The following is a 72,089-nucleotide window of genomic DNA, read 5'->3' as shown; positions in this document are numbered from 1 at the left end:
CCTGCCTCAACCTTCTGAGTTGCTGGCCTAAATTGTTTTTTTTCACCAATAACATGAATGCAAACATAAAAAATCTAAAAAAAATGCAGATAAATTAATGGAGTAAATATGTGAATTTAGCCAGGTCACTATGTGAAAATCAATTATGTTTCTATATGGCAACAGTAAACAGGAAAAATATGTAAATATACACATTTACAATAGCATAAAAAATAAAATACTTAGAAATAAATCTAAGAGAATACGTGTGAGATCTCTATTTGGAAAACTCTAAAACACTACAGAGGTCAATTAAAGAAGACCTAAGTAAATGTGGGGGCATACTTATGGACTAAAAGATATAATATTATAAAGATGTTAATTCTCCCCCAAATGATCTATAAATTGAATGTAATACCAATAAAAAAATCCCTGAAGGTACTGTGAGTATATACAAGTTTATAACTCTAAAATTTATATAAAATCAAAATAACTGATTGCATCCAGGACAATCTTACTGGATGCCAAGATTATTCATATATAAACAATAATTAAGACAATATATATTGGTATGAGAATAAGAAAACAGAAAATCCATAAAATGATCCACATATACATGTGTGTGTCTATGTGTGTACATGTCCACAAACAAGTCATTTGTGACAAGGACAGCAATGCCCAGCAGTGGGGGAAGGAAAGTCTTCTTATTAATCAACAATAGGTCAATGATAGATATACATGTGGGGAAAATGAATGCTGATCTTTGCCTTATCCCACACCATACAAAATTAATTCTATCTGGGTTATATACTGAGATATGAAAGGTATAACAATAAAGCACTTGGGAAATAATAAAGGAAACTATTTTTATGACCTTGGGATATAAAACAGTCCATGAAAGCTGTAAACGTAGAAGAAAATGATCAATTGGACTATATTAAAGTTAATAAAATTAATAATAATGGTGTTTATCAACTGACACCATTAAGAGAGTAAAAGATAACGGTAAGACAATGTGGGAAAAGGTATTTTCAACACAGGTTAGTAACTAAAGACTAATAGAATCTACTTAGAACACCACCAAATTAATACCATCACAGAAAACTAGGCAAAATATTTGAATAGCACTTTACATAAAAGAATGTTTAAATGGTCAGTAAACTAAGATGACATGTTCAAAATCATAGGTAATCAGGGAAACACACATTAAAACCACAATGAGATCCTCCAGGCAGCCTAAAATACAGAACAGTTTCGGTGCTGACAAAGATGTGGAAAATGGCACTCTCTTACTCGGCTGTAGAAATGTAAGTTCATGCAACCACTTTGGAAAAGAGCTTCTTTATTTTTATTGTTTTAGTTTATTGGCTCTTTTTAGTTATACATGATAGCAGAATACATTTTGATATGATTATACAAGCATGGAATATATTTTATTTTAGGATCCCATTTTTATGGATGTACAATGTGGTGAAACATCGTGGTGGGATCCACATTCATATATATACATGGGAAAATTATTTCAAATTCATTTCACTGTCTTTCCTGGGAGAAGAGTTTCTGTCCAAAGTTGAATATCTTCCCACACTGCACCCAGCAATTCTAGTCCTGGACACCTCATAGACAGAAAAGCCCACCTATGTCTTTACCTACAAGAATGTCCTTAGCAATATCACTTGTGATAAGACAATCTTTAAAATAGGATGGATAAACAAATTGTGGCCTATTTATAGAATGAAATATTAAACAACCATGAAATAAACAAGCAACTAAAAATTCACAAATGACTCTCACCAACATCAAACAAAAAGCCAGATGCACAAAAGCACATATTCCAAGATCCAAGCTATATAAAAAACTGAAATTTAGACAAAACTGACCTCTGGTGTTGAGAGTCAGGGTAATGATTACCAGTGGAGAAGACTGACAGTGACAGGAGACAAGTGGGTGTCAGGGGACGGACAGTGTTCTATATCCTGATCCAGATAGAGCTTATAAGGATATAGTCATTGTGAAAAATTTTAGCAGACTATCAACCTGTAATTTGTGAAGTTTTCTGAACATATGTTCTATTTCAATAAAATAATTTTTAAAAACAGAGAATATAATTATTTTTTATCTAGAGGCAAGACCAATAAGAAAGTAGAAAAAGAAAGGTCTCCGTGTATTGTGAAGTTGGTACAAAACACCCATTTCATTCTATAAATAGGCCACAATTTGTTTATCCATCCTATTTTAAAGATTGTCTTATCACAAGTGATATTGCTAAGGACATTCTTGTAGGTTTAATTTTGTTGGTACAAAAAGTAAGAGAGGTTACTTATGGATGGACTGAAAAGGGAAAGATGGAGAAGAGGGTTTAGTTTTTCTGTCTTTTTCTCTAAGTTCTAGGAGAAGAAACTGCCAGCCAGACTACTAACTGGCTTATACCCACGGCAGATCCTTAAAAACTTGTTCTTTGGTGAGGAAAAAAAAAATATTCGTCTGGGTGAATTGATGATGCTTTGGGAGTTGACGGGGTTGTTTCTTGTTTTCTGCTTCCTTAGCTAAATGTTTCACCATACTGTAGTCAAAACACAGTGACTGCTGAAGAGGGGGAAAAATCAATAGAGGACTTGAGTTTATTGGGTCTGATCTTATGACTTTCTATCATGAAATAATTTCTAGAATTGGAATCCAGAAAGTGAAGCAAACTGGTAAGCACATACAGATTTTGTATTATCTCTGCTTCACCTTTGATCCCTCCTCCCTGTGATTTTAAATGCTGGATATTTCTCAGCACTGTGCCAAGACATGCCCACACATGTACACACACACACACACACACACACACACAACACTCACAGGCTTCCTGATTCAGTCCACAAGTTTCTCCATTATTTCCTACTCCCTCTTTGGGCATCACTGGAAGGAAAAATTCCTGCCATGTTCTCTACCTCAGTTTCCCCACCTGCACAAAGAAGGGGCTAGATAAAACTTATCTTCCTGACTCCATCTTTTTCAGACCCCAACCAACAGGGTCTGATTCTTCCTGTTTCTTTGGGAAGAAAAAACATAGACAAAGAACAAAGATAGGCAAAGCTGAAAGCCCTGGATCTAGAAGAACCAGTCTGGGCCCTGATGTGGCCACATGGCTTTAGCTTCTCCTGTGTGCAGTTGGGAGTTTCTCTTGTATATAGAAGGGGATGCTGGATGGACCGGAAACATCTGTTCCTTCTCATCTCCACCACCACTTCTTTGGCTGCCAAACAGTTCCCAGGGTAGTGATCCTCCTGCCTATAGAATACCGATTTCCTCATTCATTTATTATTATTATTCATAGATTCCACATTACACAGTCAAATCCTGGAGCTTAAAAAGCTCCCCCAACTTCATCAGATGTAAGTCCCCACCTTAGCACATAGATGTATAATTGTTGACTACTGGCATTTGTAACTTCTTTGTCAATATCACTGACCAGGGACCACATAGCATGCCTGAAGAGCAGCCCCAACTATGAGTGCCCTTTGGATTCATCAGAGGCTGCTCAACCCCTGAGGTCATTGAAGTGTCCAGCACTCATGGTCATTTACTCAAACAGACACCTTTGCTACTGTTGGTGGCTCCTTATAGCTTCCCCTTCCAGGAGCCAGAGAAGGCAGAGTGTGAAATGCACACATTTTGTGAGCCAATCCCTGGACTAATGTAGAACACCCTTTGCACAGCCTCAGGCATTGGTCTAGGTGACAGCTGGCAGTGTTCATATGACTTTCATGACCAGCTGCATTAATGCTGCTCTTGGCCTCAGTTCATCACATTACCTGGCTTCCTTTCAGCACAGAAGCTGCTCAGTGAAGGTTGTAATTTCCTGACTATAATGCATGACAAGGTTTCACTTAAAGGATAAAATAAAATTACCTTGGGAGGCAGACACTGGGAAGTCATAGATACAACTTGGTCCACAGGGATGCTCAGGGCCAGGCAGGTTGCAAAGAGCACATAAGAGTCCCCATTTGATATCAACTAGGTTCCATATGACTTTCATTCCTAGTTCTATTACCAGCATCAAGGTTCAGAAGGGCCTGAGTCAGGGCTCAGTCTTCCTGGAGTGAGGACTCTGTGGCTACAGAGTTGACTGTCCTAAACATAATTGGCTCTTTCCTGACTAAAATCCATAACCTTGAGTACATTCACCCTGTGCTCTAATAATTGACCCCTCAGGGCTCTTTTCCCTCCAACGATGATTGCTTATAAAGGTCAGAAGTTTCACCAGTCATGCATGTGGCCTAACTGAAGACTTGTCACAATCCACTGAGTTACACAGAACCGTATGGAGCTGGGGCAGTGAAGGGCTAGGGTCTTCCCAAGGTCATCAGGTCAATCCCTGACCTAGAACAGACTTCTTGAAGTAGGAGACAAGGCACAACACCAATAACAAAGAAAGGATCCCATCTTCCAGCCAAGCTGAAGTCTTCTGTGTGTAGAAGAAGAGAAAGGACAAGGATAAAAAGAGTGGGTGAGACCCTAAAGGGGTCTCCTGTGAGCAGGTGATCTCCTGTAGACACCAGCACTCCTGGGAGGCATAATCTCAGGGCAGAACATTCTCTGATTAGACCTGTAGAACTTTGATAGAACTTCCCTCAAGGAAGTCATAGGGGCATCCTGACCTTCCCTCTCCTGCCCTTCCTTGCCAAGGTGGCAGAAGCAAAGCCCATACATGGATATCTGAGAACATGCCAATAGTAGTTGGATATTCTCCAGTTCAAGACTTAGGAGACATTCTGCAGACCCAACCTCAGTCACCCTCGCACAGAACTATTTTATCAAGGGTGAATGAGCTCAGGTTCCTGCTCCCTCATTATGGACCAGGCTTAGGGCTGGCTCTCTGCTCTAGGTCATAGCCAAAAGGCTTGTTATTTCCAGAAAGACACACAGAGATTAGGTCCTAGGCGCCAGAACTTGCCTTCATTTCTGTCTGGGGCTTAGGGGAATCTAGAGTTCTAGAACCTCCTCCAGGCTGGGAGTAAGGGGATTCTAGGTGATACTGGAGTTGTTCCTCACTGAAGGACCACAGCCAAAGGAGCCATTGATCACCAGAGCTACATTCAGCACCCTGTCTCCCACCAGAATTTCCTGAAGGGACCTCTTACCAAGTTGCCATTGCAAAGAAACTCCCTCAACCACTTGATCTTGCTCTAAGGTAAAGACTGACATGCAAGGGATGAGCTTTGGTTAGGGGCAATATCTGGGCTTCTGTTCTATTAGTTACTAGACCCTGAGAAGTCGGGGTCTGTAACAACCTGAGAGAAATGGGTTGGAGTAGGGATGAAGGTCAGAACTCCCTGGGCAACCAGGAACAGAACCATTTCTCTCTCCAGACTTCCACTTGCAAACCTCAATTTATAAAATGGAGATGACTTCTAAGGAGACTCTGGATAAGAACTCAATTTTATATACATGATATATAAAAACAGGTGTGCAGAAAACTCAGACTATCAACAGAGGCCTTTTCTCTCTACTCACTGGTCCATTCACCAGAGCTTCAGAGTCCAGGCTTTAACAGAAAGGGTCTACTCAGAGCTAACTGACTGAACTTGAACTTGGATATGGCTCTGCATGACAGGTCTCTTTGGAGGGACTGGAGCTTGAGTGGAGGCAATCTTCAAGGGTGCAACACCAATTATTTTTCATATTCATGAAGTTAAGTTTCCTTGAGGAAGGGAGGTTTGGTGCTAAGCATAACAGCTGGATGTGCAGGTTGCAAAGAGACCTAATTTTAGATTTGTTTTGACATTTTCTAGGGTTTAGTCACTGGTGCCTGGGATAAAAGGAGCCCTTATGTAGAGAATGCTGCTTTCTACAATGTGTGTCTGTCCAGTTATTTCTGAAGCACCGAGAAAGTCCTAACTACAAAGGGGCAGGAGCTGCAGTGGAAAACTGACACTTTCTTTTAATAGTTAAATGAACATCTACCTGTCCCATGGAACTATGTCACTTGTAGGTATTTATATGAGAGAAATAAAAATGTAGGTCTCACAAAACCTCATACAAGATTATTTATAATTTGTTCAGAATAGTCAAAACTGTTTAATAAATTCCCTAAAGATAAAGGAGGAAATGGGGAAAAGTAGGTATCAGGAATGGTGCCCCAGATTCTTGTTTGGGTCACCATGTGGATGGAGAGGTTGCTTTTATTGAAAAAATAGTAGAGAGAAGAAGTAGGTTTAGAGGGAAGGCAGTGAGCTGAGCTTTGGCCATACAGTCTGAAGAGGCTGCAGAGCATCCAGAGTGAAGGTGTCCTGGGGGCTCAACATACATGTGAGGAATAAAGAAATGAGTGAAAAACAACTCCTTTGGGGTGTGTGTGTGTGTGAGTGCGCGCGCGCGCGCATGGTTCTGAGGAGCCCTTAGCATGCTAGGTGCTCTGCCACTGAGTTACATCCCCGCTCCCAAATCTTTTTGTGTCTGCTGTGTGCTGCATTGCATTGTACTCTGGCTCCTTTCATTTTTCTTCCATGTAGGATTCAAGCCACACTGATCTTTGCAGGAGCATCCTCTGGGCCCCCAGAGAGGGCTGGGCTGCCAACTTCTCATGGAGTAATTAAATGACAAATTACCTGCAGGCTCTCAGCTGGAAAACCTGTAGAAGCACAGCCTTTCCATATTCATGGGATTTAATCAAATCTGAAAGCTTGAAGGACCTTCACAGCCTTTGTTCTAAAGACCTTTACAGTTGGAGAAACTGAGGCTCAAAGCTTCATGATGGTGACTCATTCAAGAATACCCAGGGCTTTTGTAGGATGGTATGCTTATTGCTCTTTCCTCCTGTTTCCATGGAAAGAGGGAGCTTCAATTCAACTCCCAGGATGAGACAGAATCAGAGCATTTCCCATTCTTCTTTCCAACCCCTTCCCCTGAGAACAGGAAAACCTTATCTGTTTGGAGAGATCAGTGTACAGAAAACTAATACGCAAGCATTGTGCGGCTTTTCAGACCACAGCCTCCCATAAGTAGGTTCAGGGGCAGGATTTCTATACCCACCAACAGACACGTGCCTAGGAGGTCCAGATTATCCAGGCACTCCATCCCTCACTGCATGGACAAATACAATGCAGGAGAAAAGGAATCGAATGCCATATTTGGGGCTAATTTCAAGGTGAGTTAATCAATGTACCTGGGTTGGAGACAAAGTTGATATTGCATCTTGATTCTTTATAGGGTTTATTATATGTATTCTCAGAGTTGTGATTAATTATCATTCTCCCCTTCAACATGGGGAAAGGTGTCAGCGTAGTGGGTAAAGGGTAGCCAGACTCTCTGCAGTCTAGTCAAGCAAATCCCCTAAAAATGAATGAGGAAATGGGGGAAAGTAGGTATCAGAGATAGTGTCCCTGGTTTCTTATTTGGGTTGTCAGGTGGATGGGGAGGTTGCTCTTTTTGAAGTAGGGGAAGTAGGTTTAGAGAGAAGGCAGTGATTCAGCTTTGGCCATGCAGAGTATCCAGGGTGGAGGTGGAGATATGACTACCTGGAGCTCCTGGAAAAGAACTGGGCTAGAGATCTAGGAGCCATCAGGGCACAGGGGTATGGGTATAATCCTGTGGAGAATGTGCAAAGGGAGATGAGAACCAAGGATGGGGACCTCGGGGGCTCCAAATTTGAGTGATGAATGGAGAATGAGAAAACCAGCAAGATGAAGCAGGGGGAAGACTGAGAATGAGCCGAGCTGGATACAGGAGCATGTGGTATCTTAAGAACAAAGGGCAGAAAGACTTCCAAGGACTGAACACTTAGAAAGTGACAGGTGCATGTTTTGTAGTTTTCAGGGTTTTCAAAGTGTGGTCCATAAGCCAACTGCATCAGTATCACCTGACAACTTGTTAGATGTGTAATTTCTCTGGTCCCACACCAAACCCACTGAATCAGAAAGTCTGGGCTTGAGGCCTAGCAATCTGTGTTTTAATAAACTCTCCAGGTAATTCATGCACATTAAAGTTTAGAAATCTCTGATGGTAAGGGGTTAAATGTTGGAGAGTAATATTGGCCAAATTATATTGTTATACTGGGTGCATGTATAAATATGTAAAAACAAATCCCATCATGATGTACAACTATAATGCACCAATAAAAATGTAGAAAGAAGTAAAAAAAAGGATCTCTAACAAATTAAAAAAGAAAAAGAAAAGACTCTTTAAAGTTAAATTTCTGTCTCACACAACTTTTTTCTTTTGTTTATTTTGGAATTGAGCCCAGGATCACTCTACCACTGAGCTATACCCCAAACCCTTTTTATTTTTTATTTTAAAACAAAGATGACCTCAAAATCGTGATCCTCCTGACTCAGCCTCCTAGTAGCCACAATCACAGGCATGTGACACTGTACCCGCCCATCTTACACATCTTTAATTAGATTTATTTCTGGATATTTTTGAAACATTTGGTGAGTTATTAATTAATGTTATTTTAAAACTTATTTTTCTTGTTGTTTATTGCTCGCACATAGAAATACAGTTGAATTATATTGATTTTTAATACGCTGCCTTACAAAATTCCCTTATGAATTCTATTTGTTTGTTTTTATTTTCAATATCTCTAACTCTTTATTGAAATGATCTTTTGCTTCCTGTATTTGCTCTTTTAACTGTCGCTTGGTGCAATCATTCAATGCCTGCATTTGCTCTTTCATCTCATCATTCAGTGCCTGCATTTGCTCTTTCATCTCATCGTTTGCTTCCCTGATCATTTTAATTATGCACTTTCTGAACTCCTTTTCTGTCATTTCTTCTGCCATGCTGTCATTGGGTTTTATTGATGTAACATCTAGATTTGTTTGGGGCATTTTCTTCCCTTTTCTCATATTGTTCAGGTATCAGTGGACCGCTGAGATATTGCAGATTTCCTCTATTGACTTATAATGTCCCTGAAGATTTCTAGTATATCCCCTCTTAGCCTTCAGTAGGCTGAAGTCTTGGAGGAAGTTGATAGCACGATGCTCCGCAAGGAAGGTGCCTCTCTAGGGGTGGTGGCCTTCAGGTGGGGTATATTCCCTGCTAGTGGGCAGAGGTACCTCCACTTGTTGACCAATGGTCATCCAAAGGGGAACTAGGCTGCGGGCTGAGGCCAGGCCTGTTTGGGCCTGTGTCTCTGGTTTTACCATCCTTGTGGGAAAACCTCACCCGGCAGGGAAGACTCACCTGGTGGGGAGGTCTCGCTGGTCAGTTCCCCTCCTAGAGATTCCCCTCAATCTACAGCTACCACCTGTGCTGGGCTGCCTTCCTCTGCAACATTCCCAGGGGCCCGGCCCTACCTCCTGGGCCTGGGAGCCTCACCCTTCGCAGATGAGTCTCCTTAGGCTGCCTCTCCTCAGAGAATCTGCCCGCAGTCCTGAAACCTTTGCTCCACCCCTAAGCGTGTCTCTGTGTGTCTCTTCCACCAAGAAGCCTCCTAGGTCCTGGGACCCTGCTCTGCACCTAATTGCCTGGCTATGCGGTCCCTCCTCTGAGCAGCCACCTGGAGCCCCGTACAATCGCTCCGAGTCCCAGAGACCCGCCGCTCGCCTCCTCCTCCCGCCAACTGCCCATAGCCCTGGGCAGTCACTCCAAGTCCAAGTGACCCGCCCCGTTCCTCCTCCTCCTCCAGGTAGCCCCCCGGGTGTTCAGGAGCAGTCACTCTGAGTCGCTCTAAGTCGCTCTGAGTCCACGTGACCCACTGCTCGCCTCCTCCAGGCAGCCCCCCGGTGTTCAGGAGCAGTTGCTTTGAGTCCAAACAACTCACCACTTGCCTCCTCCTCTGAGCAGCCGCCTGGAGCTCCAACGCAGTCACTGCGAGTCATGTGACCCGCTGCACTCCTCCTCCTCCTCCTCCTCCAGGCAGCCCCCCGGTGTTCAGGAACGGTCGCTTTGAGTCCAAACAGCTTGCCACGCAGCTCCTCCTCCGGCAACTGCCCGTAGCTCTGGTGCAGCTGCTCCAAGTCCAAGTGCCTCGCCATGCTGCTCCTCCTCCTCCTCCTCTTCCTCCAGGCAGGTCCTGGCGTCAGGAGTGGTCGCTCTGAGTCTAAACAGCTCTCCTCGCAGCACCTCCTCTGGGCTGCGGCCCAGAGCCCCAGTGGTTGTTCCGAGTCCCAGTGCTGTGCTGAGCGGCCTCCTCTGCTCCCAGTTGTCTGAGTTCACTGCTCCAGCGGGGAGAGGGGTGTCTCACCGGCAGCTCTACTTCACAAAGTTCCCTGCATTCCGGGACTACCATCCCATCCGGGACGCCTCCCCAACGGGAGAGACTCACCCGGCTGCTTTGAGTTGGTCCCAAGTCTCTCAATATCTCCTCTTTTGAATCCTGAGTGCTGGAGCAACATGAAATGCAGCCACCCTCTAGTCCGCCATCTTGAAAACCCCCCTTATGAATTCTAATAACTGCATTATGGACTCATTCCTTTGGGTTTCCTATGTGATTACTGAATGACACAGGATGAAGACAGAGAAGAGCCACTAGTTTGGAAATCAATAGTTTATCTGTAAACTTAATGAGAGCTCTTTCACGGGAGAAAAGGGGCCCTAGGTTAGACTGTAAGGCATTTTGCTGAAGGTTCTGTGCTTTCTGAAAACCTTCCACATATCATTTATGTGAGTGTGGACTGGATTACTCTCAAGCAATCTTTTTTCCCACTGGGACATACTTCCCTAAGAGACTAACGTTGGAAGTTTGCCCTGGTTGACCAAATATAACATATTTCCTAGACAAGGGCAAGTGTTGTTCTAAGATCTGAACAGGATTCCATAGCAGCCCCAGTGACCAACCATCCTGGGTGGCTTGGGACTAAGGAATTTCCTGAGAGACAAGACTTTCAGTGCTTAGTCTCAGTCCAACCAGGATGACTGGTCACTCTAACCTCTAACTTGGCCTCATGAAGCTGAGCAGCCTGGTAATTCAAAAACTCCAGAGACCATCATGAGAGTAATGCCTGACCCCAGATGCTTGTGAAGATTGATTGTGAAGGCTGCAAACATTGCACAGCTTTTGTGTTCAGGCCATAATCTTTCAATTTTTCAGAACTCCAAGCCTGCTTCTCATCCATCAAAGTACCCTCCTGCTGCTTTAGCTGTCTCCTCTGTGTACTTGAGGGTCTTCCTTACCAGAGTTCTCCCAGAATCTTTTAGCAGTCAGTATCTTGGAGGTTTCTGAACACTGATCATCAGCATCCAGAGGGGAGAAAAATATGACATATCCAGGTGCCAGCCACTGAGATGGCAGTGCTTAGTCATCTTACCCCATGAAACTCAAGACACAAATGCTCATGTGTAAATTCCATCTCACAGCCCAAACTTCACCACTTTCCACATGAGAAAGCACATCTTTCTTGAAAGCAAATGAAACTATTCTAGGGATAACCTTGGATCCTCTCTATTTTTTTTCTTTTTTAATAGATGAAAGCATTCGCAAATACCAGTGATTTATTGTTAGTAACAGATTACTAGCAGCATGGCACATGTGCACATCAGTGTATTGAGATCCTTCCTTGAAGGATGTCTGGGTGGGAAACAAGTACCCTGGGGAAAGCGGACACCCATGTGTAGAAAAGTAATGGCTGAGGTATTTGAAGTGACCAAAGGTACTGCTGTCACAACAAAATCTGACTTACCAACCCAGATGGAGATTCAGAGACCACAATCTCCAGACTTCTCACGATTGTATCCATGGCCAACAACTGTAGTGAGTCATGGACATCACTCATCAGCCCCACATCCTCCTTTATCCTTTCTTCTCGCACTGTCTCTTTGAAGGAGCCTGAGTCCATGAGAAGGTTTAGATCTTCATATTCCTCTCTTAGACAAGCAGTATGCTGAGGATCCAAGTGTCCTGGCATCTGACCCTGCAGGGATCCTGCCCTGCCCCCTGGTTCACAGGTAAAGGACTTGAGGAGCAGAATTACTTGGAACAGGGAGAAATGGAAACAGTATGGATGCTAAGTCAGAAGACTGTAAGCATGGGTCCTCACTCAATCTCATTGAACCTTAGCCTCCTCATCTCAGATCTCTTTATGTCTGATGCCAAAATCACCATTTTGCAACCAACAATATAATAATAGGTATAAAAATAATACAAGAGTTATTGATGGGTGGTAAAACCATTTGGATGTTGGAGAACAGGATATTCATACCTATCATCCCACAATTACCTATAATCACCAAAGCCCTGTCCTCTTTAAAGTCTTAAACCAGGAGAAGGACATGGCTTTCTAATTTTGGAATAGCAGAGACTGGCAGAAATGCTCCACCCTTTGTAATGGCCACAGAGAAGAAAGGTGTCCTCCCTGAGTAAGGTCTGTGTTGTATACCAAAGTCACATGATTCTGGAGACATTCTTGGAGTTGTCCTCTTTACTAACAGACTTTCCAGCATAGTGTATAGTGGCACATTAAAGATGTCATTGTTGAGGAGATAAAGAGGATTTAGACTCTTGGGTTCCTTGGGCTGGGAAAAGAGTGGCACTCACTACTCCTTGTGGAAATGCAGCTGGTGCTGGAATCCTGGCTTTACTTCATCTACTGGGGCGGAGAAAGCATGGAATGACAGCCCAGTATCATCTTATTATTATTATTTCCTTTGCTCCTTCTCCTCCTCCTTTTTCCTCTTTTCCAATTTCCATGCTGTAGGTGAAATGGAGTTATGAAGTCTGTAAGCACAAGTTGTGGAGAATTATAAGGTGATCAGTGTAAGAGGAAGGGAGAAGACATTTTTAAAATTTAGGTCACAGCTTGGGGTCAGAGGTGATGAGGAGTCTGTGGCTTGAAAAGAGAGGGAAAATCCTAAGTCTGGGAGACAGCTAACTGGACAGATTCTCAGCTGTATCACTCGCTAGGAAGGACTTGGGCAAGGTGATCCCCCTTCCTGACCTTAATGTCTTAATTGGTGAAATAGAAGTAATAATACATCTATATCAGAAAACTTTTGTAAAGACCAATGAGATACTTTCAGCTCTGGAGTAGGATGAACTGAATTGATGCAGAATCCCTCCATCTATAAATATATAGAAATGCTAGGCAAATATGATATGATTTTTAAAATAAAGAATTCACAAGAAGGAAAATCCCCAGAAACAAAAGCAGATCACATAGGTTCACCCCAAATATACAAGAATGTTCATAGTCATATTTTCCTTAATAGCTCTAAATTGGAAACACCCCAATTGTTCACCTTAAGTAGAACAAATAAATAGGGATATATTCAAATAATGAGCTACTATAGATAATTATAAGAAATAAAGCTATAATTACACACAAAGAATTGGATGAAGTTTGCAAACAATGTTAAAGGAAACAAGATACAAAGGAGCATATGCAAACTGAATCTCCTTACATAAGTTCAAAAATGGGTAAAAACTGAAACTGTCTATCTGAAACTGGGTGATGGATATAAAACTGCATTTGTCAAAACCCATAAAACTTTATATCACGCAAATGAACTTTCATGTATACAAAAGTTTTTTAAAATTTTTCACCAGTGTATCCAGGGTATCCCAGAATAGAGTGTGATCCCTAACAAATGAATCTGGGTTGCAAATGTAGGTCATTAACAAACCAAAGGGTTTGAGTGCTGTGGGATGACCTAAGGAATGTTAGAAAACTGTTTTCATTGAAAGTTGTAAGGTGAAGATAGAAAGAGGAGTCCCTAAAGATTGCACTAGAGTTGATAAATTTGTTTCTCACAGGGACACAAGTTAACAATGCTGAGTCTGCATTACACGTACCTAGGATTGAACAATTAAGTTGGTAAAGGGCAATATCATAGAGGCAAGGTTTCTCCTAGTCAGAGGAAGTTACAAATAAGCAAGGTGGTGAGGGTAGAACTAATGCTGTGATATTGGATTAGGGCCAGACAGTACAAATTTGTTTCATTTAATATATGAACGGAAGGATACAGAAATGATTATATATGTGTGTGTACATGGATTAGTGTACACCCATATATTTCTTAGTTCTGTCCACCAAGAGATGGATGATTTTGCCCAACCACGGGCTAAAAGAAGTGTTCTGAGTACATTTGAGCTAGGTTAAAATAAACCGTAATGGTTGGGTATACGAAATGCATTTTCAATTTTCAATATTTTCCATTTACAATGGGTTTATTGTAACCTCATGACACCGGTACATGACATTCTCAGAAAGGCAAAACTAGAGACAGTAAACCAAGATCAGTGGTCCCCAGGGAGTTGGGGAGGTGAAGGAGAATTGAATAGGGGAAACACAAGGGAATTTATAGAAGCAGTGAATAGTTCTATACAATACCCTAATGATGAACATATGACACTCTACACATATCAAAACTAAACCTTGACAATGCAAAGAGTGACTATTAATGTATAAAAAGGAAAGGAAAAATCAAGCAAGCAAGACAAACAGGCAGACTTAGGAAACTGGAAAATCTCAGGATGGAATGCAAAAGGTAACAAAATAATTGAATTATATTAAAAATGCAAGCAACAACCCCACTGAAGGAGATGTGGGGAGAGGTGCTGACCTAAGTTACCTTCAGAATGAGTCTGTAAGACAGTAGGCAAAAGAAACTGAATACAGCACTCCAATTGATAAACTCATTTCGCATGGGGTGTCCATTCTGAAACCTCTGTGCATGTTTATTGAAATAGAAAAATCAAGTCAATGGATGGAGGGAGCCAGGTTTCTCAATGCAGGAGTGGGAGTTTACAGATATGCAAGAGGAGGAAGTCGGACCAATCCATACAGTGATGGATTAGCATTGTAGACATCAGTGTGAATTCATGCTTAGCATAATATAGATACAAAGGTTGACACACAAATATTTATAGTTATTTGTGTATGTGTGTATACATAGGTTAGTACATACAAAGAACCTTTACTGTTTTCTTAACTGAGAGGGCCAGAAGCAACCACATTAGTTCCCTTTATCTTTGGAGGAATATATTCCAAGAATCCCAGTGGATTCCTGGAACTGCAAATATATATATAATATTAATTATATTACACATAATGTTATATAGTTTAATTTGTAAATTAGACATTATATAGTTTATAATTATATATAGTTTAGTTTAAAAAGTAGGCACAATAGATTAATAACAATAATAATAAAAATAGAATAATCATAATATACTACAATGAAATATATGTAAATATGTACTCTCTCTCACAATGTTATGTATGCACATATGTGTGTTTATGGATATGCTAGACAAAGTATGACTCACATCCTAGGCAGGATGGCATGGGAATCACCCTACTCAGAACAGTGCACAATTTAAAACTCATAACTTTTTTTTATTGTAAACAAATGGAATACATGTTGTTTCTCTGTTTGTACATGGTCATAACTTTTTTATTTCTGAATTTTTCCATGTAATATTTTCAGACATGGTAATGGAAACCATAAAAACAAGACCTTCAATAAGGTTGGGACTACTGTATATCCTACTAACAATCAGTACCCAGGTCTTGGATTATACCAGTATTCTCATGATAGAAGAGGGGATTTTTAGAGAAATGGTTAATTATAGAATTAGAATAAGAAATATATGAGTCTGAGACTGGAGCATCTGGTAGTGTCAAAGTGAGGAGATGTTCAAAACATACACACAAAGATGTTCCAAACACACATGTGTCAGGGAGATAGAAGAGCAACCTGAGAGAAACTAGAAATATTTTAAATTGTAAACAAATGGAGTACAACTTGTTTCTCTGGTTGTACATGAAGTAGAGGCGTACCATTTATGTAATCATACATTTACATAGGGTAATGATGTTTGATTCATTCTGTTATTTTTCCTTCCCCCCACCCCTTCCACCCCTCTTTTCCCTCTATGAAGTCCCTTCTTCCTCCATTCTTGCCTCCCTCACACCCCCCATTTTGTATCATCTTCCACTTATCAGTGAGATCATTCGTCCTTTGGTTTTTTGAGATTGGCTTATCTCACTTAGCATGATATTCTCCAATTTCATCCATTTGCCTGCAAATACCATAATTTTATTATTCTTTATTATGACTGAATAATATTCCATTGTATAGATATATACCATGGTTTCTTTATCCATTCATCAATTGAAGGGCATCTAGGTTGTTTCCACAATCTGGCTATTGTGAATTGAGCAGCTATGAACATTGATGTGGCTGTATCTCTGTAGTATGCTGATTTTAAGTCCTTTGGGTATAGGCCAAGGAGTGGGATAGCTGGGTCAAATGGTGGGTCCATTACAAGTTTTGTAAGAAATCTCCACACTGTTTTCCAGAGTGGCTGCACTAATTTGCAACCCCACCAGCAATGTATGTACCTTTTTCCCGCATCCTCGCCAACACCTCTTGTTGCTTGTAGTCTTCTTTTTTTTTTTATTGTAAACAAATGGGATACATGTTGTTTCTCTGTTTGTACATGGCGTAAAGGCATACCATTTGTGTAATCATAAATTTACATAGGGTAATGTTGTTTGATTCATTCTGTTATTTTTTTCCCTTCCCCCCACCCCTCCCACCCCTCTTTTCCCTCTATACAGTCCTTCCTTCCTCCATTCTTGTCCCCCTCCCTAACCCTAACCCCTCCCTCCCCCCATTATGTGTCCTCATCCACTTATTAGCGATATCATTCGACCTTTGGTTTTTTGAGATTGGCTTATCTCACTCAGCATGATATTCTCCAATTTCATCCATTTGCCTGCAAAGCTTGTATTCTTGATAATCGCCATTCTAATTGGGGTGAGATGGAATCTTAGGGTAGTTTTGATTTGCATTTCTCTTATTACTAGAGATGTTGAACATTTCTTCGTATGTTTGTTTATTGCTTGTAGATCTTCTGTGAAGTGTCTGTTCATTTCCTTAGCCCATTTGTTGATTGGGTTATTTGTATTCTTAGTGAAAGTTTTTTGAGTTGTTTATAGATTCTGGAGATTAGTGTTCTATCTGAAGTATGAGTGGCAAAGATTTTCTCCCACTCTGTAGGCTCTCTCTTCATATTGTTGATAGTTTCCTTTGCTGAGAGAAAGCTATTTAGTTTGAATCTATCCCAGTTGTTGATTCTTGCTTTTATTTCTTGTGCTATGGGAGTCCTGTTAAGGAAGTCTGATCCTAAGCCGACATGTTGAAGATTTGGACCTACTTTTTCTTCTATAATGTGTAGGGTCTCTGGTCAGATTCCGAGGTCCTTGCTCCATTTTGAGTTGATTTTTGTGCAGGGTGAGAGATGGGGTTTAGTTTCATTCTGTTGCATATGGATTTCCAGTTTTCCCAGCACTATTGGTTGAACAGTCTGTATTTTCTCCATTGCATGTTTTTAGTACCTTTGTCTACTATGAGAAAACTGTATTTATTTGGGTTTGTGTCTGTGTCCTCTATTCTGTACCATTGATCTACCTGTCTATTTTGGTGCCAATACCGTTTTTGTTACTATTGCTTTGTAGTATAGTTGAAGTTCTGGTATTGCGATACCCCCCTGCTTCACTCTTCCTTCTAAGGATTGCTTTAGCTATTCTGGGTCTCTTATTCTTCCAGATGAATTTCATGATTGCTTGCTCTATTTCTGTGAGGTATATCATTAGGATTTTAATTGGAATTGCATTGAATCTGTATAGCACTTTTAGTAGTATGGCCATTTGGATAATATTAATTCTGCCTATCCAAGAACATGGGAGATCTTTCCATCTTCTAAAGTTTTCTTGGAAATAGTTTTAGCCACACAATATAGTAGTATTGGATTAAAACTCAAAGTATGAAACAAAGATCCATGAATCCATACTGTCACAAATAAATGATTAGATATTTTTTCACCAAATAAATGGTGAAAAAGCACAATTCTGAGGTAGAATAATTCCAGACTATTTATATAGATTCTCTTCCCTCAAGGAAGTGGATCACAGCTCCTCATTCCTTAAGTCTAACGCAAATACATAGACTTCATTCCAAGGAGTACTGTCATGGTTTGGATGTGAGGTGTCCCCAAAAGTTTATGTGTGAGACAATGCAAGAACATTCAGAAGTGAAATGATTAGATTATGACAGTTATAACCTAATGGGGGATTAATCCATCAGTATGAAATAACTAGGTGGTAACTGTAGGTAGGTAGGTTGTGGCTGGAGGAGATGGGTCACAGGGGGCATGCCTTTGGGGTTTACCCTGGTTAGTAGGGTTCTCTCTTCATTTCCTGATCACCATGTCCTGAGCTACTTTCCTCCACCACATACTGCCATTATGATACTCTGCCTCACCTTGGGTCCAGAGTATTGGAGTCCATCTGTGAACTGAGACCTCTTAAACTATGAACTTCAAATAAACTTTTCTTTCTCTAGGTTGTTCTTGTCAGTCATTTGGTCACAGTGATGAAAAAACTGACTAAAATAAGTACAATACCGAAATTGGGGAGTTAAAAAAGTAATCCACAGCAGAGACTCCTGATACCCATTACCTGAAGACAGGTGATTGAGGTTAATATGAGTAGTATGTCACGTTGATAGCATGCAGCTTCAATATTGAGACAGGAATTTGGGAATATGGAAAAGGAAAGATAGACTGAGTCTGAAAAGAAAAGCTATCATGAGCCATTGGAGTGCAGGAAATGCCCAAGAACCTTTGAAATGCAAAACAAATGTTCCTGAGCCACCCAGCCCCAGTCCTTAGTCTGCACCTTTGACCCATGTCTGTCTGCAAAAAGTAACATAATGGCAGTGTACAAATACTGGAAAAACTGAGGCCAAATTGTGTAACTCTGTCCTGGCTCCACCTCTGTCCATCCCCCAGCGACAGTCCCCCTATAAATATTCACATCCCACACCAAGCACTGGCTGTTTTTCTCTAGAGATGACCCACATTCTCCCTTGAATATACAGCCCTTGCTTTATCCCCAAAGTTTCTCACTCTCAAGATGGGCTAGCATTCTCCCTTGAAATGTGTATCTGCTTTCCTAAATAAATCTCTGTGTCTCTAACTGGCTCATGCTGAAATTCTTTTCTGTCATGTATTCCAAGGACCACACTTGTCCTCAGTTGAGGCTCCCCTTTCTGGGAACTCCCTGGACTTCCGGTGACAATATGATTTGAGGAGAATGATTTTACCACAGTAGACTTCCTCCCTGGAGCACATAATTCTAGTCTAATTATGAGAAAAGCATCAGACAAATCCAAATTGAACGAGATTCTACAAAATATCTGATCAGAACTCTTCAAGACTGTCAAGGTCACTAGAAACAAGGAAATTGTGAGAAACTGTCAGCTCAGAGGAGCCCAAGGAAACAAGACCAAGTGTAAGATGGTATCCTGGATAGGATTTGGTACAAACTAATAAAATCTGAATGAAGTATAGAATTTAGTGAATAAGAGTGTATCAATACTGATTTATGCATTATAACAAATGTACCATAATGCAAGATGTCAGTAATAGCAGAATCAGGGTGTGGGATGTTCAGGAACTCTCTGTGCTGTCTTTGCAATTGTTCTGTAAATCCAAAACTATTTTTTAGTAAAATGCTTCTTTAAAAAACTGACACTCCTCAGAAAAATAATTACCATATTAATAGTGTGAAAAAAATGATTACAAAGAAAGTAAAAACTAAAAATGCTCCTGGGTTAATTGATTTTAAAGAATGACAGATGGTTGAATAAAAGGTTGTTTTAGGAAAATAAAAACAAAGACACATATGAAAAACAGATAAAATTAAACCTTGGCATTTGGCAATGAATTCTTTAATGTTAAAACCATAAGAAACATCCAGGAAGGGTTTACCATAAAAGTCAAATGGTAATTAATTTTGGTGGGAGGAGGTTTGAAGAGAGTTTCTGGAGGTGTTGCTGGTCATGCTCTATTTCTGGGTGGTGGTTACTTGGTGATAAATTTCTGATGGCTTGTGATGAATTATGAGGCTCTACTCTTTTGTTTTGGAAACTTTTCCATATGTGTGATATAGTTCACAACAAAGGTTAGGTAGAAAACCAAGCACACAACAGAATGTGGAAAAAGACATGAATTCTCAGATGGAAAGGTAAAGAAACAGATAGACGTTCTTTTAAAAAAGTAAATTACAACTAGACACATAATATCAAAGATAAGAAAAAAAAAAGTGCAGATGGAGCATCCCTAATCCAAAGATCTGAAATCTGAAGTGCTTCAAAATCTGAGAATTTTTTGAACATCAATGCATTTAGGATTTCAAATTTTCAAAGTAGGGATGCCCAACAGTTGTCTATGCAAATTTTTCAAAATCTGAAAAAGTGCAAAATCAGAAAAGTTTCTGGTCTCATGTGTTCTGGATAAAGGATTATTGTTGGAGTCTTAGGTCAGATGCCTGCCTCTGGGGATATCAGGCCTGGCCACCACCCACTTCTCAAATCCAATTAGCAAAAAGAGAAGTGATGATGAAGCAGGAAAATGTTTGTTTTTGGTTTGCCAGCTGTCCTATCAGTATGGTGGAACTATCTTCCCCCATACTGACAAAAGTTTCAGGATTATACAGTGGAAAAAAACAAAGCAGAGAAATTAAGAAGTATGCATATGCATAGTAATTTCAGTTGGTGGTTATAGGTCTGCTTCTACAGAAGTCCTGCAGGTATCCTCCTGATGCTAGGGATTGGGGGGCAATTCCCTTTCAGTTTTCCTTCCATTTTAGTCAGCTTTGTATCACTGTGACCAAAAGACCCACAAAGACAACCTAAAGGAGGAAAAGTTTATTTTGGTTCATACTTTTGGAGGTTCAGTCCATAGTTGTCAAACTCCATAGGTCTGGGCACAAGGTGAGGCAAAACATCATGGTGGAAGGGCATGGTGGAGGAAAGCAGCCCAAGGACATGGAAACCAAGAATCAGAGAGATCTCTACTCACCAGGGACAAAATATAAGCCCCAAAGGCAGGCTTCCTCCAGCCACACCCTACCTACTTATAGTTACTGCCCAGTTAATCCATATCAGAGGATTAATCTACTATTAGGTTATAGCTCTCATAAACTAATCATTCCACCTCTGAATGTTCTTGCATCATCTCACACATGAGCTTTTGGAGGACACCTCCTAACTAAACCATGACACCTTCCTACCATAAAATGATCACCTACAGGAAGCTGGGGATGTAACTTAACAAAATGGAGTCAGTCAGGACAATGACTGCATCTTCCTTTAAATCCCCCAGTTTAAAAGAACCCCTGTTATTTCAACCTCTATGACAAAATATTAACATTCTATTAAATCTGGGAATTAGATTCACAGGTATCTTTTATTTTCTGTGCTATCCTGAATGTATAAAATATTTTACAATTGGCTTTTTTAACTTAAAAGAACAAGTGAGATAATTTATAAGCATACACAAAATGTTTACTAGGATAAGTCAGAACAGTGGTTACCTCAAAGAAGAGGTGTGGTGGAGCAGAGTGGAAGTTGGTACAAGGGCACCTTCTAGAGCAGGAGATTTTCATATTTTGATCTGGTTAGGGGTTGCATAAATGAACATGGAATGATCCAGCAGTACATTTAAGATAAATGTATTTTATGTGCTTTAATGTATGTGTGTTAAAAACTGATATTTATTTTTAAAAACTTAATAGCAAATACCCAGCACATAGTTGACATTGTGTGGTATATACATGCTCTGGTTCTGCGGGAGTTGTATACCATTTTCTCCTTGCAGTAAATCAAGGCCCATTGGTGCCTAAGTGAAAAGAGATTTCATAAAAAGACACAGGCTTAACCACAGAACTATGGAGTGGCATGAAGGCCTAGGGCCCACAGAGAGCTGGGAAAAGGACACTGCCTTTCAGATTCTTCCCCATCTCTCCTCTGTGCTCCTTTCTATTCATACTTCTTTTTCTCTGTCCCCAAACCACAAGACAGAACATAAATATCTATAACTGCTGAATTAAATTCAGCTCTAGGGGTGACTAAAACCAGGATGGGATGTTGTCCCAATTCCTAGGGAAGGGACCTCACTTCAGTGGCCAACCTTGGCTTGGACACTGTGGAAATTACTGCAACTTGTACAGGTTGAATCAGGGCCCCGTCAACTGTGGCCAAGATGACAATGTGGTCTCATACAAAATGGTGGCCATAAGCAAGGGGGATCATGGAAAAAAGGTGTGGCCAACAATTTCATTGGTGCCCTTAACAAGGTGATGGCCTACATGTTTTCTGCCTTACCAGGTAGTTCCACATTCATGATTACGCATTAGTCTTTTTATGTTCTTGAGATTTTGATCTTAAATCAAATTTATAAGTGGGAAGATAAGTTCCTAGAAGACAAGTGATCTGCTCAGGATCACACAGTGAGGTGATAACTAAGCCAGGGCTTGGTTCCAGGTATACATCTTAATATGGCCCTGGAACCTAGGAATCCCTGCCTGCCCCTCCCTCCAGCTGGAGCTGGAGCTGGCTTGTGGTGGAGCCAGAGGCCTTAACTGTGGGTATTCACATACAGTTCCCACATTCCTGTGGTCAAGACTTAAACACTACAGATCCCCTTGCCCATTAAAATAGTGGCCACTGCAACAATGGCTGCTGTCAGTTCACAGATACCTCCTGACTTCATCTACCTGTTTGGACATGGAGCCTGGATGCTCAGTCCCATGATCATGAAAACTGCCAAGTGTCTATATAATGGCAGAAAGAGCAAGGCAGATAGAACCAGTCTCTGCTAGCACCAATCTCTTTGATATTGCCTGCTCCTTTCCACCCTAAAGAAGGTCCTGCTCTCTGGGATATTTCTGAATAGAAAAATTCCCTGGTGTCCAGTTATGAACACAGTTGATCCTTATACCCACTCTGGGAAGGCTAGTGTGAGACCAGGATACTGGAACTCCTCAGAGTTTAGTGACTCAGCTGGGATTCTAACCCAGGTCCCTACCCTCTGCCTCATGTTCTGCCCTCTGCCCTGTCATGTTCTTTGCACACAAGGGACAGTCATAAAGGAAAGGACAAAACTGTATACAATGGGAGTGATTGCTATTCCAAGAGTTGTAAGAGGATTAAAGGACTGCCTTCTAGTTCTACAGGGGGGGAAAAAAAACAGGTCTTTTAGGAAATCAAATTCCACTCACATCCATCTGCACTCACTTGCCAGGTTTTCCACTGTACCTCAATCCGAAAAGTGGGGTTGTATAGTCTTTTCTGCTTTTAAAGCTCACAGCAAGAAAGGAAAAGAGGTGGAGGCCAGCACGTTAGGGCTAGAAGTTATAAACTTTTTATTAAGGTAGATTCTGCTTTTATCATTAGTATGTAATGAATTATTCTCAGCTTTCAATGCCTTGGTAATTGTTTCTCCTAAGAACCTCATTAAACGTTGCTGGATACTTTTGATCATTTTTAATAAAAGTGATAACTTGGGATACTCTTGAATTTCTCAGTTGAAGATGCAAACCTGAAGCATTGAGACAGATAATTAATGACAGGTAGAAATCTCCAGAGAAAACCACCCCAGGTGTATTGTCTTTTCTTTCCAGCAGTCCCTCTCCAAGTCAGGGTAAAGGTTTACCTATCAAGTCAGAGGTCTTATGTGACCAGAGGCCTTAATTCCTGCTCCACCTCTTCCTGGCTGTGGGCCTATGGGCATATTTCTTAACTTCCTTGAACATCTGTGTCTTTCGCCTGCACTGCTCTAACTATTAATGAGAGGATGAACTTCAAGACTGAAATATAGAAGATGCTCACAAGTTCTGTTAATATTAGCCAAGAAATATGTATTCCTATATTTTTATTCAAAACTCGAAGTTGTGAAACTATTGGAAAGTTCCTATATTAGCCAATACTTGTGTATCACAACTTCTTTAAACAAAGATTCATCTCTGTTATTATATACTATTGTATACAAATAATATATATTAAGTTCTTACTGTATGCCAGGCATTATGCTAACACTTTTATTATGATTTGTCTCATGTGATGCTTGTGAAAATTCTAAGAAGTAGGAGCTATTATCCTTATTTTACATGTGGAGATAATAAGGTCAGAGAGGTTATTTGACTTCTCTAAAGAAGGTAAGAAGCTGTGGAGGTGGGATCCAAACCCGTGCAATCTACCTTTACCAGTATGCTTTACCACCTTTCACATCAACTTTTTGGGGGTTCAAAATCACCTTCATAAAAGCATAAAACTGATAGCTTTGATACCTACTCCATTCTATCCCCAAATTTCTGTCATATGAATCAAAGATGATCCCAAGATTTCCCAGTAGATTATCCAGACATCAGACTGCTTCTAAATCCTGGCCGTGAGGCAGATTATATTTTCCATAAGTGGTCTATCAATAACCCCAATCCCACATATTCTTCTTATATCCAATTTTGACACTCTTCCCAATCAGAGATGGGATCTATGTTCTGCCCCATAAATCAAGGAGGATTTGTTGCCTTGTGAGTTCCAAGGGCAAGTCCTATAAGATAATACAACCTGTATGTGAATACTCACTCTTGGAATTTACCTACATGCTGTAGGGGAATGTGCACACCTTCTCAAAAGAGACCCACAAGGAAAGGCTTGCATGGACAGGAGCTAAGACCCTTCTGATCCATTCCTAGGCCTTGCTCAGATCCCAGCTGACAGCGAGGGCCAGCTTGCCAGCTCTGAGAGTGAATGAGCCATAGTGGAAATCGATCTCGGCCAATCTAGCTGATGCTACATGGAGCATAGACAAGTCTTTCTCACCAAACTCTGTCTAAATTGCAGATTCATGAGCAAAATAAACGTTGCTTTAGGCTACAATATTTTGGGGTAGTTTGTTATGCAACAATAGACAAACTGGAACAAGTTCCTCTTTTTTGCTTTCCAAACTCATATATTCAACTGTCTCCCGCACATGTTCACTTGAATGTCCCAAAATCACTTTAGACTTAATGCATACAGGGAGTTCCATTTCCATTTTGGGTACAGAAATGCCATTCCCATCTTAACTATGAGAAAAAAAAGTCAGATAATCTACAAAATCACAATTTTGTCTGAACCCATCAGGAAGCTAGGTTTGCAAGGCAGTCAAGTGAACTGAATCCTGAAGAGTGACAAACCTGTTTGGGAAGCAAGGGCGGGGGGTCACAGGAAATACTTCACCCTTGGCAAAGCGATGGAAAAAGGTATGGCCACCATAAAAGTAGGTAAGAAGAAATCAGTTAAAATTGTAATGAATTCCTAAAGATACACTGTAAGCTAGCAAGACAGTATAGAAAGATGGAGGGCTCAAGATACACAGAAGTTTACACTTACTTGCAAGATCTTTTCCAGAGAGCTCAGCTATGTGCTTATGAGACAGACTAGAAGCAGTGCAGGAGACTAGAGGCTAAAATCAGAGGACAGGCAAGCATGTTCAGGTAGACCTGAGTCCCTGTGTTAGCTTTTCATCACTGTGATGAAATACCTGAGATAATCAATTTCTAAAGTGAAAGGTTTATTTTGTCTCATAGTTTCAGTCCAAGGTTTGTTGACACCATTGTTTTGAGGCCCAAGGCAGAACATCATGGTGGGGAACACATGGTGAAGCAAAGCTGCTTACTTCACAACAGATATGGAAGGAAGAGGAAGGGTTGGGGTTCAAAGGCATGCCCTCAATGACCTAAAACCTTCCACTAGGTCTTAAAAGATCTACCACTTCCCAGTAATGCTACTCACTGGGGACTAAGTCTTCAACATTCTAGGGATATTCAGGACCCAAACTACCACAGTTGCCCCCACAAAATGCTCGTATTTCCTCAGAGTTTTATTCTCCAAGGAGAAGCCCTTAAGGCATTTGGAGGAGAAATAGAAAAGATCCCCCTTTCCGGGGCTTACGCAAAGACACACTGGGGAGACAAGTGGAAGCCAGAGGGAAAGGTAGCAGCAAAAACTTTCTGCCCTTGTGGAAGGTGTTTCCTAATGCTTTTAGTCCCAGAATCTTGCACTAATGCATAAATGTGCTACTGCTGGAAGAAGAAAGGACCTCACACCAACCATAGACACAAGGAGCCTTCAGCTGTCACAGAGACGAGGGCAAAGGCTGTTGATAGAGTCCCATCTCCAAAACCCATGTGGATAAGGTCCACCTAAAGTGTGAAGATGCATAAGGAACAGTGAGAAATGTCCCCATACCATCATGACGTATGAGCACAGCAGCAGTGATGTGCTGCTAGAGCAGGTATGAGAGAGTTCCCTTCTGAGGGACAGGCAGGCAGAGCCTGCTGGAAGCTGAGAGTGAAGCAGGAAGACCAAAACCCCACTGGAACTCCAGGACCAACACTGAGCACCAGATAGTACTAGACTACCTTTGGAGTGATATAGAGCTTGCGATGCTCTGAAAGGAAGATTAGAAATAAAAAACTTTAATCCAGATCAATCCCTCCTCATATTAACTCAGTCCCAACACCAAGAAATTGGTAGAAGAATTGTGCTCAGTTGCAGGAGTAAAACTCATTGACCTCAGTCATTTCTTCTGCACACAATGTCTGACTGTCAGTATAAATTGTGACATATGAAGAAAGAAGAAAAATCCATTTATTATCAAAAGGAAGAGAAATCAACAGAAGCAGACTCAGATGATACTGATGTTGGAAACATCAGACTGGGACCCCCCAAAACTGTGATTAATATGATAAAGCCTCTAGTAGGTAAAGATGGAAAAGATACAGGAACTAACAGAGAATTTCAGCAGAGAAATGGAAATTATTTTAAAAATAGAAAAATTAAAATACCATAAACATAAAAATATAATATCTGAGGTGAAGAATCCCTTTTTTTTATTGTAAACAAAAGGGATACATGTTGTTTCTCTATTTGTACATGGAGTCAAGGCATACCATATTGGCCATGGGCTTAGCATAGATGGCCTTTACAATGTTAAGGAATGTTCCCACTATCCCTATTTTTTCTAGTGTTTTGAACATGAAGGGATGCTGTATTTTATCAAATGCTTTTTCTGCATCTATCAAAATAATCATGTGATTCTTAACTTTAAGTCTGTTGATATGGTGAATGACATTTATTGATTTCCGGATGTTGAACCAATCTTCCATCCCTAGGATAAAGCCCACTTGATTGTGGTGCACTATCTTTTAAATATATGTTTGTATGCAATTTGCTAAAATTTTGTTGAGAATTTTTGCATCAATGTTCATTAGGGATATTGGTCTGAAATTTTCTTTCCTCAATGTGTCTCTGTCTGGTTTAGGTATCAGGGTGATATTGGCTTCATAGAATGAGTTTGGGAGGGTTCCCTCCTCTTCTATTTCATGGAATACTCTGAGGAGTATTGGAATGAGCTCTTCTTTAAAGGTTTTGTAGAACTTGGCTGAGAACCCCTCTGGTCCCGGACTTTTCTTTGTTGGTAGGCTTTTGATGACCTCTTCTATTACATTGCTTGAAATTGATCTATTTAAGTTGTGTATGTCCTCCTCGTTCAGTTTAGGTATTCATATGTCTCTAGAAACTTGTTGATGTCTTCAAGGTTTTCTGTTTTGTTGGAGTATAGGTTTTCAAAATAGCTTCTAATTATGTTTTGTATTTCACTCGTGTCTGTTGTGATATTTCCTTGTTCATTCCGAATTTTAGTAATTTGAGTTTTCTCCCTCTTTCTCTTTGTTAGTGTGGCTAAGGGTTTATCAATTTTGTTTATTTTTTTAAAGAATCAACTATTCATTTTGTTAATTTTTCCGATTGTTTCTTTTGTTTCAATTTCGTTGATTTTGGCTCTGATGTTAACTATTTCCTGTGTTCTAGTACTTTTGGTGTTGTCTGCTCTTCTTTTTCTAGGGCTTTGAGCTGTAGTGTTAAGTCGTTTATTTGTTGATTTCTACCTCTTTTGTTGAATGCGCCCCATGAAATAAATCTTCCTCTAAGTACTGCTTTCATAGTGTCCCAGAGATTTTGATGATATGATGTGTCTTTGTTCTTGTTTACTTCTAAGAATTTTTTTATTTCCCTCCTGATGTCTTCTGTTATCCATTCATCATATAATAGTGTATTATTTAATCTCCAGGTATTGGAGAAGTTTCTGTTTTTTATTCTGTCATTTATTTCTAATTTCAATCCATTATGATCTGAGAGAGTACAAGGTAGTATGTCTGTCTTGTATTTGCTAACAGTAGCTTTGTGGCATAAAACATGGTCTATTTTAGAGAAGGATCCATGTGCTGCTGAGAAGAAAGTGTATTCGTTCTTTGTTGGATGGTATATTATATATATATCAGTTAAATCTAAATTGTTGATTGTGTTATTGAGATCTATGGTTTCTTTATTCAATTTTTGTTTGGAATATCTATCCAGTGGTGAGAGAGGTGTGTTAAAATCGCCTAGTATCATTGTGTTGTGGTCTATTTGATTTCTAGAATTGAGAAGGATTTGTTTGACGTACATGGATGGGCCAATATTCGGGGCATAGATATTTATGATTGTTATGTCTTGCTGATTTATGCTTCCCTTAAGCAGTATGTAATGTCCTTCTTTATCCCTTCTGACTAGTTTTGGCTTGAAGTCCACATTATCTGAAATGAGGATGGATACTCCAGCTTTTTTGCTGTATCCGTGTGCATGGTATGTTTTTTCCCATCCTTTCACCTTTAGTCTATGGGTACCTCTTTCTATGAGATGAGTCTCTTGCAGGCAGCATATTGTTGGATTTTTCTTTTTAATCCAATCTGCCAGTCTATGTCTTTTGATTGATGAGTTCAGGCCATTAATATTCAGGGTTATTATTGTGATATGATTTGTATTCCCAGTCATTGGACTCATTTTTGTTTTTTGACATGATTTGGTTTCTCCTTTATTTGGCTATTCCTTTAGGCTAGTTCCTCCGTTGCTGATTTGCATCATTGTTTTTCATCTCTTCCTCATGGAATATTTTGCTGAGAATATTCTGTAATGCCGGCTTTTTTTTTGTAAATTCCTTTAGCTTTTGTTTATCATGGAAGGATCTTATTTCGCCGTCAAATCCGAAAGTAAGTTTTGCTGGGTATAAGATTCTTGGTTGGCATCCGTTTTCTTTCAGGGTTTGGTAAATGTTGTTCCAGGCCCTTCTAGCTTTTAGGGTCTGGATTGAAAAATCTACTGATATTCTTATTGGTTTCCCCCTGAATGTAATTTGATTCTTTTCTCTTGTGGCCTTTAAAGTTCTGTCTTTATTTTGTATGTTAGGTATTTTCATAATAATGTGCCTTGTTGTGGGTGTGTTGTAATTTTGTATATTTGGAGTCCTATAAGTCTCTTGTACTTGGTTTTCCATTTCATTCTTCAGATTTGGGAAATTATCTAATATTTTTTCATTGAATAGGTTGTTCATTCTTTTGGTTTGTTTATCTAAGCCTTCCTCAATCCCAATAATTCTTAAATTTGGCCTTTTCATGATATCCCATAATTCTTGTAGATTCTGTTCATGATTTCTTACCATCTTCTCTGTTTGGTCAACTTTGTTTTCAAGATTAAATATTTTTCTTCAATGTCTGAGGTTCTGTCTTCCAGTTGTTCTATCCTATTGGTTATGCTTTCTATGGAGTTTTTAACTTGGTTTATTGTTTCCTTCATTTCAAGGACTTCTGTTTTTTTTTCAATATCTCTAACTATTGAAATGATCTCTTGCTTCCTGTATTTGCTCTTTTAACTGTTGATTGGTGTGATCATTTAATGCCTGCATTTGCTCTTTCATCTCCTCCTTCAATGCCTGCATTTGCTCTTTCATCTCCTCGTTTGCTTACCTGATTGTTTTAACTATGTACATTCTGAACTCCCTTTCTGACATTTCTTCTGCTGTGCTGTCATTGGATTTTATTGATATAGTATCTAGGTTTATTTGGGACATTTTCTTTTCTTGTTTTTTCATATTGGTCAGATGTCAGTGGGACTCTGAGATATTGCAGATTTCCTCTATTGGTTTATAGTGTCCCTGTAGATTTCCAGTGGATCACCTCCCAGCCTTCAGTAGCCTGAAGTCTTGGAGGAACTTGATTATGCAGTGCTTCTGAAGAAAGCTGCCCCTAGCCCGCTACTGGTTGCAGGGCTTGGATCTGGCTCTGTGTGGAAAGGCTCTCACTGGGAGGTCTGCTCCGAGAAGCTAGCCTTGAAAGGCATCTCCCGCCGGAGGGAGCTGGGCTGCTTGTAGAAGTCCCTGGCTGCCCTGTCCTGGTCCCTGAAGCTGCCTGCGGGCCAGAGCTCCCCGCTCGTGGGACTTGGAGCTGGTTCTGTGCAGAAAGGCTCTCACTGGGTGGCCTGCTCCCAGAAGCTGGCTGTGTAGGAGGAGCCCACAGCCGGAGTGAGCCGGGCTACCTGGCGAAGACTCTAGCTGCCCTGCCCTGCTCTGATAAGCCGCCCTTATCCGGGCCTGCCACCCAGGCCAAGCTTCACCCAGTGGGGGAGACTCATCCCGTGGCTCTATTTTAGTCCAAGTCTCTCAATGCCTCCCCTTCTTGAATCCTGGGTTCTGGAGCGACTGGAGATGCAGTCCCCCTCTAGTCTGCCATCTTGGATCGCCCGGTGGAAAGAGCCTGCGGCCGGAGGCTGAAGAATCACTTTGATGAGTATATTAGTAGAGTGGATACAAATAAGGGAGAACTGGTTAATTTGAACATGTCTATAGAAATAATCCAAACTAAAACTCACAATGAAAAATAAAGAGATCATCCAATAGCTGTGAGATGATTTTAAATAGCCTAGTACATATGTAGTTGAAGTCTAAGAAGAAAAAAAGAAAATGGGGAAGAAATACTGGAAGGGATAATGGCTAAACATTTTCCCCAAAATTAATGAAATACAGCAAACCATATGTTATGGGTTGGATGTGAGGTGTTCCCCAAAACCTCAAGTGTGAACCAATGCAAGAAGGTTCAGAGGAGAAATGATTGGGTTGTGAATTAATTCCCTGATAGGAATTAACTAAGTGGTAACTGAAGGCAGGTAGGGTATTGCTGGAGGAGGCGGGCACTGGGGGCGTGGCTTTGGGGTATACATTTTGTATTTGGTGAGTGAACTCTCTCTCTACTTCCTAATCATCGTGTGAGTTGCTTCCCTCTGCCACACTCTTCCACCATGATTTACTGCCAGGCTCCAGGAATGTGGACTGAGACCTCTGAAATTGTGAGCCCCCCCCAAAAAACTTTTCCTCCTCTACGATTGTTACAGTCAAGTCTTTGAGTTGCAGCAGCAAAAAAGCTGACTGAAACACCATAGACCTAAGAAGTTCAAAGAATCTCAAACAGAATAAATTACAACATACACACAGACACACATCCCTAGATGTGTCATAGTTAAACTGCTGAAAAATCTAAAAATCAAAGCAAAGATAAAATCCTGAAGGTACTTAGAGGAAAAAACAAAAAAGGAGAAACATTATATACAGGAAAAAAAATGCACAAGAATTCAGCAGATTTTCTTTGAAAAAAAAAAAAATGATACAAACCAGAAGAAAATGGACTGACATTCAAAAAGTATTGAAAGGAAAAAAAAAATACTGTCAATATAGAATTCTACACCAAGCAAAAGTATCTTTTAGAATTAAAGTTAAAATAGAGATTTTTCAGACAAACAAAAGCTGGAAGAACATGTTACTAGTGGATATGCTCTGCAAGAAATGCTTTAACAGAAATTCTTGAGAAATGTAATACCAGATGGAAATTTGGATCTATACAAGGAAATGAAGTGCATTAGAAAGTATAAAAGTGTAGATAAGTGTAAAAGATAATTTTAAAATGATTTTTAAATGGCTTTAAAATATAATAGACTGCATGAAACAAATAAAAAGCACTAAAATATTGTTTATAGCTTATGTAGAAGCAAAATATGTTAGCTATGGGGCCAAAAGAGAACCAAGGAAATTGGAATATACTGTGTTCTAAGATTCTTACACTACATAGGAAATATTCTAATATTATACAAAGGAAGAATATAGTAAGTTAAAGGTATATGTTACAAACCTTGGGACAATTATTAAAAAGAAGATGCTACAAATAAACCAACAAAGGGGATAAAAATGAATTATGAAAAATGTCACTGGCCCCTGCCAAAAGCAGAAAAAGACAACAAGGTGAAAAAAATAATAGACTTAACAAATAACAAATGACCAGTGAAATCAATAAAGAGAGCACATGTTTCCTCCAACTCCATTTCCCTGGAGCCTAGAGCAGAATTTCAGAGAAAGTGCAGCATTCCTACTGAGCCCCAGACACTGACCAGCACCAGCATTCCATGCACTGTGTCTAAAGTGCCAACACCATTGGTGGGGGAAATGGATCTATCTCCTTCAACAGTTATCTCACAGCCACAGAACATTGCAAGTTCTACAAAAGGTTATTGATTGTATCAAAGGGGGATCAGAGTCAAGCCTATTATCTGAAGATAGAGCTGCTCAGCAGGTGAAAATCACCTGGGGATCCAGTGTCATCCTGTTCCCCCTCTCCTTCATGTTGGGCATCCCCGAGCCCACACATGCTAATTATTTTCTTTTTCTTTTTCCTTTTTTCTTTTTACAGACTGCATTTTGATTCATTGTACACAAATGGGGTATGACTTTTAGTTTCTATAGCTGTACACAATGTAGATTCACACTACTCATGTCATCATACATATACCTAGGGTTATGATGCTAGTTTTTAGTCTGCCGTGGAATCTAAAGTGTAAGGTATTTTTAGGGTATAGTCAGGTGTTTGTTAAAAGTAAAAAAGGAAAAGCAACTACCAAAATCATACCATTAAGTGTGTATATTAAATCAAAATAGATTAGTAATTGAAGTCAATATAAATATCCTAAGCCATCAATTCAAAACAGAAATATCATATATGACTGACAAAAGGCAAGAACCAACACTATGCTATCTACAGAAATACACTATATGTGAAGTCATAGATTAAAAGGAAAAGAATGAAAAAAGATACATCACATGAAAACTAATCAAAAGAAAACTGGAGTGACTATTTCAACATCAAACAAGGTAGACCTGAAACAGGAATATCACCAGAGATAAAAAGAAACACAATTTTTTTTATAAAAAGCTAAGCAATCCTTAATGTGTATACAATTAACAGATATTAAAAATAAATAAAGCAAAAATTGATCAAATTATAAGGAGAAATAGACAAATCCACAATTACAATCAGAAATTCACCACTTTTTTAATGATGAGTAGAACATGTAGACAGAAAATCAGGAAAGATATGCACAACCTGAATGATAGAATCAAAGAACATGAACCTATATTCTCTTCCAGAAAATAGAAAAAAGACTTTCCAAGTCAGTTTATGAGGCCAGGGTTACCCTAACACTTAAATTAGTCAAAGAAGCTATAAGAAAACTATAGAGCAAAGTACTTTGTGTACATAGGTACAAAAGTCTTTAATAAAATATTAGCAAATTAAATCAAGACATATTAAAGGATAATGTGACACAATCAGGTGGGGATTATCGCAGGAAGTCAAGATTGAGTCAAGACTCAACCAATGTAAAACGTAACAGCAAACTGAAAAAGAAAATGGCATATGATCATTTCAGTAGGAAAAGAAAATCCAGAAAGAGACAAAATCCATTGATTTCCAATGAAGGTGCCAAGGAAATGCAAAGGATAGAGAATATTCTTTCCAAGAAACAATGTTGAAAATATTTGACTTCCACATGCAAAATAATGCATTTAAACCCCTAATTATACCATAAATAAATATTAGCTTGATATGGATTGTAGACCTAAAGGTAAAAGCTAACACTTAAAAGTTCTGGAAGAAAAGTCCTTTGGGACTTTATGTTAGGCAAAAATTCCTTAGAGTACAAAAAGCACAAACCATAAAAGAAAAAAAAAACTAGTAAATAGGATTTCATAAAAATTAAAAACTCCTGGTCTTTGAAAGACACTGCTAAGAAAATTTAAAGACAGTCACTGTCTGGTAAAGATGTTTGAAAAACATCTGTCTAATGAAGTCTTGCATCCAGAATGTATAAAGAACTGTAGCAACTCAAAAAGATGAAAACAAACAATACAATGTGAGCAATAGAGCCATACTTTTACAAAAGAAGATATATAGATGGATAACAGGTACATAAAAAGATGCTGAACATCATTAATTATATAGAAATGCAAGTTCAAACCAAAATGAAATATCATGCTATAGCCACGGCAGTCCATTTTATTTTATTTTATTTTATTTTTTATTGTAAACAAATAATCCAGTCGACAAATGGGCTAAGGAAATGAATAGACACTTCACAGAAGAAGATCTACAAGCAATCAACAAACATATGGAAAAGTGTTCAACATCTCTAGTAATAAGAGAAATGCAAATCAAAACCACCCTAAGATTCCATCTCACCCCAATTAGAATGGCGATTATCAAGAATACGAGCAACAACAGGTGTTGGTGAGGATGTGGGGAGAAAGGTACACTCATACATTGCTGGTGGGGCTGCAAATTAGTGCAGCCACTCTGGAAGGCAGTCCATTTTAAAAACTGACAATAGCAAGTGCTAGTAAGGATTCAGGGCAACTGAGATGTTCATATATTGCAGGTGGTGCAAAATGGTACAGTCACTTTTGGAGACAATTTGGTGGTTTCTTATAATGTTAAACATACCTTTACCATTTGACCTAGTGATACAACTTCTATGCATTTGCCCAAAGGAAATGGAAATCTATTCATACAAAGATGTACATATGAATTTTCACAGCAACTTTGTAACAGCTAAAAACCAGAAGCAATTAAGATATCATTCAAGAGTTAACTGGATAAGCAAATTATAGTACATCCATATAATGAAATACTATCCAGCAAATAAAAGGAATAAAATCAGATACATGAAGCAACATGAAGAATCTTGAAACATTATTCCAGGTAAAATAAGCAACACACAGCAGGCTACACACTTTATTACTAATTTTTTTACAATCTGGGAAAGTCCAAACCCTAGAGACAGAAAATCACATCCGTGATCACCAGGGCTATGAATGGCATGGGACATTGACTATGAATGGGGTGCAAGAGAGCCTTTGAGGGTAATGAAAGTATTCTATATCTTGATTACAGCAGTGGTTACACAACTGTATACATTTGTCAAAGAGCATCAAAAAAAGATGGATTTTTTAAAATTTGGGATAATTTAGAAAAATTATTATTATAATAGCCATTCTAATTGGAGTAAGATGAAATCTTAGAGTTGTTTTAATTTGCATTTCTCTAATTACTAGAGATGTTGAAAACTTTTTCATATATTTGTTAATTACCTATATATTTTCTTCTGTAAAGTGTCTGTCCAGTTCCTTGGACCATTTATTGATTGGATTCTTTGTATTTTTGGTGTAAAGTTTTGTAAGTTCTTTATAAATTTTGGAGATTAGCACTGTATCTGAAGTGCATGTGGGAAAGATTTTCTCCCACTCTGTAGGCTCTTTTTTCACATTATTGATTGTATCCTTTGCTGAGAAAAAAACTTTTTAGTTTGAATCCATCCCATTTATTGATTATTGCTTTGATTTCTTATGCTTTGGGAGTCTTGTTAAGGAAGTCTGGTTCAAAGTCAACATGATAAATATTTGGACCTACTTTTTCTTGTATTTGGTGTGGGGACTCTGGTCTAATTTCTAGGTCCTTGATGCATTTTGAGTTGAGTTTTGTGCAGGGTGAGAGATAAAGGTTTAATTTCATTTTACTACATATGGATTTCCAGTTTTCCCGGCATCATTTGTTGAACAGGCTATCTTTTCTCCATTATATGTTTGTGGCTCCTTTGTCTAGTATGAGGAAACTGTATTTAGGTGAGTTTGTCTCTGTGTCTTCTATTCTGTACCATTGGTCTGCCTATTTTGGTGCCAAAACCATGCCATTTTTGTTACTATTGTTCTGTAGTATAGTTTAAGGTCTGGTATTGTGATATCCCCTGCTTTACTCTTTCTGCTTAGGATTGCTTTGGTTATTCAAGGTCTCTGATTCTTCATGTTTGCTTTCTCTATTTCTATGAGGAACATCATTGGGATTTTAACTGGAATTGCATTGAATCTGTATAATGCCTTTGGTAGAATAAATTTTACTATATGTAATTTTACTTTCAATAAATCTGACTTCAAAAATAAACTTTACAGCTAGGCATGGTAGCTGTAGTCCCATCTAATGGGGAGGCTGAGGTGGAAGGATCACTTGAGCCCATGAGTTTGAGACCAGCCTGGGCAACATAGTGAGACCTCATATGGAAAATAGATAATTAAATAAAAATTAACATTATTCCTCCTCCACAAATCCCTTTCCCATGAATGGCATACGGTGTCACCTAAGCCTGAAGTTCATCCACAGTCCCCTTTTACCTCCTCACTTCCCATTTCCAGTTATTAAACCACATTGATTCAACTATTCATTTTTCTTCTCTTGTTCTCTTTCCAAATTATACTCTTTCATCATATCTCACTGGTCTGACTGTCCTCAGTCCACCTGCCAGTGGTACCCAAAGTGGACTTCTTTCTGACCATGTCACTGACTAACTGCAAACACTTTCCTGGCTCCTCATCTCCCCCAGTGCACATCCCAAGCAAGGAATAAGGCCCTCTGGCATGGAAAAGCCCTTTCTCATGCCAATCTCTCTATATGTTCAAGGAATGGTGACCAGCCACCCTCCATGACACTTCCTTCCTTTGCAAATTCTGTTCCCTTTACACGAAATACCCCATTACTTGTTTCTGTAGACTCCAGGTAAAGGAGAAGGACAACATACTGTTAAGAGGTCATACTCTGCAACCAAACTGCCCGAGTTTGAATCCAGCCTATAGCCCCTATGCACCATTTAACTTTGGGAATGTTTACTTGACCTTTCTGTGCCTCAGTATCATTCTAAAATAGGATGAGGCAACTATACATGCTGGCTTGAGCTATTGTCTTTGCTCCCTTTTTTGCTCTCAAATGTATCTTGGTTTAGATGATAAAGATGTGAACTCCCTATTTGTAGAGTTGTTAGAAGGACTAAATAAATTAATATGTGTTGAAGGCTTGAAAAAGTACCTGACATGTGCTAAGCACTTTGTAAATGTTTCAGAAAAAGTTGGTCCAGAGAATGAAAGGATTGAGGGAAAAGAGAAAGAAGGAAGGAGATGGGGGGAGAAAGAAGGAGAGAGGAAGGGAAGTGGAAGAGTGAAGGGGAGGGAAAACACAGGCAGGAAACGTTTTCAAATCACTTACCTACAAATCATCATCCAGAAAGAGGCTGGTCTTTGCCATTCCACTGCAGAAAAGCACAGTCTGGTCCCCAGTGTCTGGTACAGAAGCAAGAGAGGATCTCTCCTAGGTTTTAAAGAAGTCCTTTTAGATACTTCTTCCACATTTGGGATTTATTAGAAAAGATACAACCTTCAAGAGAATGCCTCCAATTACCTATTTACTCCAAACGAGGTCTAACATCCTAAGTTTTTACTCCCAACTAATAGCCCATTAAATTATGAATCCTTCAATGGATTAATACTTTGATGAGGTTAAAGCCCTCATTATCCAATCACCTTCCAAAGGCCCCACCTCTGAACACTGCTGTCCTGGGGAGCACATATGCTTTTGGGAGACATTATAGATCCAAACTGTAACAGTAGGTCTGTGGAAGCCTCCAATAATTTTTACTTCTAACAAATCCCAAAGGGATGACTGATGCTGTTGATACGGAAACCATACTGAGGACCATCATCTTAGACTAAACTCAGTACATTAGGTCTTGTCTGCCTATCCCTATCCTTTCAAACCTTTATTTTAGATTTAACCCCACACTAAACAATTATTCTCTACCCATACCTTCTTGTATTTCACGATTTAACCCTAGCTTCACCAGAATTCTTGACCCGTCTATCCTTGCTGACAGTTCCCTTCATCAAAGTTGGGTTGCAATGGAAATATCCAGACTTTGGGTGACTTGCTGTTTGGACAGATGTTTTATAATTTCAAGCACATGTGCAGTTGTGAACATAGTAGATTCTCTAGGAACCTCCTGTGTGTTCTAGGTCTAAGAATGACAGGAAATTTAAGATAAGGAAAAGGCAAACTATATACCACTGTTTAACTTATAGACCTCTTAGTGAGGCAAGGTATCCAACAACAATATCCAATAGAAATACGATGTGAATCACATGTATAACTTAAAATTTACTTATCATCACATTTATGTAGTTGAAAAGAGAATATTTGAATAATATTTAAAGATAATCATGGGCATTCTTATTTGCTATTATCTCCTTAAAGGTTAGACACAACATAAAATCTGAAAGTGTATCATTGAACATTTTTGCACTCTGTTGCATTAAAATAACTGGCCTTTCTTGAACTTTGGATGTATCATTTCACACATAATTTTGTAACTTCATGCATTGGGAAAAATATTGGTCCACTGAGCTATGGAAATCTTTTTTCAGTGTTGACACATTCCATTATACATTATCAAAAATTTACATTTGTTAATATCACCACAGACCTCATCCAATAAGTCTTCAAATATTGAGAGTTGTTTGGCTCATTAAGGCAGTTATAAGATCAGCAAATTTCTTGATTTTTATCACTGACAACATTGTTAGTTGTTTCTCTTGAAATTAGAAAATCTCAATAAGCATCTGAAAAATACCAAAGTTTGACTAACCATATCTTGACTCTCAGTCATTCTTTCAAGTAAAAATGTCTTTCCATGGGAAAAGGGGCTCATTCTACTCATGGTTAAAATGACCACACAAGGACTTTTCCTTGAGACAACCACTGTACTTGGGTAAGCAGCAGAAGGACTTTTTGTATACTTCTCAGTTCATCACACAGAATATTAAGAGATAAGATTAACAATGCTCACTGCTGTATTTAAAACATTCATAAGTGGCATTGATGCTTTTTCCTGCATGTGTATGGCAGTGACAAATACCATTAGGACTGTACAGTTTGTTGCCTCTGCCTTGATTCATACTAAGGAATCTTACCCCCCTTTTCTATAGCAACAGCAATACAAATATCTCACAGTGGAAAAGACAAATAACATCACTATTATTAGAGAAATCTTTTTGGCTTTATGGGTCCCCTTGTCGTCTTTCAAGACTCCCAAGAGCCCTAGACCATATTCTGAAACTTGTTCTTCTGAACCTTGAAATCTGAAATTTGGCCCATTTTATGAGCTCTTCTGTCTGCCCTCCATTTTTGAAAATCCAATCCTTTCACACTCTGCTTGAGTGACACCTCACCTATTGTCCACATTCACTGCCTCCCTTCTGGGCCAAGGCTGCATTTGACCTTTGAGGAGTTATCCAGGACCCCGTCTGCAATGAGAAGAAGGCCAGTGAGAAAAACCCAAGGGGCTCAGGGATGCTTGTGCAGGTGAACAGGAGCATGTGCCTATGCTTCTAGTATTCAAGACTAAAGGCAGAAAATGCAGATTTGGAAAACAGAAAGTTCAAGGGGAAGAGTTCCCAGGAGTGAGAGTGCATCCAAGAAACATCCACAGTCAGGGAAAAATGGTAGGAACTGAGTGGGAAGAATTGACCAGAGGGAAAGTTGCTAGATACACAGAAGAAAAGTATATAACATCTGTGGATTCTTGAGAACATGAGCATATCTCTAAGACTTTTTAGAAGAACATAAAACCAAGGAGTATAAGTTACAGGATATCTGAGTTTTTTTAATTAAAAACGTAAGTTGAGTCAAGAGCACAATGTTTGACCAAGTAGGGTTAGAATTTTATAAAGGGTTATGCTATTTCTCTACAACTTCCCAATCATCTTGTCAATGGGGTCCTTCTCCAGACTCACAACATTATATGAGGAAAAGCACACATACAATCGTTTCTCCGTATCAGTGAGGGATTGGTTCCAGGACTCTCTGCAGATGCCAAAATCAGCCAATGCTCAAGTCCCTTATATAAAATGGCATGGGATTTACATAAAACCTATGCACATCCCCCTGATACTTTAAATCATCTCTAGAGTACTTAGAACAGTCAACATGATGAAAATGCTATGTAAATAGTTGTAATAATATATTATTTGTGGAATAATGACATGAAAAAAGTCTATACATGTTCAGTACAGGCACAATTATTTTTTCAAGGGTTTTCTTTTTTTTTTTTTTTTTATTGTAAACAAATGGGATACATGTTGTTTCTCTGTTTGTACATGGCGTAAAGGCATACCATTTGTGTAATCATAAATTTACATAGAGCAATGTTGTTTGATTCATTCTGTTATTTTTTTCCCTTCCCCCCACCCCTCCCACCCCTCTTTACCCTCTATACAGTAGTTCCTTCCTCCATACTTGCCCCCCTCCCTAACCCTAACTCTAACCCTTCCCTCCCCCCCATTATGTGTCAACCTCCACTTATTAGCGATATCATTCGTCCTTTGGCTTTTTGAGATTGGCTTATCTCACTTAGCATGATATTCTCCAATTTCATCCATTTGCCTGCAAATGTCATAATTTTATCATTCTTTATGGCTGAGTAATATTCCATAGTATATATATACCACAGTTTCTTTATCCACTCATCAATTGAAGGGCATCTAGGTTGGTTCCACAGTCTGGCTATTGTGAATTGAGCAGCTATGAACATTGATGTGGCTGTATTTCTGTAGTATGCAGATTTTAAGTCCTTTGGGTATAGGCCAAGGAGTGGGATAGCTGGGTCAAATGGTGGTTCCATTCCAAGTTTTCTAAGGAATCTCCACACTGCTTTCCATAGCGGCTGCACTAATTTGCAGCCCCACCAGCAGTGTATGAGTGTACCTTTCTCCCCACATCCTCGCCAACACCTGTTGTTGCTCGTATTCTTGATAATCGCCATTCTAATTGGGGTGAGATGGAACCTTAGGGTGGTTTTGATTTGCATTTCTCTTATTACTAGAGATGTTGAACATTTTTCCATATGTTTGTTGATTGCTTGTAGATCTTCTTCTGTGAAGTGTCTATTCATTTCCTTAGCCCATTTGTTGACTGGACTGTTTGAATTCTTGGAGTAGAGTTTTTTGAGTTCTTTATAGATTCTGGAGATTAGTGCTCTATCTGAAGTATGATTGGCAAAGATATTCTCCCACTCTGTAGGCTCTTTCTTCGCGTTGCTGATAGTTTCCTTTGCTGAGAGAAAGCTTTTTAGTTTGAATCTATCCCAGTGGTTGATTCTAGCTTTTATTTCTTGTGCTATGGGAGTCCTGTTAAGGAAGTCTGGTCCTATACCAACAAGATGAAGATTTGGACCTACTTTTTCTTCTATAATCTGCAGGGTCTCTGGTCTGATTCCGAGGTCCTTAATCCATTTTGAGTTGAGTTTCGTGCATGGTGAGAGATATGGGTTTAGTTTCATTCTGTTGCATATGGATTTCCAATTCTCCCAGCACCATTTGTTGAAGAGGCTATCTTTTCTCCATTGCATATTTTTGGCCCCTTTGTCTAGTATGAGAAAATTGTATTTATTTGGGTTTGTGTCCGTGTCCTCTATTCTGTACCATTGATCTACCTTTCTATTTTGGTACCAATACCATGCCGTTTTTGTTACTATTGCTTTGAAGTAGAGTTGAAGATCTGGTATTGCAATACCCCCTGTTTCACTCTTCCTGCTAAGGATTGCTTTAGCTATTCTGGGTTTCTTATTCTTCCAGATGAATTTCATAATTGCCTGCTCTATTTCTGTAAGGTACGTCATTGGGATTTTAATTGGAATTGCATTGAATTTGTATAGCACTTTAGGTAGTATGGCCATTTTGACAATATTAATTCTTCCTATCCAAGAACATGGAAGATCTTTCCATCTTCTAAGGTGTTCTTTAATTTCTTTCTTTAGTGTTGTATAGTTCTCATTGTAGAGGTCTTTCACCTCTTTTGTGAGATTGATTCCCAAGTATTTTATTTTTTTCGAGGCTATTGTGAATGGGGTAGTTTTCCTAACTTCTCTTTCTGAAGATTCATCACTTATGTATAAAAATGCGTTGGATTTATGGGCATTGATCTTGTAACCTGCTACTTTACTGAAATCACTTATGAGTTCTAAGAGTTTTCTGGTGGAATTTCCAGGTTCCTCTAAATATATAATCATGTCATCAGCGAACAGGGATAGTTTGAGTTCTTCTTTTCCAATTCGTATCCCTTTAATTTCTTTGGTTTGTCTAATTGCTCTGGCCAGAGTCTCAAGAACGATGTTGAATAGAAGTGGTGAAAGAGGGCATCCCTGCCTTGTTCCAGTTTTTAGGGGGAATGCTTTCAGTTTTTCACCATTTAGAATGATATTAGCCATGGGCTTAGCATAAATGGCCTTTACAATATTAAGGAATGTTCCCACTATCCCTATTTTTTCTAGTGTTTTGAGCATGAAGGGGTGCTGTATTTTATCAAATGCTTTTTCTGCATCTATTGAAATAATCATGTGATTCTTGACTTTAAGTCTATTAATATGGTGAATTACGTTTATTGATTTCCTGATGTTGAACCAACCTTGCATCCCTGGGATGAAACCCACTTGATCATGGTGCACTATCTTTTTAATATGTTTTTGTATGCGATTTGCTAAAATTTTGTTGAGAATTTTTGCGTCGATGTTCATTAAGGATATTGGTCTGAAATTTTCTTTCCTTGATGAGTCTCTGTCTGGTTTAGGTATCAGTGTGATATTGGCTTCATAGAATGAGTTTGGGAGGGTTCCCTCCTCTTCTATTTTATGGAATACTTTGAGAAGTATTGGAATGAGCTCTTCCTTAAAGGTTTTGTAGAACTCGGCTGAGAACCCATCTGGTCCCGGACTTTTCTTTGTTGGTAGGCTTTTGATGACTTCTTCTATTTCAGTACTTGAAATTGGTCTATTTAAATTGTTTATGTCCTCCTCATTCAGTTTAGGCAATTCATATGTCTCTAGAAACCTGTTGATGTCTTCGAAATTTTCTATTTTGTTGGAGTATAGATTTTCAAAATAGCTTCTAATTATGTTTTGTATTTCCATCCTGTCTGTAGTGATATTTCCTTGTTCATTCCGAATTTTAGTGATTTGGGTTTTCTCTCGTCTTCTCTTTGTTAGTGTGGCTAAAGGTTTATCAATTTTGTTTATTTTTTCGAAGAACCAACTATTTATTTTGTCAATTTTTTGTATTGTTTCTTTTGTTTCAATTTCATTGATTTCAGCTCTGAGTTTAACAATTTCCTGTCTTCTACTACTTTTGGTGCTGTTCTGTTCTTCTTTTTCTAAGGCTTTGAGCTGTAGTGTTAGGTTGTTTATTTGTTGAGTTTTACTTCTTTTATTAAATGCGCTCCATGAAATAAATTTCCCTCTAAGTACTGCTTTCATAGTGTCCCAGAGGTTTTGATATGATGTTTCTTTGTTCTCATTTACCTCTAAGAATCTTTTAATTTCCTTCCTAATATCTTCTGTTATCCATTCATCATATAATAGCATATTGTTTAATCTCCAGATGTTGGAATAGTTTCTGTGTTTTACTCTTTCATTTATTTCTAACTTCAATCCATTATGATCTGATAGAATACATGCTAGTGTCTCTATCTTCTTGTATTTGCTAACATTAGCTTTGTGGCATAATATATGGTCTATTTTAGAGAAGGATCCATGTGCTGCTGAGAAGAAAGTGTATTCACTCTTGGTTGGATGGAATATTCTATAAATGTCCGTTAAGTCTAAATTATTGATTGTGTTGTTGAGATCTATGGTTTCTTTGCTCAATTTTTGTCTGGAAGATCTGTCCAGTGGTGAGAGCGGCGTGTTAAAATCACCTAGTATTATTGTGTTGTGGTCTATTTGGTTTCTGAAATTGAGAAGGATTTGTTTGACATACATAGATGAGCCACTGTTTGGGGCATAGATGTTTATGATTGTTATATCTTGCTGATTTATGCTTCCCTTAAGCAGTATGAAATGACCTTCTTTATCCCTTCTGACTAACTTTGGCTTGAAGTCCACATTATCGGAAATGAGGATGGATACTCCAGCTTTTTTGCTGAGTCCATGTGCATGGTATGTTTTTCCCCATCCTTTCACCTTTAATCTATGGGTATCTTTTTCTATGAGGTGAGTCTCTTGCAGGCAACATATTGTTGGATCTTTCTTTTTAATCCAGTCTGCCAGTCTATGTCTTTTGATTGATGAATTCAGGCCATTAACGTTCAGGGTTATTATAGAGAAATGATTTGGTTTCCCGGTCATTTGGTTCATTTTTAAAATTTTGTTTATTTATTTGTTTGACACAACTTGTTTCCTCCTTTATTTGACAATTCCTTTAGGATAATTCCTCCCTTTGTTGATTTGCTTCTTTGTTTTTCATCTCTTCCTCATGGAATATTTTGTTGAGAATGTTCTGTAATGCTGGCTTTCTTTTTGTAAATTCTTTTAGCTTTTGTTTATCATGGAAGGATTTTATTTCATCGTCAAATTTGAAGGTAAGTTTTGCTGGGTATAAGATTCTTGGTTGGCATCCATTTTCTTTCAGGGCTTGAAAAATGTTGTTCCAGGACCTTCTAGCTTTTAGGGTCTGGATTGAAAAATCTGCTGATATGCGTATTGGTTTCCCCCTGAATGTAATTTGGTTCTTTTCTCTCACAGCCTTTAAAATTCTGTCTTTATTTTGTATGTTAGGTATTTTCATTATAATGTGCCTTGGTGTGGGTCTGTTGTAATTTTGTGTATTTGGAGTCCTGTAAGCCTCTTGAACTTGATTTTCCATTTCATTCTTCAGATTTGGGAAATTTTCTGATATTATTTCATTGAATAGGTTGTTCATTCCTTTGGCTTGTTTCTCTAGGCCTTCCTCAATCCCAATAATTCTTACATTTGGCCTTTTCATGATATCCCATAGTTCTTGTAGATTCTGTTCATGATTTCTTACCATCTTCTCTGTTTGTTCAGCTTTGTTTTCAAGGTTAAATATTTTGTCTTCAATGTCTGAGGTTCTGTCTTCCAGGTGTTCTATCCTATTGGATATGCTTTCTATGGAGTTCTTAATTTGGTTTATTGTTTCCTTCATGTCAAGGATTTCTGTTTGGTTTTTTTTCAATATCTCTAACTCTTTATTGAAATGATCTTTTGCTTCCTGTATTTGCTCTTTTAACTGTCGATTGGTGCGATCAATCAATGCTTGCATTTGCTCTTTCATCTCATCATTCAATGCTTGCATTTGCTCTTTCATCTCCTCGTTTGCTTCTCTGATCATTTTAATTATGTACATTCTGAACTCCTTTTCTGTCATTTCTTCTGCCATGCTGTCATTGGGTTTTATTGATGTAACATCTAGATTTGTTTGCAGCATTTTCTTTCCTTGTTTTCTCATGTTGTTCAGATATCAGTGGACCGCTGAGATATTGCAGATTTCCTCTGTTGATTTACAATGACCCTGAAGATTTCTATATATATCCCCTCTTAGCCTTCAGTAGGCTGAAGTCTTGGAGGAGGTTGATAATGCGGTGCTCCACAAGGAAGCTGCCTCTCTAGGAGTGGTGGCCTTCAGGTGGGGTATATTCCCTGCTAGTGGGCAGAGGTGCCTCCACTTGTTGACCAATGGTCATCCAAAGGGGACCTAGGCTGTGGGCTGAGGCAAGGCCTGCTTGGGCCTGAGCCTCTGGTTTTACCGTCCTTGTGGGAAACCTCACCCAGCAGGGAAGACTCACCCGGTGGGGAGGTCTCGCTAGTCAGTTTCCTCCTAGAGGTTCCCCTCAATTTACAGCTACTGCCTGGGCTGGGCTGCCTTCCTCTGCAAAGTTTCCAGGGGCCCGGCCCTACCTCCTGGGCCTGGGAGCCTCACCCTTCGCAGATGAATCTCCTTAGGCTGCCCCTCCTCAGAGAATTTGCCCATAGGCCTGGAACCTTCGCTCCGCCCTAAGCCTGTCTCTGTGCGGCTCTTCCACCCAGAAGCCTCCTAGATCCTGGGACCCTGTTCTGCACCTAATCGCCTGGCTGCGTGGCCCCTCCTCTGAGCAGCCACCTGTGGCCCCGAACAATCGCTCTGAGTCCCAGAGACCCGCCACAGGCCTCTTCCTCCAGACAGCTGCCCAGTATGCCGGTGCGGTCACTAGGAGTCCAAGAAACTCACTTCGTGCCTCCTCCTCCCACCAACCACCCGTAGCCCGGGGCAATCAATCACTCCGAGTCGAAGTGACCCTGCCCGTTCCTCCTCCTTCTCCAGATAACCCCCCGGGTGTTCAGGAGCAGTCCCTCTGAGTGGCTCTGAATCCACGTGACCCACTGCACGGGTCCTCTGGGCAACCGCCCGGAGCTCTGGTGTGGTCCCTCAAGACCAAGCGTCCCACCACGCTTCTCCTCCAGGCAGCCCCCCTGTGTTCAGGAGCTGTCACTTTAAGACCAAACAACTCACCACTCGCCTTCTCCTCTGAGCAGCCGCCTGGAGCGCTAATGCAGTCACTGCGAGTCCAAAGGACCCGCCGCGCTCCTTCTCCTCCTTCTCCTACTCCTCCGGGCAGGCCCCGGGGTTCAGAAGTGGTCAGAGTCCAAACAGCTCGCCACGCAGCCCCTTCTCTGGCAACCGCCTGTAGTTCCCGTATAGTCACCCGAATCCAAGCGGCCGCTCCTCTTCCTCCTTGTCCTCAGGGCAGGCCCCGGGGTTCAGAAGCGTCGTTCTGATTCCAAACAGCTCGCCGCGCGGCTTCTCCTCTGGCAACCGCCTGCAGCTCTGGCGCAGTCTCTCCGAATCCAAGTGGCCACGCTCCTCTCCTCCTCCTCAGGGCAGGCCCCGGTGTCCTGAGTCCACACAGTTCTCCCCGCCACTCCTCCCCCGGGCAGCCGCCGGAGCCCCAGTGGCTGCTCCGAGTCCCAGCGCTGTGCCGAGCTGCCTCCTCTATGGCGCTCCAGCGGGGGGAGGGGCGTCTCGCCGGCAGTTCTACTTCACAAAGTTTCCTGCGTTCCGGGACCCCCGTCCCATCCGGGATGCCCCCCCAGGGGGTGAGAGTCACCCGGCTACTTTGAGTTGGTCCCAAGCGTCTCAATATCTCCTCTCTTGAATCCTGAGTTCTGGAGCAACACGTAATGCAGCCACCCTCTAGGCCGCCATCTTGAAAACCTCCTCAAGGGTTTTCAATTCAAGGCTAATTGAATCCATGGACACAGAACCCATAGATAAGGAAAGCCCACTGTATATGGAGCTAATAGTAAATACTGTCTAGTTGGCTTCATCTTGGGGAGAAATGCAGGAAATAATTGTAGAACAGAGAATGGAGCTATTCAGTGGATAAATAATGAAGTTATGAAGGAAACGAACACAAATTACATATAAAGGTGAATTGAGCCTGAGTAATTACGGGTGGGTTTCTGGGTGTACCTGTTGTGCCTGCCTCTGCTGTTTGCTGAATCACTGTGGGTTGGGTAGCAGGTAATCACAGAGCTGTATTACAGGACAGATAAAACCTTACTACATTGTGCTTTTTTTACTTCCTATGACCCAGCAGGGGTAGCTAGTGTGGACCAGCAATTGAAAGAGGAAGGGCTTGAGGGTTTTAGATGACTGGTTTGAATACTAGTTAGCAGACAAAAATCTGTGTAGAGGCAATGGAGGAACTCTTGTCTACACAGTAATGGAAATCTGGGGATTTACCTCCTAAACATGTCAGTTTAGGGCAGGGGTGAATTATGGGGACTCAGCACCTAGAACCAGAAAAACTGAGGTTGGTCTGGTTATTGGAAATTAGTAAGAGCAGTAGAAGGCATCAGGAAGGAATTCAAACATGGGGGAACATGATGACCCAAGAACACAGGTGACAGAAGTCAGAAGTTTATTTGCTAATAATGTAGTGAGTATATTGGACCCACGTTCATTTCCCTAGGTGCTAGAAACAACAGAAATTTATTCTTTCACAGTTCTGGATGTTAAATGTCAGAGCAAGGTGTCAATAAGTTTGTTAATTGTGGAGGGCTCTCGGGAGAGTCTGTTCCATACCTTTTTCTTAGTTTCCAGGGTTGTCTGCAGTCCTTAGCATGCCTTGATCTGTAGACACCTCACTCCAGTCTCTGCCTCTGTCATTGCATGGTGGACATCCTGTGTGTGTCTCTCCGTCTCTTCTTCTTACAAGGGCACCAGTCATGTTGGATTAGGGATAATTCTAATGACCCTCTCTCTCTTTGATTATCTGCAAAGATCCTATTTCCAAATAAGATCACATTCACACATATAGTTCATAAGGCTTTATCACATCTTTGGATGGGGCAGGAGGACACAGTTCAACTTGTAATAGGTTCCAACTACAGACAGTGATGAATCCGACAACAGGCAAAGTGTACCCATGAGGCAGCTGAACAGACCTTTATACATCAGAGTATGGGGTAGATCATCAAGGTCTAACGCTCAGGAACAAGGCAGGGGGTAGAGATGGGACCAGCAGCAGGGTCATTTCTGAGCTGAGTCCCTTCCTCAGGGCTGTTGATATAGGTCTAAATTCACAGGTGCCCTGTTATGATAAGAAAAGAGTTGGGTGATGAGGGAAAGAGGGGGCAATTGTCCAGGCAAGGCTGACAGTGACCGCCAGGAGATAAACTCTTGGGGGAGAAACCATCCACTTCATGGTGTACCCTCCTGAGCCTGAGTTTGGCCTGTAAAATTGGAACAGCTTCCATCCAAGCTGGATGGCACGTCCTTTGCCGTCTGGGTTTCCCTCTGTGATGACTCATCGGTCTGAGCACGTTTCTCCCCACATCAGGGATGGGAAGCACGGAGAAAACCATGGTCCAGCGCCCTCTAAAGTCATTGACAACCACGACGGAAGTAGTCGGGGGTTGACAGTAAAGTTGGGGGCTAAAATTATTCAAGCTCTTAAAATGGGATAATAAGGTAGCTTTCCTCCTCCTGGTATGAGCTCATTTAATTCTAAAGATCTTAATAAATTCAGCCTGATTAACTCCAACCTTGTGGGGGAAGGTTATTCAGTGTTGTGGAATTAATTTTAAACAGAAGCCAAAAAAAAAAAAAGAGGAAGAAAACCTTTGGTGCAGAATAAAGAGGAGGGAGGTGTGTGTGCAGAAAGACTGAGCTTGGAAGTGCCCACTGGTGGGTAGGGCTGGGCTTGCTTCTGAGCTCACACATGGCCTTTGATGGAGTTGCTTTCTCTCAAAGTTGGTGGATCCCTGGGGCAAAGTCCCCAACGCCCAGCCTGGGACCAACTTAACACACCTCAGTGCTGTAGGTAAAGTGTACACAGGATTGTCCTGCTTAGCCCTCCTTTGTCCTTTCTGGACCCTGTTGCTGATTTTGCCCATGAGTGTCTTCTGGGTCAGGACTACTACCACTGAGCTCAGGAGCCAGGCAGTCATCATTTTGCCCCCTAGCTTTTCTACTTACCCATTGCCTGAGCTTGGACAGTTCATCTCTTTGGACTTCAGTTTGTTAATGAGGCCCATAATCCTTACCAGGAGGATTAGACATGCATGGAGTACTTAGCACAGTCAGGGGGGCATCTTAGCTCTTTCTGCCAATGTTGTCTGTAATTTTGGTTTTGGTGTCTGCTTTCTGGGGCTCTCTATTCCTGTGGCCCCCAATATGCTCTGAGTGACATGCACCCTCTGTCTTTTCCTCTCTGGTCACCTGCTTGAGTCCCCAACTCTGTCCTTGACCCACAGGCCACCTGCTTCTCTTCTTTCAGAAGAGTAGTCCATTCATCCAAATGGTGTTCATGTGGGCCAGGCACTGTGGCTCTGTAAATAACAGATACATTATATCTGAGACTCAGAGCAGCCTTTGAGCCCCTACTTTTAAAAATAGGAATGGAGGGGGTGGGAATTTAGACAGGTTTTCTGGATGGTATTTGAGGGCTAATTACCTACACCCACATCCAGGCCCCCTGTGATTTCTAACCAATTTGAGAAATCAAAATAAGTACCATTAGAACAGCCTCTGCTCTATTATCCAAAATTCAGGGATTGCTTATAAAGCTGAATTGAAGAGCATGGCTCTGACCAGAAGCAGAAGAAAAGAACTTTCTATTCCTTCACACTGAATTAGATTGACCCTGATCCAGACAGAGCTGCTGGACAGTGACAGGTCTCCGGTTGGGGTGAGGAGAGAGTTAAGAAGATACTGACTTCCATCCCAAGAGCTCACCATTTGGGAGGAAAAGGAGGGGAGCAGAATGTACTAGGCTTGGGGTCTAGCCATGGAGAGGTGGGGCACAGAGCTGGAGCCTCTCAGGTTTATTATGTATGGGCCACCTTTGTGGAGAACAAGTATGAGACAAATGTGTTATTCTGTGGCTGTCTAGCTGAGCAGACTAAACTGCCACTCCCACCCCCGTCACCCTCTGAGCCCCACAACCCCTACCTTGCTGGTCACTTTCTGCATCTGAAAGTCTGTCTGGTTTAAAACTTATATTTCATTTCGGATTCAGAGTTCTGCCCTCCTTCCCTGGTCAGGCTTAGTGCTCTGGGAAGTAGGGTGGGAGCTTGGCACGTTCCTTCAGGTTCTACCACTGAGAGCTCTTCTCCCAGCTCTGATGTAATTCCAGACTGGTGTCCAGCCCCTCCCCGTGGCCAGCTCATGATAGCACAGCCCTGGGCAAACATAAAAAGGTCAAAGACAGGACAAGGAAAGTGAGCAGGGATTGACCAGAATCCCAGAGTAAGTCAAAGAAACCCTCAAGGCCATCTAGCCCCACCTCCAGATCATAAATATTTCTTGAATACCCCATTTTATCTTTTGCATCATCAGTGTCTCCTTTCTGAACCTCTGCTCTTGCCTCTGAAGTTGTAGGGCAGCCATCCATGGTCATTTGGGCCATGCCTTGCTCAAGGACACTAGTTCAGAGGGTAGTGGGGGTTGAAATTCAACCTGGTGTCAGCTAAGGAAGGACCCTTTTACTCCTGTCTCCCCACAGAGGTCATGAGTTTTCAATTCACATCACAAGTGTTCCTGCTGGCCAGCCAACTGGTATCCCTGCATCCAGCCTTGTATCTCTTACTACCCCGCACACTGTCTGCTGCCCCCTCAAATCCATTCTTCACACAACAAAGTGATCTTTCAGAAAGTGTTCATCTAGGTCACTTCTCTGCATAAATCTTTAAGAACCTCTCATTGAAATGTGGTATGTATACAGAACAGTTTCATTCCATTATAAAGAACACAATTATGTCATTTGTAGGAAAAGGAATGGAACTGGAGACCATAATTTTGAACAGAATAAGTTAGACTCAGGAAAGTATCCTGTTTTTTTTTTTTTCATGCATGAAAACTACAGGGGGAAATGGGGATACCCTGAAAGTACAAGGTGAATGTTAGGGTAGAGGGAGGGGTCAGGGAGGAAGGAGGCAGTTGGGGTCACTGTTAAGTTGATCAAGTTGTGTTTTTATGTAAGTGCAAACAATGTCACAATGAAGTTCAACATTCTGCATAATTGAAATGCACTGTAAGGAAAGGACCTCTAGCTGCCCTCTGCACAGAATTTGAACACTTCACGTGTCCTATAAGCCCCCATGACTGCCCCACCTGACTCACAGCCCATCCCTTTTCACTTTCTTCCCCCAACATCTTTCTCTAACTGAGCTGAACTTCCAGTTTCTCCAATATGCCAGATGTCACTCTCTCTGGTGACATCTGTCCTCTCTCCACTCCCTTCTCCAGAGGTCTTGCTCCAATAAGGCTAATGTGAAGTTCTAAAAATCAACATGGGCTGGGTGTGGTGGCACATACTTGTAATTCCAGTAACTTGGAAAGCTGAGGCAGGAGAATCCCAAGTTTGAGGTCAACCTGGGCAGCTTAGTGAGACCCTGTCTCAAAATGAAATATAAAAAGGTCTGAGGATGTAACTCAATGGTAAAATGCCCCAGGTTCAATTCCTTGTATCATAAAGAAAGAAAAATGACCATGGATCAGTTTTGTTATTGTTATTTTAACCAAGAGTTAGGGTCATTGGCATTCAGAGAACTACTTTATTGGGTTGCTAAGTGCAAAAAAAAAAAAAAAAAAAAAAAAAAATAGGAAAATAGAATAAAATGGAATAGAAAACATCAGAATGAATTTCACTCAGTAAAGGTAAACATTGTTGTTGAAATGGGTGTGTGTGTGTACACGCATGCACATGTACCTGGATTGTGATGTAAAATGTGTCCTTACTGTGGATAAAAGTTTGAAAACCACAGTTGCCAAGTGTCCCTGCTGCCCAGCCAGGCTGGGAATCATTGCTTTGGATTTTGGGGGCTTTTAGAGCTATGGAATTGTTGACTGAAGTCAGTGGAGGGAGGACAGGAAGGCAGGCTATGGCTAGCATTCTTTTAGGATGCTCATGGAAGCTCTCACCGGTGTATTCTGGCTTTGCCCACATTGTGTCTCTGTAACTTCTTCCTCACTAGATAACCACTGCCCCAGGTTGTCAGCCCACAAATCACCCTCCCTATATACTCAGTTTATAGGAAATGTCTTGTGGATATTAGTGACCCAAATGTGTGTCTGTTGGCTGGTGGGTGTCCTGCAAGTACATCACAGGGCAACTGCCTTCAAAACCAGGCTGACTCTCAGATGGTGGCGACAGAAGCTGCTGTCAGCTGCCAAATCTCATTGTACCCCAACCATGAAACTCTTGTGGGATCTACTCTTGGCAGGTGGCACATACTTGGCTTTTGTGTCCCCAGCATAGCCTGTGGCTGAGAGGAAGTGTTGGGGAGCCAACCTGATATATACCTTGCTTCAGATCCAGGTCCACTGGCTCCCTGAGAATAGCACTTAGCTGACTTCCATAAACAAGGACATTCATCTTTGTCAGCCCTAATGAACCACATTTGTCAGACAGGAACCAGGGAGCAGCTGTGTTGGAGGGAGACAAATCACTTAATCCAAGGCTCCTGATGTGGCAGCCCCTGGCAGTGGAGATCATGGCATTTAACTGTGCAGGAGCTGGGAGGACCCACATGGGGGGAGAGCTGGCTGCCCTCAACTGCTCCCATCAGGAGGGAGTGTGCAAGCTGGCAAATCCAGGGTGTGCATTGGCTGGTGCTTCTCTCCCTGAGGCTGCACCTGGTTCTGGGGTGTGCATCCTGCAGATGTCTGGGCAGGAAGAGGAAGATGGGGGTGGCAATTTCTGTTCCCAGCATGATGAAGACTCAGGAAAAATGACAGTGTTCAGAATCATCCCTTCCCATCTCACCAACTCGCTTCCTTTTAAAAGTGTTTGGGAAAGACTTAGGAATGCAAGGAACAGACACTCATCTCAAATAAGCTTAAGCAAAAGGGGAAGTATTAATTCGTGGACCATAAGGTCAAACCACTGTGTTTCAAGCAAAGTAAGGATGCAGCTGGGCTTCCTGAGCTAGTGCACAGGGGAACTCAAACACAACGTGGGTGCCTCTGCCTTCCCTTCACACTTCACTCTTCATGCTAGCTTTGTTCTTTCTCCCTGAAGATTGGCTTCCTCCATCTGGAAACGTTTTGACACAGTAGTTCTCAAGTTTCCCCTCTTAGGGTTTCCACCACTGGGAAGGGGTTGATAGAAGCTTGCTCTAACACCCCCCCCCGCCCCCCCCCACACAAAAAACACAACCCGTCAGGAAAGAGCTCTTATTGGCCATTTCAGATCAATTACCAAGATAGTCACATATGATAGGAGAGATGTTCACCTAAGGTAGCTCCTATGAGAATCACATGACTGGCATCAGAAGGGTGCCATTTTGGAGGAAAAAGGTGGGAGTCTTTAGCAGATAGATTAGCACAAACCTACTTTGATGGTCTTTTGTCCTTACATCTCCCCAAATCTATATCCAACTCAGTTCTTCCTATTCTGTACCTACATTAAGGTCCTGAAAGAGAAAGCCACTTGTTTTCTGAAGACACTCAGAGAATAAAAACTGGGAGGGTAGTGGGATTGTATGATGCTGCTTTGCATCCATATGATTTTCAGGACTATGTGTTCCATTCAAAAGTGATACCAGGGCAAATTCTGGGCTTTCCAGGTAGCTTAACTTTGTGGATTTTGATGGTCAAATATTCCCCAAAGCCAAGATCCTGGTGGGATTTGCATATTTACTCAGCTGTTCCTCTGTGCCAGCCCTGAATTCTTAGACACACTCAACATAACAAGAATCATCATTACCCTATGTATACATGCATGATTGCACGAATGGTATGAATCTACATCATGCGCAACCATAGAAACAAAATGATGTACCACATTTGTATACAATGAATCAAAATGCAGTCTTTAAAATTTAAAAATAAAAAAGAATCATACTTTGGGATGATAGTGCACTAACACAGTTGGCAAAAGCATTTCACATTCATTCCCTCAGTAACTTTCAAAATCTTTTGATCATAGACCTCAGGGAAAAAAAATACATCTTACAAACAAAACAAAATGTTTCACATCATGATCCAGTACACAAATATATTTATAAAACTAAAATAAGGTGTTTTTTTTTTAAACAAAAAAAACCTTATACCTAGCTATGCTTGATACACCCAGATGACTTTTTTATTATGTTTCTTTCCTTTCCATTCTCTTTTTATACTGTCTGTAGAATTTTTTCCATGGCTCACAGATGAGACTGAACCTATCCTTTGATAAACATGCACGACCCCATTTTTTCACCCCACATTATCATTCTCCCTGTATAGTCATCTTTACAGCAAGAGCTCCATGAAGAGTGTCCTTTCAGGATGTCAGACTCTACTCTGGGCTTTTTATATATGATCTTGCTTTCTCTTCTGTTGTTTTTATTGTGTGTGTAAGGAAACAGGGGATCCATGATTGAGATCAGATATTAACCCAATTCTAAATAAAATGGCAATACTGAAAACCAGTCCATGAAACTGGGAAATCCTTTCTATCACCACTTTGATGCCTCCACAAGACCTGGTGAGTCCCTGAGCAGAAGTGTGAAGATTACAGATGAGAATGAGATGTTTGTTCCTCTTCCTCTGAAAGGTGGAGTCTAATCTCCCTCTTCTTAAATCTCGGCCAACGGAATGAGATGGAAGTGACATTCTAGGGCTACTGAGGTTAGGTGAGATGAAGTCTTGTGTCATCTTCCTGGGTCACTAAGGGCCCTGGGCCACTAAGAAAGAGATCCAACTACTCTACAACACCATTATAAAGAGCCACAAGTAGGCGTCCAGCCAACAGTCCCTGGTGAGTCCTTCCTTCCAACCACTCCCAGCAAGAAGCAGGACTTGGATGCACCAGACTCACCCATGTGGAGCAAAAGAATCACCCAGCTGAGCTGAGCCCGGCCCTAGTTTCCCAATCATACAAGTGTGAGATTACAATGGATTAGTTACTTGCCTTAAGTTATTAAATTCTGCATATTTTGCCACATAGGTAGATTGCCTGAGGATGAACTTCAAGGGCCCCTAACTACCACCACCTTCCAGCAGAAAGACTCTTAGGAGCCTCTGCTTTTCCTAACTGCCACTCAAGATGAGTTGGATGAGGCTTCAGCTCGACTACTGTGGTTGGATATGGTCTTAGTGCATCCTTCAAAGGTTCATGGGCTGGGGGCTTGGTACCCAATGTGGTGGTGTTGAGGTGGTAAAATCTTTAAGAGATTTAAGGAAGATTTGGTTATTGGGGGCTCTGCCTTTAGACAGGATTAATGTAGTTCTCCAAGGACCCTGGTTGATTCCCATGAGAGTAGGTTATTACCAAAAGAGTGAACCTGGCCTTGAATCTTGCTCACTTCCCATCTTGCCATGTGCTCATTGCCATACATGCTCCCACTATTGGGGATGCCATCACCATGAGACGCCCACCAGAGCTGAGCAGATGTTGGTGCTGTGCTCTTGGACCTCCAGAATTGTGAGATAACTGAACTTCTCTTCAGGAAGTACCCAGCCTCAGGCATTTTATTATAGCAACACAAAGTGAACTAATAAAAAAAAAAAAAACTGGGTGTGGCGGTGCACATCTGTAGCCCCAGTTACTCAAAAGGCTGAGACTGGAGGATCACTTGAGATCACAAGTTTAAGACCAGCCTGGGCAACATATCTGAGACCTCTTTTCAAAAATAGATAAACACACACCAGACTAATACACACACTGTATGAATTGTGCTGAGAATATGCTAAAGCCAGCCTCCACCATCTTCCCTCCCCTGCTCCACCGTCCAGTCTTTTTAGGAGGAGGGCCGCCGAGTGAGAGGCTTTGGCACAGGACGAGGGTCCCAGGCCCGGGCAGCAGGACTGAACCACAGGCAGCTTCTCAGAGGAGGGAAGTTTCTTCGACTTTTAGAACCTCTCTTCTATGTATCAGGAAGAGACACTCAACAGGGCCTTTGGGGTCTTCCTCACTCCTTTCTCACTCTGTCTCATGTTGGCCACTGACTACTTTCACTGAGGACAAATCAGAGAGAGGGAGGTTACCAACTGAGAGGGCAATGTGCCAGGCATGGGAATGGGCATAAATAATAGAAAAGCATTTCCTTGCATTTCTACACAAGTCTCAGGGCGCCTCAACTGACAGCAGAGAGAGGGAGGAAAACAGGCCTGAAATCAAAAAAGCTTTTCTTCTTGAAAGGAAGCTTTGTAGCGCTCAGGCTCCACACCACACCATGAAGGAAACTGGAAGCCCCATGCATCCCCTCCCCAAGAGAATGTGCTACAGGGATAGGCGAGGGGGGGCAAGGGAAGCTGGAGAGGAGGTGTCGGAGCTGTTTGTTAATATTTACCCAAATTAATAAGATGTTGAGCAACAGGCTCTGTGTAAAAGCCATAGTTAAAATTAGTAAGTAGTTCATCCTGCTCTAACAATATGGAATAATTAATTTCCACACTTGGGGTTTTTTTCTATAAACAGTAATTAAAGAGAAATATTATATAGCTGCACCTGTTCTTCACTTTCAGCTTTCCACAGTGAGTAAACCCAATCTTTTATGGATGAGAAGAGACGCGAGCCGGAAACCTGTAGGAAGAACAGCAAAACCCCTCCAGCTTTCCCTTGAGACATGTAAGAAATCTCAAATTATTAAACCATATGGAAGCTGCACTACAGAGCTTGTCCCACTGAGGGGACAAGGCCTCTTTTCCCTCTGACTTTCAGCTCCTCTGAAGGTTTCAAGATTGTTGGGGGAAGTGAGGCTTTTCTGTCAGCAGTAAGGAGACCCCTGTAAATGGGGACAAGGACAGATTGATTTCCACACCCTGTTCCTGATCCTTTCACTGGGCCTAAGTCTCTGTCCCCAAATAAGGGTGTCAGAAGTGGGCTTGAGGGAAGAAAGAGGGAGTTCAAGTTCAGAGAGTCCTGGGGCCATTGTGATGGACACCAGCCATCTCTCACCATGAAGAGCTTCAACCACACTGTCAAGGGGAACCCAGGGCCCGAAGAGGTGGGAGAGCTAATATTTGTGCAGCACTTTACAGTTTACTCTCCTTACAGCTCTCATGATCATTATGCAAAGTTATTCTGCTCTCCACCTAAATCCCAGCAGGGATCCTGCCACAGCTGCTGCTGTGAAATTCTGATTTCTGTCTTTGGTCTCTGATGCCTCCCATAGCCCAGGCACTTTGAACAAACAGATGCCTGGGTGAGGGGTACCTGTCCCAGAGCCATGGAGCCAGTGCTTTCTGTTTCTGATTCCACCTCTGTGTTTACAAAAAAACATGCCTGTTGGCCAGATCAGTCCTTGAACTCCAGTGAGTTTTATTTCTGGAAAAGGGGCCGTGCATCGATTCTCACTCAGGCAGGAACAAAGTCATAATTGGAAGCATCGGGCCCTGATTGAGGACTTGGAGTACATTTCATATAGATATGAGCCTTGTTTTTACAGCGCCAGATAATACAATTTAGGCTGTGGAGTAAGCACACATCCTACAGGCCCCATAGTCGTTGCTTGTGCAGCACCTGTCACAGTCCAAGGCCAGGAGACCATTTCAATCACTATCAAATGCCTTGCGCTAAGGGCACAGAAGAGACACCCTGTAATGATGTGGTGAATTAACAACTGGGGATTTGAACAATTCCTAAGGAGAGAAGTCAGTACTGGGCCAGAGAAAGTACCAGGCAATGCTTTCTCTCTGAGCTGGAATGTTGCTAAATCCCTGTGACTTCTACCATTGCCCACTTTCTACTCCTACCTAAGCCTGCTGGGTGACTACAAGGAGGGGAGAGAAAGCTAATCAGGGGTACTTGGCATTCCTACTCAGGTCACCAGAAGCATCCTTCCTGCTTCTGATATATCCCACACTCCCTGTTCATGGTGCCTGATTCCTGGGATTTCCTTCCAAGCAGCAATGTCAAGATTGATTATAGAAGAGACAAGGTGGGGACAAGCCCCTACATGGTTTATTACTCACATGGCTTGACCAGGGTTAAAGGGAGAAGCCCCAGATTGATTCCAAGAACCCTGGGGATATCCACTAAAGTTACCCTGTTTACATGCATTCTTCTTCCTAACAACATTGTTCTTCATGGTAATCTTCCTCCCAAACTCTATGAAGTCTCCTGTCTTGACTCAAGTCTGGCAGACATTGGGGTAGATGGACTGTGGGTCACAGTTGGAGGGATTCCGAAGGCATCTTAGGTAACCAGAGCTGGCAAAGACATGAGCAAGGTCCCAGAGGTTACTGAGAGGCACAACCAAAGACAAGTGCTATTGGCAAATTCAAGGGACTGGAAATTTAGGAAAGGATCAAGAATGAAATAAAAGAGTCCTAGGGGAAGACCATGAAGAAGCTTGGAGAGTCTGGCCCATGGTTAGCTTTTGTTCTGAGAGCAAATTCCTCCTCACTGTGCAAATCCTGCCTGTGGTCTGATATTCCATCTCACCAAGTGAGAGAGTCTAGATACACATTATAGAACCTGCACAGAACTGATCAATGTATGTGTTCAACCAATAACTAAAGTCTTAAATCTGATTTTTATTGTTTCACTCACCTCTAACCACGGAACTGAAATATTCTGGAATTTTTTGTCATCATAAACACTTATCATAGCTAGTGGGAACATTTTGGCAAAATGTAATAATCTCAAAAAAAATCCCCAATCCTTTCATCCAGTAATTATCTTTCTGGGAATTTCACCTAAGGGCATCATCAGAGATGCAAAGAATTTACACAAATCTGTTCAGCATAACTTCATTTAGAGTAAAATACAATAACATGAGCTCAGTTTTTAGTCTAGTATTTATAGACAATAGAAGTTACCAATGCTCAAACAACAAGTAAAAAGGTGGGCAAACTGAAAATACAAAAAGAAAATACACATTCTTAGATCTGTAAAAGCAGCCATGTCACAAGGTATCTACTGCCCACCAAATTGAAGAGACCAATTGGAAAGAATACAGAGAAGTGCAACTTACCAAAACCCATGAAATGGAATAGGAGCTAGTGCCCCAGTAGGGACACCCAAATGGTGTCTGATGAATTGCTGGAGGTTCTGTGTGGCTAAATCTGAGAGAGAAAAACTGCAAGAGGGGAGCCAGTCTTCACAAAAGGTGGATTCCCCCATACCTTTATGAATTTTACCTCCAGGAGTTCAACCCTGACTGAATATCAGAGAAAAATCCCAATATGTCACAGCATTCCACACTTCTTAACAAGGCCTGCTCTTAAACTATTTAAATAGAGCCTAACCTGCTGGGATTTATAAGAGTGGAACTGACCCTGGGAAAGAAAAATACTCAACTCCAGCTGGTTTCAACCTTTCACTTGGGGAAAAAATACCCAAGTGCAGCCCACTCTAGTCATTCTGCCCCACCTGAGGTTGGGAAGGAAAGACTGAAGAACTTGTGAAAAGTCCACAGTCCATGGGCACAAGCTCACTAAAAGACTGAGACCTAATTGCAGGGCTGCAGAAGACTTCCCTCACCTCACAATTTGCCAGCACATTACTAAAGGCTTACTCACAACCATTCTTTTTACCCAATATATCGTGTTGGGCAATCAAGAAAAATAGTATGAGACATACTTCGAGGCAAAAGCAAAACAAACAAACAAAACACAGTTTGAAGATGTATAGTAGACATCAGAATCAGACTCAGATACAGCAGGGATGCTGGAATTATCTGACCAGGAATTTAAAACAACTAATGGCTAATATGCTACTGGCTTTAGTGGATAAAGCAGATAGCATGCAAGAATAGGTAGGCAACACTAGAAGAAAGACAAAAATTCTAAGATAAAAAGAATTAATAAGATTAAAAAAATGAATGGTAATGGAGAAGAATGTCTTAAGGGCTTATTGTAGATTGAGCATGGCTGAGGAAAGAATTTCTGAGTCTGAGGATATTTCAATGAAAACTTCCAAAACTGAAAAGGCAAACAAAAAGACAGACTGAAAAAAAAAAAGCAGAATGAAATCTCCAGAACTGTGAGCCAAATACACACACACACACACACACACACACACACACACACAAAAAAAAAAACCAAGTTACATATGTGTAATGAAAATACGAGAAGGAAAAGAAAGATAAAATGGAACAGAAGAAATATTTGAAATAACAAAGACTGAGAATTCCCCCCCAGTGAATGTCAGACACCAGATTGCAGATCCAGGAAGCTCAGAGAACACTGAGCAGGATAAGTTACCAAAACAAAACTACACTCAGGCATATCATTTTCAAGCTACAGAATGTCAGAGATAAGGAAAACCCCTGAAAGAAGCCAGAAGGGGGGTGGGAAGACCTTACCAAAGATAACAATTACATCTGATTTCTCCTTGGAAACAGGAAAATGGATGGAACTAGAGACTGTCATGTTAACCAATGCATGGATAAAGCAAATGTGGTATAATATACATGATAGAGTTTTATTCAGTCATAGAGAAAAAATAAAATTATGTCATTTTCAGAAAATGGATGGAACTTGAGCCCATCATGTTAAGCGTAATAAGTCAAACTCATAAGGTCAAGATCATATGTTTTCTCTCATATGCAGAAGCTAGAGAAGAAACAGGAAAAGAAAGGTGGGGATGGCTCTCCTAAAAATCAAAGGGAGATCAGTAGAGGAATGGAACCAAGGGAGGGGGACATGCTAGGGAGTGACAATGGCCAAATTACATTGTCATATTGTGTGCAGGTACAAATATGTAACAATAAATCCCATCATTATGTACAACTATAATACACCAATAAAAAATGAGAAATTAAAAAAAAAGAAAAGAAACCATACAGGCAAGAAGAAAATGAAGTGAAATATTTAAAGTATTGAAAGAAAAAAAATCAACCTTGAATTCTGTCTTGAGAAATTATCCTTTAAAAGTGAAGAAGAAATAAAGATTTTCTCAGACAAACAAAAATTGAGGGATTTTGTTGCCAGAGGACCTGCCATTTAAGAAATTTTTTTTTGTAATTATTTGGTGAAAAGAAAAATGATAGATGTCAACAACTTAGACCTATATAAAGAAAGAAAGAGTGTGATAAATGCAAGTAAAATCAAAACTCTTAATTTTTAATTCTCATTGACCCAACAGCAAAAATGAATATATGTGTGTTTAAATACAAGCAAAATACAAGTCAGCAATGATACAAAGGATAGAAAGAAGGAACTAGAATTTCTTTATTACTGGACTTGGGATATAGCTCAGTTGATAGAGTGCCTGCCTTGCATGTACAAGGCCCTGGGTTTAATCCCCAGCACCACAAAACAAAAACAAAACAAAACTAAACAACAACAACAAAAAAAGGTAGGGCACTGCCCACAGAGTGGTATAGTGTTATTTGAAAGTGAACTTGGATTTGTTGTAAGTGTATATTGTAAACTCTAGGGCAACCACAAAAATAGGGTTAAAAAATAAGAAGTACAAGTGGTATGCTAGGAGAAAGAAGTGAAATTACATGAAATGCTCAGTTTAAACCATAAAAGGCAGAAAAAGAATGGAAGACAAAAAAAGGAACCAAAATCAAGGGCAACAAGAAACAGAAAGAAGGCAGATATTGATCCAACTTTATCAATAGTCACTTTGAAAGTCAGTGATCTTACTGGACCAATTAAAAGACAGGGATTATAAGAGTAAATAAAAAGTGAGATGTAAATATATCAATCTATAAGAAATCCACTTTCAGCAAGGTTCAGTGGCATGAACCTGTAATTTCAGCTACTTGGGAGGATGCACTAGGAGGATCACAAGTTGAAGGCCAGTCTGGGCAATTTGGCAAGATCCTATCTGAAACAAAATTTTAGAAAGGGCTGGGCATGTAACTCAGTAATAGAGCATTCCTAAATTCAATCCTCAGTACTATAAAACAGAATTTCAACTGAATTTGCTTTCACTATAAAGACATATACACAGTAAAAGTAAATGGATGGATAAGGATACACCACTCCCAAACTAATCAAAAAGAAAGCAGGGGTAGCCATACTAATTTCCAACAGAGATGATTTTAGAACAAGAACATTTATCAGGGAAAAAGAGGGGCTTTATTGTGGTGATAAGGAAATCCATTCTCCAAAAAGACATAATGATCCTTAATGTGTATCAACAGAGCATCAAAATACAGATTTACACACACACATACGTATCCATATATACATATATATAAACATACACATGAAATAGAAACTGATAGACTTGCCAGCAGAAATAGACAAATCCACTGTTGCAGTTGGAGACTTTAACACCCTCTATCAGAAACGGCACATCCAGCAGGCAGAAAATCAGTAAGAACATAGCTGAACTCAACAACATCATCAATCTACTGGATACAAGAGACCTCTATAGATTTGTTCATCTGCCAAAAGTAGAAAACACGTTTTTGTCAAGATAACATGAAATATTTGTCAAGATAGACCACATTTGGTCACTGCAACTTACCTTAACAGATTTTGAAAAACAATATCTGTTCTAATATCACAATGAAAATTAAACTAGAAATTGATCACATAAAGATAGCTGGAAAATCCCCAAAATTTGGAGGTTATAGCCTGTACTTCTGAACACAGAGGTTAAAGAATATATCTCAAGATAATTTTTAAAATGTTTTGAATTCAATGAAAATGAAAACACAGCTTATCACAATTTGGGATGCAGCGAAGGTAGTGCTGAGAGGGAAATATATATTATTAAATGTACAAAGGAGATAAGAACATAGATCTAAAATCAATTATCTAAGTTTTCACCTTAGGAAATTAGAAAGTGAATAGGAAATCTCATCCAAAGTAAGAAAAAGAAAAGAAATAATGAAGTTAGATCAGAAGTTAATGAAATTGAAAGCAGGAAATCAATAGAGAAAATCAATGAAACCAAAAGCCTGTTCTTTAAAATGATCAATAAAATCAGTAAGCCTCTATCCAGGCTAAGGAATAAAGAGTACACAAGTAACCAATATCATAAGCGAAAGCAGGAAAATGCACACTAAAGGATGCTAAAGGGATATTAGGAGTAACTCTAGGCCTACAAATTTGATAACCTATAGAAATGGAACAATTCTTTCAAAGACATTGTGTACCAAAACTCACACAAAAAGAAACAGATGATCTGAATAGTCCTATATCTATTACAGAAGTTGAATTAATTACCAGTATCTTCCAAAACAGAAAGCATTGGACCCAGACTGGTTCACTGAAGAACTCCACCAAACATTTAAGGGGTAAATGATAGCAATTCTCTTAAACCTCTTTCAGAAGATAGGAGGAGAGCAACTACACCCTAGTTCATCCTAATTCATTAGGCCAGCATTATCTAAAACCAAAACCAGATGAAGACATTATAAGAAAAGAAAGCTGCAGATCAATCTCTTATGAATATAGATGCAAATATCCTCAACAAATATTAGCAAGTGAAATACAAAAATGTATACAAATAATTATACACAACCAAATGGGATTTATCCCAGATACTCAAAGCTGTTTCAACATTCAGAAGTCAACTGATGCAATTCATCACATCAACAAGGTCAAACATTAGTCACATGATCATACCAACAGATGCATAAAAAGTATTTGACAAAACCCACACCCACTCATGATAAAAGCCCTCAGTAAACTAGGAATAGACAGGAAATTCCCTTAACTTGATAAAGAAGATCTATTAAAATCCTACAGGTAACATCGTACTTAATCCGGAGAAACTTGAAGTTTTCCACTAAGACCAGGAACAAACGAAGTTTGTTCCCTTTCATCATGCTTAGAAATCCTACCACAACAAGAAAATAAACTAAAAGGTTTACAGATTGTGAAGGAAGACAAAAAATTGTTTTTGCAGGTGATATGATCAACTCTATAGAAAATCCAAAAGAATGGACCAAAAACTCCTGGGATTATAGCAAGGTAGCAGGATAAAAGATTAATATACAAAAGTCAACCATTTTTCTATATACCACCAATGAACAAGTGAAATTTAAAGGAAAAAAAAAAACAGTATTTACTTTGCCACACTCAAAAATCAAATAGGTGTAACAAAACAAAATAGGTGTAAGAGCTATATTAGGAAAACTATAAAACCCTGGCAAAGAGATATTCCAACTTCATGAACAGAAAGACTCAATGTTCTCAATGTTCTTCTTAACATGACCTATAGATGCAATTCAATCCCAAACAAAATCACAGCAAGTTATTTTGTGGATATCAACAAACTAATTCTAAAGTCAAAAAGAGACAAAAGTTCCAGAATAACCAAGATGATAATGAAAAAATTGGGAAATTAACACAACTGACTTTGAGATATAATCTAAAGTTTCAGTAACCAAAATAATGAGTTATTTGTGAAAGAATAGACAAATGGATCAATGATCTTATCATATGTACAATCAGAAAAATGTGAAATTATACCTCCATTTATGTATCATTCATCAAAATGCACAAATGCATTCTAATGTCATGTATAGCTAATTAGAACAAATTAAAAAAATAAGAGTGGCAATGGAAAAAGAAAAAAATGAAAGTTAAAAAAAAAAAAAGAACAGATATCCTGTTCTTTTTATATGGGAAATAGACCCATATAAACATAGTAAAATGATCTTTGACAAAGGAATAAGAGTAACACAAAGGAGAAGATATTCTTTACAACAAATACTGCTGGAAAAACTGTACATCCACTGGGGAAGCTGAGGCAGAAGGATCACAAGTTCAGATCTTGGTTTGGCAATTCATCAAGGCTCTAAGCAACTTAGTGAAGCCCTGTCACAAAATAAAAAATAAAAAGGACTGGGGATATTGCTCTGTGTTTAAGTGCCCTGAGTTTAATCCCTGGTACCAAAAATAAACAAACAAACAAACAAAAAAAAAACCCTGAACAGCTGATATAAAAATAAAGAAAGAATGAATCTAGATTCAGACCTTACACTTGCCAAGAAAATTATCTCAAAAGTGGATCATGAACCTAAATGTAAAATGCAGAACAAAAACAAAAAAATCCTTAGAAAATAGCATAGGAGAAAAATCTAGATGTTTTTGGGTTTGGTGATGACTTTGTTGTAGATACAGCAAAAGTACAAAAGAAAGCACCAATGCATTAGATTCCACTAAAATTTAAAATTTCCGCTGTGTGAAAGATACTTTAAGAGAATGAGAAATAAATCTATTGACTGGGAGAATGTATTTGCAAAAGACATGTCAGACAAAGGCCTATCATTGGAAATATACAAAAACTCTTAAAACTCAACTATAAGAAAACAAGCAACCCAATTTAAAAATAGGTCAAAGACATTAACCAAACAAGGTATACAGAAGACAAAGAAGCTTATGAAAAGAGGGTCCAAATCATGTCATCAGGGAAATGCAAATTAAAACAACTGAGATACCACTATGTACCTGTTAAAATGGCTGAAATTCAGAACGCTGACAATACCAAATGATGGCAAGGATGTGGAGCTATAGGAACTCTCATTGATTGCTAATGGGAAATTTGGTATGGTTACTTTGGAAGAAAGTTTGGATATTCCTTAAAAAACTGAACATACTCTTCCCAAATGATCTAGCAATCACATTCCTTGGTATTTATTTAAAGGAGTTGAAAATTTAAATCCACATAAAAGCTTGTGCATGAATGTCTATATCAGTTTTATGCATAACTATCAAGACTTCAAAGCAACCAGGATGTCCTTCAGTAGATGTATGGATAAGGAAACTGTGGTCCATTTGGACAATAAAATACTATTCAGTGATGAAAAGATATGATCTCTCAAGCCATGAAAAGAAATGGAGGGAACTTAAATGTGTATCAGTAAGTGAAATAAGCCTGTTTGAAAAAGGATATGCACAGTATGATTTCTACTATATGCACAGTATATTTCTACTATATAGTTTTGGAAAAAGTAAAACCATGAAGTAGTAAAAAGATAACCAGTTTCCAGGTATAAGGGTAGAGGAAGGGAGAAGTAGGAGAACCAGCAGATTTTTAGGGCAGTGGAACTACTCTGATACCATAATGGTGGGCACATGGCATTAAAATTTTACCAAATTCAGAACGTATGATGCCAAGTGTGAACCCTAATGATGTGACCATACAGATTCATTAATTTTTAGCAAATAGACCACTGTAATGGCCATCTTGATGACTCAGTGGAGGAAAGACTGCACGTGTGGGGACAGGGAGACATATGGAAAATCTCTCACCTTCTTCTCAATCTTGTTGTGAACCTAAAACTGCTCTAAAAAAAGTCTTTTTTTTTTTTTAAGGAAAAACAACTGATGAATTCCTTGAAGGTACAGCAAAAGAAAAGTGGTTATTGAAAACTCTTATGACAAAATATTATGCAGCCACTGAACATGATTACAGATACATTGTTTTAGGGGAAAAATGACTTTGACATAAAATTATACATCCAGAATGATTGAACATATGTGGGTTTAAAACATAAAGAAGAGCTGGGCCGCCAACCCCCACGCCGAGGTCGGATGCAATCGCTGAGCCTGCCTGGCGGCCCGCCTACTGCTGAGGGACCCTGCACTTGCCTCTGTGCTGACTCAGCGCACCCTCGCTGGGGCTCTCCAGCTTCTTTGGAGGCTGGTGCAGGCATTTTGAATTATTCCTGAAGGCATGGCCATCATCATCAGAAGGGTGGCTCCCTTCCTGAGACACCTACAGGAGACTGGAAGCCCTTTGGCAGGACTCAGGACTCAAGAAGAGGAGGTATTGAGAGACTCGGGACCAACTCCGAGCTGCGGGTGAGTCTCTCCCACTGGGCGAGACTCCCTGGATGGGTCAGTAATCCCAGATGCGGGGAATTTCATGGAGTAGATTTGCTCAGTGAGACTCCTCTGCAGGAGCATTGTAGAGGAGGATCACCCAGCAAGAGGCTTCGGCACAGAGCGAGGGTCCCAGACCTGAGTAGTAGGTCCAGTCCACAGGGAACATTGCAGAAGATGAACACTCAGAGAGATAGTCCCTCACAGGGCCAGGCCCCCCATATCAGGTGGTAGTTCTGGGAACGTCGCAGAGGAGGGCTGCCCAGCCTAGGCGGTTCTTCTAGACCAAAGGGAATTTCTCAGAGGAGAGCTGCCCAGCGAAACTTCCCTACCAGGTGTCTTCCCCGCTGGGTGAGGCTTTCCCTCCAGGATGGTAGAACCAGAGACACAGGCCCAGACCAGCCGTGCCCCAGTCCACAGGGTAGTCCCCCTTTTGACTGACCATCAGTCAATAAGTGGAGGCACCTCTGTCCACCAGCCAGAAATATACTCCACTTAGAGGGGCAGTTTCCTTGTGTACCACTGCATTATCAAGTTACTCCAAGACTTCAGGCTACTGAAGGCAAAGAGGCAAGTTATTGGAAATCTACAGAGACACTATAAGTCAATAGAAGAAATCTGCAATATCTCAGAGTTTCACTAATAGAGGGGTAGATACCTGAGAAGTATGAGAAAACAAGGGAAGAAAATGTCCCAAACAAATCTAGATGCTACATCAATAAAATCCAATGACAACATGGCAGAAAATGTCAGAAAGGGAGTTCAGAATGTACATAATTAAAACAATCAGGGAAGCAAACAAGGAGATGAAAGAGCAAATGCAGCTTTGAATGATCGCACCACGCAAGAGTTAAAAGAGCAAATGTGGGAAGATAAAGATCATTTCAATAAAGAGTTAGAGATACTGGAAAAAAACAGACAGAAATCCTTGAAATTAAGGAAACAATAAACCAAATTAAAAACTCCATAGAAAGCATAACCAAAGGGATAGAACACCTGGAAGACAGAACCTCAGACATTGAAGACAAAGTATTTAATCTTGAAAACAAAGTTGACCAAACACAGAAGATGGTAAGAAATGAACAGAACCTACAAGAATTATGGGATATCATGAAAAGGCCAAAGTTAAGAATTATCAGGACTGAGGAAGGCACAGAGAAACAAACCAAAAAAAGAACAATCTATTCAATGAAATAATATCAGAAAATTTCCCACATCTGAAGAATGAAATGGAAAATCAAGTACAAGAGGCTTATAGGACTCCAAATATACAAAATTACAATAGACCCACACCAAGGCACATTATAATGAAAATACTCAACATACAAAATAAAGACATAATTTTAAAGGCTGTGAGAGAAAAGAATTGAATTACATTTGGGGGGAAACAAATACAGATATCAGCAGATTTTTTAACCCAGACCCTAAAAGCTAGAAGGGCCTGGGACATTTTTCAAGCTCTGAAAGAAAATGGATGCCAACCAAGAATCTTATACCAGCAAAACTGACCTTCAGATTTGACAAAGAAATAAAATCCTTCCATGATAAACAAAAGCTAAAAGAATTTACAAAAAGAAAACCGGCACTACAGAACATTCTCAGCAAAATATTCCATGAGGAAGAGATGAAATACAATGATGTAAATCCGCAAATGGGAGGAACTACCTGAAAGGAATAGCCAAATAAAGGAGAAAACAAGTCGTGTCAAAAAACAAAAATGAGCCAAATGACTGGGAATACAAATCATATCTCAATAATAGCCCTGAATGTTAATGGCCTGAACTCATCAATCAAAATACATAGACTGGCAGATTGGATTAAAAAGAAAGACCCAACAATATGCTGCCTACAAGAGACTCATCTCATAGAAAGAGATACCCACAGACTAAAGGTGAAAGGATGGGGAAAAACATACCATGCACGTGGACTCAGCAAAAAAGCCGAGTATCCATTCTCATATTAGATAATGTGGACTTCTAGCCTAAGTTAGTCAGAAGGGATAAAGAAGGACATTTCATACTGCTTAAGGGAAGCATAAATCAACAAGACATAATAATTATAAATATCTATGCCCCGAACATTGGCTCATCCATGTACGTCAAACAAATCCTTCTCAATTCCAGAAATCAAACAGACCACAACACAATAATACTAGGTGATTTTAACACACCTCTCTCACCACTGGACAGATCTTCTGAACAAAAATTGTATAAGGAAACCATAGATCTCAATAACACAATCAACAATTTAGACTTAACGGGCATATATAGAATATTCCATCCAACAAAGAGTGAAAATACTTTCTTCTCAGCAGCACATGGATCCTTCTCTAAAATAGACCATATTCTATGCCACAAAGCTACTGTTAGCAAATACAAGAAGATAGAGATACTACCTTGTATTCTATCAGATCATAATGGATTAAAATTAGAAATAAATGATAGACTGAAAAACAGAAACTACTCCAACACCTGGAGATTAAATAATATGCTATTATATGATGAATGGATACCAGAAGACATCAGGAGGGAAATAAAAAAATTCTTAGAGGTAAACGAGAACAAAGATACATCATATCAAAAGCATCATATCAAAGATACATCATATGAAAGTAGTACTTAGAGGAAAATTTATTTCATGGAGTGCATTCAAAAAAAGAAAAAATTAACAAATAAATGACCTAACACTACAGCTCAAAGTCCTAGAAAAAGAAGAACAGAGCAACACCAAAAGTAGTAGAAGACAGGAAATAGTTAACATCAGAGCTGAAATCAATGAAATTGAAACAAACAAACAAAAAAAAAATAGAAAAGCTTGACAAAATAAATAGTTGGTTCTTTGAAAAAATAAACAAAATTGATAAACCCTTAGCCACATTAACAAAGAGAAGAAGAGAGAAAACTCAAATTACTAAAATTCGGAATAAACAAGGAAATACCACAACAGACATGAGTGAAATACAAAACATAATTAGAAGCTATTTTGAAAATCTATACTCCAACAAAATAGAAAATCTTGAAGACATCAACAGGTTTCTAGAGACATATGAATTACCTAAACTGAACCAGGAGGACATACACAACTTAAATAGATCAATTTCAAGTAATGAAATAGAAGAAGTCATCAAAAGCCTACCAACAAAGAAAAGTCTGGGACCAGATGGGTTCTCATCCGAGTTCTACAAAACCTTTAAAGAAGAGCTCATTCCAATACTCCTCAAAGTATTCCATGAAATAGAAGAGGAGGGAACCCTCCCAAACTCATTCTATGAAGCCAATATCACCCTGATACCTAAACCAGACAGAGACACATCGAGGAAAGAAAATTTCAGACCAATATCCCTAATGAACATTGATGCAAAAATTCTCAACAAAATCTTAGCAAATCACATACAAAACTATATTAAAAAGATAGTGCACCACGATCAAGTGGGTTTTAACATCCAGAAATCAATAAATGTAATTCACCACATCAACAAACTTAGCCAAGAATCACATGATTATTTTGATAGATGCAGAAAAAGCATTTGATAAAATACAGCTTCCCTTCATGCTCAAAACACTAGTAAAAATAGGGATAGTGGGAACATTCCTTAACATTGTAAAAGCCATTTACGCTAAGCCCATGGCCAATATCATTCTAAATGGTGAAAAACTGAAAGCATACCCCCTAAAAACTGGAACAAGGCAGGGATGCCCTCTTTCACCACTTCTATTCAACATTGTCCTTGAAACTCTAGCCCAAGCAATTAGACACACCAAAAAAATTAAAGGGATATGAATAGGAAAAGAAGAACTCAAACTACCCCTATTTGCTGATGACATGATTATATATTTAGAGGAACCAGGAAATTCCACCAGAAAACTGTTAGAACTCATAAGTGAATTCAGTAAAGTAGTAAGATCAATGCTCATAAATCTAATGCATTTTTATACGTAAGTGATGAATCTTCAGAAAGAGAAGTTAGGAAAACTACCCCATTCACAAAAGCCTCGAAAAAAATAAAATACTTGGGAATCAATCTCATAAAAGAGGTGAAAGGCCTCACAATGAGAACTACAGAACACTAAAGAAAGAAATTAAAGAAAACTTTAGAAGATGGAAAGATCTCCCATGTTCATGGATAGGCAGAATTAATATTGTCAAAATGGCCATACTACCAAATGTGCTATACAGATTCAATGCAATTCCAATTAAAATCCCAAAGACGTGTCTTACAGATATAGAGCAAGCAATCATGAAATTCATCTGGAAGAATAAGAAACCCAGAATAGCTAAAGCAATCCTTAGCAGGAAGAGTGAAGCAGGGGGTACCTCAATACCAGAACTTCAACTATACTACAAAGCAATAGTAACAAAAATGGCATGCTATTGGTACCAAAACAGACAGGTTAGATCAATGGTACAGAATAGAGGACACAGACACAAACCCAAATAAATACAGTTTTCTCATGCTAGACAAAGGTGCCAAAAGTATTCAATGGAGAAAAGATAGTCAGTTCAACAAATGGTACTGGGAAAACTGGAAATCCATATGCAACAGAATGAAACTAAACCCCTATCTCTCACCCTGCACAAAAATGAACTCAAAATGGAGCAAGGACCTCGGAATCTGACCAGAGACCCTACACATTATAGAAGAAAAAGTAGGTCCAAATCTTCAACTTGTTGGCTTAGGATCAGACTTCCTTAACAGGACTCCTATAGCACAAGAAATAAAAGCAAGAATCAACAACTGGGATAGATTCAAACTAAAAAGCTTTCTCTTAGCAAAGGAAACTATCAGCAATGTGAAGAGAGAGCCTACAGAGTGGGAGAAAATCTTTGCCACTCATACTTCAGATAGAGCACTAATCTCCAGAATCTATAAACAACTCAAAAAACTTTAAGAATACAAGTAACCCAATCAGCAAATGGGCTAAGGAAATGAACAGGCACTTCACAGAAGATCTACAAGCAATCAACAAACATATGAAGAAATGTTCAACATCTCTAGTAATAAGAGAAATGCAAATCAAAACTACCCTAAGATTCCATCTCACCCCAATTAGAATGGCGATTATCAAGAATACAAGCAACAATAGGTGTTGGTGAGGATGTGGGTAAAAAGGTACACTCATACATTGCTGGTGGGGATGCAAATTAGTGCAGCCACTCTGGAAAGCAGTGTGGAGATTCCTTAGAAAACTTGGAATGGAACCACCATTTGAACCAGCTATCCCACTCCTTGGCCTATACCCAAAGGTCTTAAAAATCAGCATACTACAGAGATACAGCCACA

The sequence above is a fragment of the Sciurus vulgaris genome (assembly GCF_902686455.1).
Source record: "Sciurus vulgaris genome assembly, chromosome: 3".
Classification (NCBI taxonomy): Eukaryota; Metazoa; Chordata; class Mammalia; order Rodentia; family Sciuridae; genus Sciurus; species Sciurus vulgaris.
Note: the sequence above shows the minus strand (reverse complement) of the source record.